The following is a 60,948-nucleotide window of genomic DNA, read 5'->3' on the forward strand; positions in this document are numbered from 1 at the left end:
TGAAGTTTGGTAATAAGCATATCGACAGAGAATATTAAAGAAGACTAATGATTTGGTAGGCATTGGGCAGCATTTTAAGTATGTTTTCAAATGTAATTAGCCTGGTTTGCCAATTTCGTCCAACTTTGAGCTGTTGGCCTTGGAAATAGTGCTAATTTTAGGTCAAAACTTTAAATATCTTAAAAAATATTAAAGATAGGAACTTGCAAAACATTGTTTTTCTGAAGGCGCTTACCAAAATATACATAGGGTTACGGTATGTAATGTGGGTCTAGTCCTTTCATTCGGCCTATCACGCAAATAAATAATTAATTAAGGAATATTACACAAAAAATAAGGAAAATATTGATCACTGATGATTGATAAATGTGTACCACACACAAATCAATTTATATCACAACATTTCAATACATTTTCAGCTCTCGTAAGTAATAAAACTGGTTGAGAATATCACTCTGTTCGGAGTTTTTAGCCGCCATGACTTCTAAGGTTAAGATGGGAAGGTTGCACTGACGATCATCAAATGGCCTGATTATGGCATTTATTGAATGGAATTACCTGATAATACACACTAGACGTAAAACTCACAGTTACTGTTTGAATATTTTATGTTTATTTTAATTGTTTAACAACGTTTTCACAAGTAAATCATGGACCCAACTTTAGGGACACATTTCTTTTCTATGTTCCTAACTTTGGCCCATGAAATTCATTTGACAGCATATAGCAATAAGAGTAACGTCAACAATGTGGTTTGCATTTGGATGATAAGGAACGAACAGGAAGGGAGATTTTTTCTGCCAAATCTGTATAATGAACATCACAATGTTTTGATTTAGATATTCTGCGGTCGAAAGACGATAAGCGAAATTTTTAATTTTTAATTTTTAACTTGAGTGATTTAATGTAGTTTTCGTAAAATTTTCTCTAAGAAATGTTTTGAGGAATGAAGAGTATTAAGTTAACAGTGATAGTGATAAAAAAAATACATAAGAAAACGTTACCAAGAGCGTTTTTTTTGAGAATCAAACAGGATAGGACGAAGTTGCATCCATAAATAGACCCAATTTGGGGACAATAGACCGATATTACATACATTTCCCTGGTGAGTTTTTGTCTTAAAAAAAGTAAGTTTTTCAACTTTTTGCGGTTCCTGATAGCAAACGACATGATAAGCATATCTAAGCATACCATTTAGCAGTAGAATATCGTTTGCAGGTAAATTAATTGATGAGTTATGATTAAAAACGTAATCTATGGCTGCATATTAGACCGAGGTTAGGGACGTATACCCTATGTCGGTAAAAAATAGAGATAGTGGGTCGACGTCTTCAGCAAAAATGTTTAATTTAATATTGTCTACAACTTTGCTCAAAACACCAATTTGCTATCTCGACAAACAAACAAAGTATTTTTTATCTCCCTGTTAGATAGATTAATCATGAAATGGCTAAGTCCATTAGAAGGGGCTTTTTAAGTGCACAAACTTCTCCCAAGATACTATATAGCTTAAATGGACCGTTTTTGCATAAATTAAAAAACGCACGTTTCGACACTTTTAGACCACTCTGTGCACCGCCATTGCCGCTGAAAATTACTAACGGCTAGATCTGACAGCATAATAATCCAAAGGGATAAATTAATATTGTTAATATACCTACACGTAAACGATAATCCTGATGACAGGTACTCATACATATCAAACGTAAAGTTCGATTTACTAGGTACTATGGTGAAGCAGAATCATGCAGGCATTTGATGGAGACGCCTGATCACTATTACGTGTTTCTAGTCTATCTGCTTGAAAAATTTACAATTTTTTTTAGAAGACTCAAATAGAAACTACTTTAATAAGAAATCATTTTCATTATAAAGTCCAACTTGATAAAAGTTCAACATGGATTGTAAAAGGGACCTATTGCCATGTTTACCAGAATTCCATCACCTCCTATGTTGTCGATTTCGTAAGCACAAAAAAAAGAAGAACTCTAATCAAATCAAACACTTTACCGTCCGTGAAAAAAAAATCCTCACACCGATAAGGAGAGAAACCGCAACCGCGAGTTCAACTCAGTGCTTTCCGCAACGTGCCATGCAGTATCACCAATCGTTTGATAACAATAAACCATAGAAGATAGATAGAGTAGGACTGGATGAATACAGTATGCTTGCTGGCAGCATTGTGTTGTGTTTACTGCGGTTATGATGGCGAGAGAGAATTTCTCACGACATTACGAAAGCGAAACGCATTGAATTGAAAACATCAACAGAAGCTTCAAACGTGTTGAAAAAAAAAAATCACAACACACTAGACCACGCACAATCGTTACCCGAACGCATTGCATTGAATACATCTACGTCCCGCTCTTCGATGGGGTGTGCTGTATGTGTATCGGTACAGATATGCGCTATAGAGGAGCAGTTCCACGACAAAAGACAAATCGACCAGATGTGACCCCCTCCGATGTGCATGAAACTTTGAGTAATTGTTTGTTATGTACACATTTTAGCTAAAATTTGGCCATTTTGAATCTTCACACTTAGTTTTTTCTACCGAGCTTGGCTGTGCAAATCTCGGCAAAACAAGTTTCACTGAGATCTCAGCAAACAATTCATTTGTTTGCTGAGATTCAGCTAAACATTAAACGGAACTCTGCAATCAAATGTCACTTTTGCTGAGATCTCAGTGAAACTTTTTTTGCCAACAGCCGAGCTCGGTAGACAAAAGTTGGAAGGGTTGTATACTAGATACGACCGCAGGGTTGGCGTTGGATAACGTCTGTCATGTGTTGTACTTAATTGTGTACATTATATTTTAGGAATATTCCTTAATAACTCTTTTGCGAAAGTTTGGTGGCCCTGAAAAGGGCCGTTTTGTTGGGCTGATGTTGTTGGGTTTGCTCTACTCTGTCGCCCTGGAGGAGCTTTGGAATGATGTTGGTAGTTCGAAGACAGACAGCATCTCCCCTTCCAGCGTTCCCACACCCCAGTATAGTCCCCAAATTTAAGTGTAACTGTGATATTCTGGAAAGAAATTGTCTTCAAAACTAACTCTTTGTCCTGAAAAGGGCCGTTTTGGTTGTGGTTTTGGAATGATGTTTTTACCGAGCATGGATACCGGATGGCGATGGCGATTTTGATGAGCGGTTTGCATGCCGGGCGCTTTGCTTCAACCACGAGTGCGGTGAACTCCGGGTAAATATTATTACCAATCAGTAGAACAGCGCTAGGTGGTATGCTGAACCGGGAAATCCACTCGAGATGTCGAGAGGGTAGATGGTTGTTTTGGAGGTTGTGATGAGGACGATTTTGGAACGAAACGGGTTGTGCTCGATGATGCATCGTTCTTCTTCACACAGTCTGTGAAGACGAGTTCGATTCTGAAATAAGTTTTGTAGAAATGCAATAAAAATGGAATCTATGGCTCTGCGAAGATTCAACTTTCGATATTCAAGTGTCGGAAAGGCATTAGAAAATTAATCGTTAAACTCTTTCTTGATAATGTTGTGGCCCTAACGCCCTAACAGATATTTTCCATTTTTGCAACGCGCTCGGCGTAGTTGCCCTTGCGGAGCAGACGGTGAATACGACCGACTGAGAACTGCAGCAGCTGGGCATTCCATGACGGCGGCGCCCAGTATACCGGAGCACTGGCACCAACGCACTCGGCGTAGTTGCTCTTTCACCCCCAGGCTCTGCTGCCGCTGCTCTGCTGCCGTTGCTCTGCTTCCGCTGCTCTGGTACTGCTGCTCTGCTGCTGGGTTGACGATCGGATAGACAATGATGGAACGGGCGACCTTGTTGGACGCTTATATAGTAGAACAGAAAATATCAGAGGTGTCAGATACTCGCATCTGATGTCTCGGTTGGAGAAAGTATAAGAATTTAAAAAAAATCAATCGATTTTCACCATCTTTAGACAATGGTTTACTTTTAACCATTTTTCAATAGTTTACAGAATGAAATCAATAGTTTTAAAACATTCAGCAAATTGCTAGAAATATTTCCAATCGATTGATGCCATTATCTCGTAAATCTATTGAGAGGCGGTTGAGTTATTATCGTTCAAAATCTTTTAATTTTTCGTAACGCATCCAAAATGACTGTTTTCAATTTTGTACAAAATTGAAAACAGTCATATGTTGCCGTATGCTTGCCGAAAGACGTTATCCAACGTCAAAAAAACTAAGTGTGCTATGAGAGAGAGAAGGATTAATAATTTCCATTTAATTCCACTACCTTATTTGCTTATCCTTGACAGATACGCGTATTTCGTCTACAATGTGCAGACTTCTTCAGTGTCTTGTACTAATACTCGACTAAAGAAAAACATCGCATTTACTAATTACTAATCCTTCTCTATCTCATTATATAGGTATTCCACTAAGACGCCCACATTCATCAGGATAAGTGTGTTGCTTTTCTTTCTAGTTTTAGTTTTTCGTGTTTTTCTATGAGCTGAAATTCGGTTAAACTTAAAAATAACTCAAAAACGTCGTTTCCAATCAAAAAGACAAATTTGTAGGAAAAAATAATACCTTTTTAGGAAAAAATAAACATGGTAAAAGTTTACCATGTATATTGTGTTTCGGTGTGTTTCCATCCCATTCAATCTTTTTATTCGACAACACCCACCCCCGGATGAAGTTTTAGTGCTGAACAAAGCAGTCATTTTTGCCGGAGTGCAGTTTCGAACCCCTTCGGATACGGTTGTGTTTTAAGTTTGCCTCTGTTTTGTGCGTGCGTTCGCTTTCATAGTTTTCGGCTGCATTTGCCGGATTAGCGCTGGCACTTTGCCTCCCGGACGTGTGTGATTGGTGGTTTTTTCGCTTTCCGGGAAGTTTTAGAATCAAGAAAGAAAACGTGATTCATCATGTTTGCAAGTATCATAAGAGATGTCGCTATCTGCGTTGTTTGATTTTTTTTTCTCCCGGACCAGAAACTTGTGGCATCGCGAGTGATCATTTATAATTTCAGTTTGTTTAGACACTGTAAGGTGCGTGAAAGAGCTCGGCACGGTTGGTGTTGATGTTGACTCGCTCGCAACTATTTTTGCAAAAAAATAAGTGTTTTCGACCGAAATTGTAATCGAAAGTGTACCAAAAGTGCTTATGAGCGTGTTTCGCAGTTGAGTGTGGTAAAATTTGTGCATTCCTGGTTGATTTTTAGTGGAAATTCCGTATCGAAAAATTCCTCACCGAGATCCTTTTTTTATTTGCTGTTCGATGACGGGTTGGTTTTCGCGAGAGTGACGTTTATTGGATCCGTTTCTTTGCACGGGTGTGTTTTTTGTAACCAGCGGTGTGTAAGTGTGCCTGCGATTTTCATTGCCTCCCGGGAGGCCGGTTCTCCGTGTTCGGATGTCACGCTTTCGGCGTGTAGTTCTATCGAGAGTCTCTGCACCGTGTGTGAGTTTGAACATGGTCCGGTTGGCAAATTAGCCGGGAAAAGTGCTAATAATGTGTCCGGCGCGAGTTTTGGTGGTGATTCGGTGTGGCCGACGTTATTGAGATGTGAGGCTATTGCGTTTAGACGGGAAGAGTCCGGCAAAGTGTTTTCTGTAATAATGGCAGCCCAGGTTGGGTAAATCGGGTCAGTGGAGAGAGGGCACGAATACATACGGTGACAGACCTCTTCAATGATGAAACATCTTTTGAGTTCGTTTATGACGGAACATCTTTGGATTTATATCGTAATGATTAGTTTTTCCCAGATTTTAGTTCGTTTAAATAATATACAAGTTTATTTCACCTTAGAGATGAACTAGCCTACGGCTAAAAATCTCTTTAATCATGATTTAAGACTTTTCAACCTTCTGTTGACCCGTGCGGTATGAAAATGCGTTTTCAGTTCTTCGATTATGGAACACTTTTAGGTTATCATTATAATGATTTTCTTTTCTTTTCAGCTCTTTGATGATAGAACATCTTTAGATTTATATTGTAATGACTCAATCTTTTCTGGTTGAATATATTGGTTTGATTTGTTTAAATAGTGTTCAGCTCTTTGATAATGGATATTTGGATTTCTATTACAATGATGGATCTTTTTCTACCATTAGAATTATCACGTAAGGAGGAAGAAGATACCTGCGATGGGTCGAAGAAAGTCTACGAGGAGGCCTGTTGCTGTTGGTGCAGCTCCACTTGATTATTTGGGTGAGATCATTATTTTTATTTATTTATACAGTAGTCTCTCCATATTGTTAGGATATCAATTCAGCTTATCGTTTACCAAAACGAACCCTGCTGCAACCCCTACCCTCTTACCCAACATCCCAGTGATTCATCGTGGAAGTGCAGAGGATTTCTCGGCTTCCATCAAAGCGAGTGTCACGTCAACACATTCCTCTTGACCTGCGTTCGGGCGCGGCCGGCGCTGGTATTGCCTAGTTTGAGATCACCCGTTTTTACACATTGAGGATGATTGCTAGGTCCAAGGATCGTCTATTGGTTATCTGTGTTATTACAGCTGATCTGGCAATAGCAGAGTAGCAACCGTGGGCGGTCATTCATGCTCATGTTCAACAAAGCAGTCATTTTCGTCGTTTTGTAAGAATCGTCAAAATGCGGAAAAAATCGAGAAAAATTAAAGGGAACACGAGAGGAAACCCCTTTTCGAACTTTCTCAAAGGATCAGGTATGTTACAAGTTAAGGAAATTCAATATAAATACTTGCACTAATCATTAAGTTGAGTTCCATGTGATTTGAGGTATCGAACGATGCATTTCGGCGCATGTTGGAATCTGTCCACTTCCCGGGGGTACCTGGTACATCTGAAAGAGGCCATTGTGATCATTGGGTCTGAATATGTCCACCATTGATCTTAAAGTAAAATTCTAATGTGATTTGAGGTGTCGCATGATGAGTTTTTGATTTATCAATCTTTTGCGAATTCCCCAGTGGAATCTGGAATTCACATTTTTGTTCATTTCTTCGGAACCATAATTCCGATTGGGAAAAAAAATCAATAGCGAAACTTGTTCCACTCAAATGGGTCCAGGTAAAATTAAAACCTAGGTATTTTAAGTAAACTTATCTCAGCGTGTATAAGGTGAACTTGTATGATATTCGACGCTCCATTCATGTGCATCATAGTAACAGAAATTTTCACTACTTTTCAAACTGTGTACTTGAAATATTTTACCGTGTATATTTTTCCTAAAAAATAAATTATTTTCCTACAACTTGAAGTTTTTGAGTTATGATTTCAAGCGTAACTATTCAAATCGACGTATCTGCTTTTGTAAATAATCACTTCAATCGATGGTTTGTCTTCACTGCTATCTCACTGACGCAAACAAACACCATCATCAGATAGGGGAATCTTTCCCCTACTAGCTGGTGTTGATAGTTTCTGTGAGTGAGCTTACCACAAATCGTCGATTGTTTAAAAAATCAGATACATCTATTTGAATAGTTACGTTTGATTTGTTGAAAGTTTACGAATACGCCATTTTGAAGTTTATAGCGATTTATTAGCTCAAATGTGAATGATTGACCATTGACCAAACAATAACGAAGAAAAAATTCAATATTTTTTATTTACCATTTGACCTGGAAGTGCTCTTATAGTAGACTACAACCGAGTGCGAATGGGAAAGGCATCCACTCACTCTTAAACGAATTTCAACCTTTTTTTTTATCCAATATAAAACCAAAACCATGCGACGACCAGGCGAAGGTTCTTCGATATATGCACAACAGAGTCAGCAGAGTGTCAGAATGAGGAAAGCAAAATATTGACGAGTGTTTTCCCAGCTTAAATTTGTTGAAATAAAATGGATATGCTCAATTGGGTTCGCTGGGTTCCTTCTAACCAATATGGATGGGAAGGAACCCAGCAACGAAGACGACCGACACCGACGAAAGAAAGCGGGCTGGATTCGATTTGTGTCGAGTCGAGGTAAAGCAACAAAGAAAGAAGCATCGGTTGGTAGAGGCAGCGAGGTAGCAAGGAGAATGAAGAGATTCAAACTCAAATATGTGAATGGTGGTGGTTGAAAAGAGGAAGTACACGAGCGCGCGCGCGGGGTTCACACAGTCGACGTAGTTGGCGCTGGCTGGTTTAACTCAGTGACGTCGGTGGGTGAGGATGATGATGGTGATGACGGTGCGGAAGCCAAGAGCAGCCAGGTATCGCGCTCGTTTCGTTTCTATTATAGCACTTTTGGTGCCCACCTGTCAATAAAATGTAAACCTGGGCGTTTTGGGAGCGAAAAGGTAAACTGCTGCCGTTGTAGAGTTGAGTTTGTGGGTATTTTCTTTTAGGGAGTTGTTTCTTCTTTGCACGGTATTGTCCTACTGGTAATGCGAAAAGGGGGCAGATCAGACGAGGATTGAAAAGCATATTAAAGTTATTGATTCTGATTAGGGACCGGTGTTCCTCTTTGACGGATCAATTTTGAAGCAATTGATGGTGGTGTGTTGAAATTTGATTATCGAAGCTTTATTAATACACTAAAAATGTGATTCGATCACTTTGATTAATAAAACAAGTCCTCGATAGTATAGTGGTCAGTATCCCCGCCTGTCACGCGGGAGACCGGGGTTCAATTCCCCGTCGGGGAGTGTCATATTTTTTGCGCTACAACAGAGAGATATGTCAATGTCGTTAGTAGGGGAATTGTGGTAAAGACTGACACAACAGGAAAGACACTGCTTTCAATCAAATTTTAATTTTTAATAAATCAAGCACTTTGTAATTGTCCGTGAATACAACCCATTTTTCATTGGCCGGCAGAGCTTTTATAGAAAAAAATTGTTTGCAGCTATTTTTATACACAGATGCAAAACATTTTGGCCCTGGATCTCCTAGAAGTGATAGCTTTGCTGTACATCCAACGACCCATTTCAAGAATGCCTGTTCATACACGTATATTCGGAGGACGCCTTCATATACAATAAGCCGCGCATGAACAGATATATCAACAGAAAACCACTATCTGAAAATTTCAGCTCATTCGGATGAATCACGAGCTGGCGCTTTTGATTTAAAATTTATATGGGGATATTGGTTGAAATGTATGGAGGAACAATATTCCTTCACTCTTTCGTGCATAGAACTGGTTCAGAAAACTCGATTAAGCTCAGAATTTCAGCACACGTACCTTAAACTATAAGTAACAACTTTGCCAAAGACAGCATCACGATTCAAGTTAGTATTATGAAGATATTAATTAATTATGTGCATTCTGCTCGTATATTGCAACATTCGGATAGTGGTTTTCTCACCTAAATGCACCAATCTAGGGGTTGACCCGTGGAAAAATAGAACTTTTATTTTCGAGGGCCAGTCTAGTCTTACCCTACATCAGTGGTGCTACACCGTTCGAAACATTCAAGTCTAGATAGAGCTGGAATTAGGGCGTAACAGCTTTTGTAAACAATGACTTCTATCGATGATTTCTAGGAATTCAAGGCACGCCCACGCAGACTAACATAACCATCGCATAGGGAAAGTCTTTCCCTACCCGATGAGGATGTTGGTTTGCGTCAAAATAAGTCATTGATTACAAAAGCTGTTAGGCCCTAATTCCAGCTCTATCTAGAAGTATATTTCTGCGATATAGCAGACACATTATTAACGCTAAATTTAGTACAAATTTATTATAAATTTAATTCCTCCTACTAATGCTAGCTCCAGTCGAAAACTAGTTGCTCCTACGGCCAACGAGTCAGCCGAGAAGTTTAAACAGTTTTATATAACACCATTCGAGTCTTCAACGACCGCTGAGCATATATCAAATTACATCTGTAGCAAAACCGGCTGGACTAAAACTTCGTTCCGATGTCAACCGCTAACTCCCGCTGCTAGAAAGGGACGTCCTTTGAGCTTTGTATCCTTCAAAGTACTAGTTTTGGGTAGCCCAATTTTCCCTAACATCGTTACCAAAAATGGATTCTGGCCCAGTTTTGTCAGCGTTGCCCCATTCGAACCTCGCTTTCGGAAGTAGCAATCACAAGGCTGTTACAACAGGCGCAGATTTCGCGAATTACGCGGATTTCGCGATTTTCGCGGATTTGAACTTTCAGTCGCGAAAATCGCGAAAACATTAAATGATGTCGCAAAAATCGCGAAGGGACTTCGGACTATTTCGTTGATCATTTGGCTCTCAATTTTTTACCGGTTCAAACCAAACACCCTGCAAATAATCGAGAAATGATCTCAATTCCATAAGTCACACCGGATTTACACGGAAACTCCCTGAGGTCTGTCCAATGTGAGCTATTTTCCTTTTTTTTTCAATATGAACATAGCATTTTCGGTTGTCAAATCATAAACGAATCGTATATATGCGAGTAATTGCCATGTATACCGGATATTCTAGGTTCTCCAAATCGTCCTGGAGTTCAGTTGATTTGTTCTACTATATCAACTAAGACTGCAATAATGACTGTACTATCAAAATATGTCCAAACAGATTCAAAGTGTCTATGATGATTGTACCCGACCGTAGCAATAGGTATACAAGATGGTATAGGTGCTGAAATCATTCTGGAGATCAGATTATTTTTCTAATAGATCACCCAAGACTAATTCAATATCTGTCTGTAGTAAAGAAATATGCCCAAACAAATTTGCAGTGTCTATGTGGATTATACCAACCTATTTCGATATTTCGATACTACAGATATTATCCTAGTCTTTTTTGATCTAGTAAAACAAATCATCTGAACTGCAGGACGATTTGGAGAACCTAGATCATCTGGTATACGTGGAAATAATTAAACATTATATATATAGACACTATGAATCTGTTTGGACATATTTCGATACTTTATCCCAGTCATGGTTGATCTAGTAAGATAAACTATTTGAACTCCAGAACGATTTGGAGAACTTAGAACATCTGGTATATATGATATAATAGTTCATGCATGATCCATATAGACACTGTGCATCTGTCTGGAAATATTTCGATACTAAAGACATTGTCCCAATCTCGGTTGATCTAGTAGATGAATTATCTGAACTCCAGAACGATGTGAAGACCTTGAGCATCTGGATTACTCGGTAATAGATCATGCATGATCCACATAGACACATTGAATCTGATTGGACATTTTTCGATACTACAGACATTATTGCAGTCTTGGTTGATCTAGTAGAACAAATCAACTGATGTCCTGGACGATTCGGAAAACCTATTATTTCCGGTATACATAGTAATAAGTCGTGCATGTTACACAAAGTCACATATATACGATTCGGTTATGATTTGGCAACGAAAAGTGCTCGGTTCATAAAGGGTTATACGGTCAAAATTTGGTCAATATCAACTTGACGTATTTCTTTCAATTTTGCATTTAAAAAACCTGAACACCCCTCATTTTAAAGGTGTGTGTGTGTAGAATGTTGCTCCTATTTTGGAATTCACTCTTCAGTTGTCAAAATGCCGTCCAAGCAAGAAGAGCAGCGTATCAAAATTTTGCTCGCGCATCGCGAAAATCCGAGCTACTCGCACGCAAAGTTGGCAAAATCGCTAAAAGTTGCCAAATCAACCGTTACAAATGTAATTAAAGTGTTTGGGGAACGTTTGTCGACAGCCAGGAAGTCTGGATCGGGGGGAAATCGAAAACCGGAAGCCGCTGAGACGACAAAGAGAGTTGCCGGTAGTTTCAAGCGAAACCCTAACCTCTCTCTCCGAGATGCCGCAAATAAGCTGGGTGTATCGTCTACAACCGTGCATCGAGCCAAAAAACGAGCCGGACTATCGACTTACAAGAAGGTAGTGACTCCAAATCGCGATGATAAACAAAATACGACGGCCAAAGCGCGATCCCGGAGGCTGTACACGACGATGCTGACGAAGTTTGACTGCGTGGTAATGGACGACGAAACCTACGTCAAAGCCGACTACAAGCAGCTTCCGGGACAGGAGTTTTATACGGCAAAAGGAAGGGGAAAGGTAGCAGATGTTTTCAAGCACATGAAACTGTCAAAGTTCGCAAAGAAATATCTGGTTTGGCAAGCCATCTGTACCTGTGGCTTGAAAAGCAGCATTTTCATAGCTTCCGGGACTGTCAACCAAGAAATTTACGTGAAAGAGTGTTTGAATAAACGTCTGCTGTCTTTCCTGAAGAAACACGGTTGTTCCGTACTGTTTTGGCCGGATTTGGCATCTTGCCATTACGGTAAAAAGGCCATGGAGTGGTACGCCGCCAACAACGTGCAGCTGGTTCCCGAGGACAAGAACCCTCCCAACACGCCAGAGCTCCGCCCAATTGAGAAATACTGGGCTATTGTCAAGCGGAACCTAAAGAAGACCAAAAAAACTGCTAAGGGCGAGCAGCAGTTCAAGGCAAACTGGCTTTCTGCGGCGAAGAAGGTGGACAAGGTGGCTGTACAAAATCTGATGGCAGGGGTCAAGCGTAAGGCCCGGCAATTCGGATTTGGAAAAGCGGAAGCCTAACTGAATATTTTTCCTGAATTTTATACTAATTGAACTTGAAAAAGAAATTTAATTTGATTTTTTAAATAAACGATTTCACCGATTTACACGCGTTTTCCCTTGACCAAATTTTGACCGTATCACCCTTTATTAGAAAAAAAAAAATATATCATGAAATTGTCTCACCGTTGACCGTGACGTGACCAACAAGTGTGACTTATGAAACTCTGGTAATTTCTCGATTATGTGCAGGGTGTTTGGTTTGAATCGGTAAAAAAAAGAGAAAACTAGAACCAAATTAACTACATTTAGGACAGCAAAATACGTCAGAGACGCAAAGGTTAATTTTCAAAAAAAAAAATTGCATTTCAAATGACAATGCATTATTTTTTTTAATAATGTTTCATCAAATCTAGGCCGGTATTATTCAATAGAATCTCATAATGTAAGAGAGTTTTATTATGTTCACACTCAGAATTTATACTATACATAAATAACTGAAGAAGATACAACGTTATTTTTTTTTTAATTTCAAAGGTTACAAACGATACTCCTTTAGCTCAGTCGGTATAGGCGCAGCTACAAAGCAAGTCCATGCTGGAGGCGACTGAGTTTGATTAATTTTTCGGGTTGGAAAATTTCTCTACTTCCTTGGGCATAAGATGGTACAGACATATAAAGCTCCAAATTAAAATGTGAAAGTACTTAAAAGAACACTACGTTCAGAGCAGAATAAGCTTTAAAATGCCATGTAGTAGTATACAAATGCTATTTTTAGGCAATGAAAACAGTTTTTTTTTTTGTCGCGGATTAGTATTTGAAGTCGCAGATTTATTTTGAGAAATCGCGGATTTCGCAGATCAAATTAAGAAAATCTTGTAACAGCCCTGCAATCAGCTACTGAGCTTGTTTTCTCAGGTAATTGCGCAAATTGTATATGTCCTGCCGAAGCAGGAAATGATCACTACACCGCCGTAAAAAGTCCTTTCGCAGTTTCAGCCGCTTCTCACCAGGATGACTCTGATTGCAATGCTCAAATCACTGAGCTTGGTTTCTCAGGTAATTGCACGAACAGTATATGTCCTGCCGAAGCGGGAAATGATCACTACACATCCGTACATAGTCCCTCGACAATTTCAGTCATTACCCACCATGATGACTCTAATGACAACCGTAACGCATCCAGGATTCAGGGAGCTGAAATATTGCTGTATTACCAAAACGTTGGAGGCATGAATACAACTGTAGCTGAGTACAAATTGATCTGCTCGGATCCCAAGTAATAATTTTGGTTTTATGAGGATTCTGTAGACCGTGATTTAGACTTGTAGAACGCATTAAAGACTCGATAAAACTTGAAATGTTACTTGGGGATGCTTTTTACGATATGTACGCCTTCACCGAAAGTTGGTTGAACAGCAACACACTTTCTAAGCAAATATGTTGTACTTTTATCTCTTGGATACTTCATCCACCTAATAGCTCAGGTGTCGAACAGGTGTGGGTGGTTGTTACCCTACCGTTGAAAGTGGTCTTCATACGCGTGTTGTATTTACCTCCGGATCAACTTAGCGATTCTAAGTTGATCGATCAACACATTGATTCACTTTTTTGGGTTGTATCCAAGATGAATGCGATTGACGAAATCCTTGTTGTTGGTGATTTCAATCTTGCTTCAGTCAGCTGGTCATCGAATGAAGCAGAGTTCTTTCATCCTCGCTCTAATGGCTCATATATTACACCTCTAGTAGCATCTCTCCTAGATTGCTACAATACTGCTGATCTTCTGCAACGGAACGGGATCTCCAATGAAAATCATAGACTGCTTGAACTATGTTTCCTTAGCCGTGAACTCGCCTCTAATTGCTCGGTTCAAGAGGCACCAGAACCACTAGTTAAACGTTGTTGACACCATTCACCTCTGCAGTTATCACTTATATCAGGCTTGCACTTTTCGGGTTTCCACGGTAGCGTATCGTATGACTACCGTAGGACTGACTTCGAGGGAATGGCAACCTTTTTCGAAAACATCAGCTGGGACGATGAACTCCGAGATCGTGACGCGAATAATGTGTCTTCTATTTTCTCGAATATTGTCGTGTATGCGATCGACCAGTTTGTACCCATGACAACTCCACCCATATCTAGTAACCCTCCTTGGACCAACCACCGACTCAAGCGACTGAAGTCATCCATACGAGCTGCCTTGAAGAAATTTTGTAAACTTCGAACGGATGCATCGAAGAGGAAGTACAACCTCGTTAACAAACAGTACAAGCGGCTCAACAAACAGCTTTATCAAAGCGAAATGGCCATCTTCAAACTAAACTCAAAGCAAATCCCACGAGCGTCTGGAATCATGTGAACGATCAACGGAAGGAATCGGGCTTACCTTCTACCTTGTACAATACAGATCGAGAAGAGTCCGATGTGGAGAGAATCGCTGACCTGTTCAAGTCACAATTCAGCAGTGTCTTCGTCAAAGAAAATTTACCTTACGAGCACATCGTAGCCGCTGTAAGTGATGATCCTGTGCTTTCTGCTATTGGGCCGCATCCGCCTATCTCGACAAATGATGTTCGTAGAGCAGGCCTTCGTTTGAAAAATTCTTTCAGCACTGGCCCTGACGGAATCCCTTCCGCAGTTATTAAGAACTGTATTGGACTGCTGGTCGCACCTTTTGCATCAATCTTCAACCTCTCTTTGGATTCTGGGAACTGCTGGAAGGATTTTCCCTGTTTTCAAATAAGACAATAAGCAGTCGGTGTCCAACTACCGTGGTATCGCTGCTTTATGTGCAGTCTCAAAACTTTTTGAACTCTAGTCATCGCATCTGAACAACACGGATTTATGCCGAAGAGGTCGACCGCTACAAATCTCGTTCAATACACATCATCAATCATACGCGAGATAGAAATAGGTCATCAAGTGGATGCTATCTACACCGATCTTTCTGTTGCTTTTGATAAAATCAATCACGAGATTGCAGTGGCCAAACTAGAGCGACTTTGTTTCTCACGGTTCCCTTCTTGATTGGCTTCGCTCATACCTCACCGGTCGACATATGTCAGTGAAGATTGGAGATCATTTTTCTCAACCGTTCGCTGTTTCTTCTGGTGTACCTCAAGGCAGTCATCTGGGACCGTTCATATTTTTATTGTATCTGAATGACGTTCACTTTTCGATCCGTTGCCTGAAGCTGTCTTATGCTGACGATTTCAAACTATACTTTGTCATCAAAGATCGAAGTGATGCATTGTTTCTTCAGCAGCAGCTGGACGTTTTTACTGTTTGGTGTGACAAGAACAGGATGGTTTTGCCAAAGACTTTAGGGACATTTTCTGTTTAAAAACACTCTATTGTTCACTAGTCCGCTTCACATTAGAGTACTGTTCCGTAGTATGGGCTCCTTTTAAAGCAACGGGATGAATCGTATTGAGGCCATTCAGCGAAGATTTGTACGTTTCTCTCTTCGTTGGCTATCCTGGAGTGATCCTACACACTTAAAAATAACTAATTCTACACGTGACGGAATCCATCTTTGACATAAAAGATGAGACGTAAACAAACATGCCATGTAATATTAAGTGCTGCGAGACTGAAAAGTTCGTTGCTCGACGAAAATTATGTTTGATTAGGATATATTTCGCGTCTGTTATGACTCAAATTCATGTCAAAATTGACGCTCGTATATGTCACTCTCAGAGCATCTAAATTTACATGAATTTTTCTAAGTGTGTAGTTATGAAAGTCGCTGTAATTTGATGTTTCTACAATTACTTAGTGTTCGCCGAGGCGTCTCTAAGGCTACCTTCATCGCTGATCTCCTACGATCGGACATTAACAGCGGTTCACTTCTGCAGCAGTTGGTTGTCAATATCAGACGCGTAAATTTACGTTCTTATTATTTTTCCAACATCCCGGCTTCTCGCACAAACTATGGCGCTAATGAGCTGTTAACTAGCATGTGCAAGATTTTCAACAAATGTTAAAACTGCTTTGATTTTAATATCTTCCGTGTTAGGCTTAAGAATCTGTTTTATAATGTACTGTTAACTTCCTGCCGTTTTCTGTTTTCTGTATTTAAATTAAGTTTATTAAGTTATCATTAATGTATTTTTACATGTTTAGGACTTAGTTCAAGCAACTGTATCTGTAGGATTCCATGTTATCCTACAGCAAAGGGCCCAACAGACCTCCTTGCGGAACACCTGCTGGGATGGAGAACGTGTTTGAAAGGCAGCCATTCAACGATACCCTGAACGACCTTTGCTGGAGGTAGTTACGGGTGATTTTAACAAGAAGCAAAGGAAAGTTGAAGTTACAAAGCTTGTATACAAGCCCATTGTGCCAGACATTGTCAAACGCTTTCTCAACATCTAACAAGGCCATGGCTGTGGACTTGGATACAGCCTTGTTACTTCGGATGTTATTTATCACCCGTACTAGCTGATGATTTGTGGAGTGCCCCTTCCTGAACCCGAACTGTTCCGATAGGAGAATGTTGTGCTTCTCGACAAACTTGAGCAAACGATTGAGAATGAGTTTCTCGAACAATTTGCTCAGCGCTGAAAGGAGGCTGATCAGTCTGTAGCTTGAAGCTAGTGTTGAGTCCTTCCCGGGTTTGCGGATAGGTATGATTTTCGCTGTCTTCCAGATACTTGGAACGTAGTGCAGTTCCAAGCATCTGATGAAGACACACTAGGTTGAATATTCCGTCGAACACTGCCTTCATGTTTTTGGTGCATTTCCACTGTTCCACTGTGATTCTATCCTCTGGAGGGATAGCACAAGGGGAGGAATCAAGGTTGTGTACTCATTGCTCAACCTGAACTTCGAGCGGACTTTGGATGTTGAAGCCAAGTGCGATTTGGCAATATGCTCACCAATCGCATTTGCTTTCTCCTGCGGGGTCATTATGAGCCGAACGTCATCATATTCATCTTTGAGAGGTGGAATGGTTTTAGGTGCATATTTAAGAACTTAGCAACTTTCCAGAATGGTCTGGAGCGGTCGTCCATATTCTGGATGAGCCACCAGAAACTTTCGTTCCGGAGTTTGACTATTATGGAAGCAATCTCCTTGTTCAGATCGGCCATTTCACGTTTCCTCGCTAGATCTCCGGTTCTTTGGAACTGGCGTCTACGAACATATCTCAGGCGAATGGATGTGGGAATCAATGGCAATAAACTTACCCCTCATAGGAACTCGTCGGACGCACGCCTCGTCCGTCACGGTTATGGCTTGGTGGAGTCCCTCCAACGCTCGGTCGCTGTCCTCCACGGTGTCAAGCGGCGGGTTGTCGATGATGTGCCTGTCTACCACGCGTCCAAACTGGGCCCAGTTTACGCGGTGGTAGTCCTTGTGCAGGCTTGGAGCAGGAGCCACGTTGCAGCCCAGTTCAGCCACCACCGGTTGGTGGTCGAAGGTAAGTTCGTTCAAGGCTACCGGCGGTTCCAATATTCGGGCGATACACCCGGAATGCCGATACGAAGGCTTTCTTAATGGCACTTGGCCTCTGGGCCCAGAACGCGTTCCACACTGGCACGAAACTTCGTAACACACGGGTAACCCGACGAACAAGAAGGGGGAATTTCGGACCGCGTACAGAATGTGTTGTTCTGTCTGACACGTTTATTGTGGTCGAGATGTTGATCGTAACTGATCCGTCTCCTACGTACGATCCACTTTTCCCTATATCCCTAATTATATACTATACATTCTTTGTGATCGGTTATCGTTGGTTTCGAACTATATCGTATTATCGCTCATAGCACTTATCTCTTGTGTACTTCCAGTATATAAGGATTCGATTTATTTCAATGTAGGGTTCACTGCTCAAAGTGGCCGTAGTTTAAGTAGTAATAGTATTAGTGAATTCATTTGCATGGTAGATATAATTGTATCTTATGTTTATCTAATTAATAATTTAAATAGTGATTGTGTAGGTATCAACAAATCCATAAAGTAATTTAGGTTATCAAAACAATACAACGGCATTAGCCGTAACATTCCGGCCACCTTAAAATAAGCTAGTTATTTTAACCATAATTTTCATTCAGCTGTTCACCAGTTCGAATTCCATCGGAGTAACAAACTGGTATGGTGGCAGCCGGAAAACAAAACAAAATTATTAAAATTCAATTGGTTACCTCATTCTCCATGTCATTCGCAATGGTAGGTGGAATCGGAAGAAGCGCAATTTTGACCACCGGACTGATGACGTTGTCTGCCGCGGCTGTCTTCAAAGTAACGACCCTCACGATACCGTCTTGAGCGGGATGAACCTTAGTAATGCGGCCCAATGTCCACTGAGCGGGGGGAAGATCGTCGTCCTTAACGATCTCCAGTCGTCCGACTTGGATGTCGACAGATGGTTTGATGCCCTTTGAAGAGCGAGCTTGGAGTTGCTGCCGGTATTCCGGTGTTTGGTGATGGACCGGGAATTCAGGCACATTTCGACCTGGACGAGAAGTGTCAGCATTTCTTCTTGAGTGATGGTAGTATTACACACTTCCTTCAGGAGATGACCCTTTACTGATTTCACCGCTGCCTCCCACAAACCGCCGAAGTGAGGCGCGCGTGGTGGGATAAATTTCCAGTTGATTTCTGCATTGGGACATCAGTCGAAGATGAGTTTTCGGCTGCTGTCGTCGGTCTTCAGCAACTTGTAAAGGTGGTGTAGTTCGTTTGCGGCGCCTTTGAAGTTTGTAGCATTATCCGAGTGGAGTTCGCAGACCTTACCACGCCGCGCAACGAAGCGCTTTAGAGCAGCCAAGAATGCTGCTGTGGAGAGATCGCTAACGAGCTCCAGGTGTACGGCTCGTGTCGAGAAGCACACAAATACTGCGATGTATGCTTTGGTGGGTCCTGCCATACGGTGTGGACCTCACAGGAGAATCGGGCCGCAGTAGTCTACCCCTGAGACTGAAAACGGCCGTGGGGCACGGTGTTACCCTGGAACTCGGAAAATCTGCTGTTGTTTGGTGAATCAATACCGGCTTGCGGTGGAAACATGTATGGCATTGGTGATACACTTGTCGAAGTAGATCTCTGCCACGAAGCAGCCAGAACCTTTGCTTGATGGTGCTCTGCTCATCATTAACTGCGGTCCTGCGGGCATCAGTGTTCGATGGTAATGGTCGGCCAATAGGTTAGCCAATCGGTGCTTGCTGGAGATAATAATCGGGTGCTTCATTTCTTCTGGTGCGCCGGAGTATTGGAGTCGGCCACCGACCCTGATGAGACCATCCTTCGAGATTTCTGGGTTGACGAATCTCATTGGTGATGATTTATCGACCGGTTGGCCACTGCATAGGGCTTTTAGCTCTGCCGGGAATGTTTTGCGCTGGGAAAGCCGACACTTGCGGCACTTTTTTTGATTTGTACCCCATTATAGCCGGTATTTGTCAGAAACAGGTCTAGCGTCAATGGGTTGCCCGCCGATGCGATGAATGTTGGCTTGTCCGAGAACCAAACGGAGTACAGCCCATGCTGTGAGTGGCCAAACAGCAGATGACCGTTCTTGTTCCGCTGGTAGTTCCACCAGGTCTCATGGCGAGCGTTTAGATCTCCTCCAACTACGAAGCGGGAACCGGTACGGGTGATGGTGGACAGGTCCTTCTTGAATTTAGCCGGTAGTGCACTGCTGGCGGCACACTGTCGAGGGCAGTAGACGGCGATGAACTGGACGTATCCAATCGACGACTTCACCTCCACACCAAGAGCCTCGATGATAGAGGTGCGGATATGGGACAGACTGTGGTGTTTTATCCCTTTTCTGGCGACGACCACCCCTGGAGCTGGTGCGATCAAGCCGAATAATGTTGTGGTCAGGCAACCAGAAGCTGTCGCCAGACTTTAGATGGGTCTCGGTTGGAAGGCCCACGTCGATGCAGTGCTTGCGGAGGAAGTCGGCAAGCTCAATCTCTTTTGCTCTTACAGAGCAAGCATTCCAGGTGACGATAGTTAGCGGTTTAGACGCCATACTGGATGATGAACTTACCGAGGACTTGGATCTGCTCGGGCTTATTGCGGCACTTACAAAGAGCACCGGTCATGTTGACGATGATTTCCATCAGTTCATCTGTTGAGAACAGATCGGGGTTGTTGTTTAGCGCTGGTGGTTGTCTTCAGAATCCAGGAGGGGGGTGGAGATCTTTGTCCAGCAGAATCACCGGAAGCTTCTTGAGGGGGGCGGTTTGCACCCGAGAATTTGCTTGCCTTTGCTGAGGAGCACGAAGAGGCGGGAAATCCTCCGTCCTGAATGCTGGGGCTATGTCCTTCTTGCGTCCTGGTTGATTGTTGCTTGTCGCCTGCATTCGGATGCGTTTGAAGTCCTCGCGTTTGTAGCACTGTATGTCGGTGCAGTCAAACTTTCTACGTTTCCTCTTACTTAAACATTTATATTAGCATTCTATGCCCCTCATTTTTTGTATTTTGCTGATGTAGGTGAACGAATAGAAAAAAAGCAGACAAAAAATGATATTGAGGATTGAGTGGTACCAGCTCGTCCCTCTGTTCTCTCGATAATCATAGCAAGTGAGCACGTGATTGGTTGATTACGGCTTAAGGTGATACTCTAAGGAAGCCTTAGCGTGAAACTTCAAAGGCACAAATGTCAGCTTCCACAAAACATACGAATTTGAAATTGCTACTCTCTGTTTGTAGTAGCACAGCAAACAAGGATTACCTACATGAGTACCTGAGAACCTGATGGGCGACGACTCGTTGAATTCAAATCTGCGCCGAACAAAGTAACCGTCTCCATTGGTCTCGGTCCTGAGCCAATCGCTTCCAGTCGCCTTGGACGTTCAAGGACCTAATGTCCTCCTCAACTGAACAAAGCCAACGCGTGCGTGGCCTACCCCGAAACCGACGTCCTCTTCCGGGTTTCCTGCTGAATATTGACTTCGCTTGACGCTCTTCCGGCATTCGTGCCACATGCCCAGCCCACTGTAGCCTGCCGTGTTTTATAAGCTTCACAATATCCATGCCGTTATATACTTGGTACAACTCGCGATTCAAGCGACGCCGCCAGATGCCATTTTCCAGTTTACCGCCGAGTATTTTTCGCAGCACTTTACGCTCGAAGACACCGAAAGCTCTCCGATCGGCCTCTTTCAATGCCCACGATTCGTGGCCATAAAGGGCTACCGGCAGAATCAACGTCTTGTACAGCGCGAATTTCGTTTTCGTACGCAAGCTGCGGGACTTCAGCTGCCTACGCAACCCGTAGAAAGCCCTGTTCGCGGCTGCAATACGCCTTTTCACCTCGCGGGTAACATCATTATCGCACGTCACTAAAGTACCAAGATAAACTAATTCGTCCACAACTTCAAATTTTTCGCCATCTAGCACCACTTCACTACCAACACCACTATTGCTACCACGCTTTCTACCGGCGACCATGTACTTCGTTTTGGTAGAATTTATCGTGAGACCAATCCTCGCTGTCTCCCTCTTAAAAGGCGCGAACGCCTCTTCCACTGCTCTACGGTCGATTCCGATGATGTCGATGTCGTCCGCAAAACCAAGGAGCATGTGCGACTTTGTGATGATGGTACCGTTCCTCTGCACGCCAGCTCTCCTAATCGCTCCTTCGAGGGCGATGTTGAATAGCAAGTTCGAAAGAGCATCTCCCTGCTTCAACCCATCTAAGGTCACGAACGAGGCCGAAATCTCGTCTGCCACCCGTACACATGATTTCGAACCATCCAGCGTTGCACGAATCAGCCTAATTAGTTTCGTCGGAAAACCGTTTTCTTGCATTATCTGCCATAGCTCGTTTCTCTTTACTGAATCGTACGCTGCCTTGAAATCTATGAACAGATTATGGGTCTGCAGTTTGTATTCCCGGAACTTCTCAAGGGTTTGACGCAGGGTAAACATTTGATCCGTCGTTGATCGACCCTCACGAAAACCAGCCTGGTATTCGCCGACGAAAGATTCCTCAAGCGGTCTCAATCTGTTGAACAGAACACGTGATCATATTTTGTACGCCGAATTCAGAAGCGTGATTCCTCTGTAATTGGCGCACTTCCCCGCAGCCTTACTGTTTTTCAGCTCTCGTATCGCCTTTTTCACCTCTTCTAGCGTTGGTGGTTCCACAGCTTGACTTGCAAACAAGGAGTAGCAATTTCAAATTTGTATGGTTTGTGGAAACTGACATTTGTGCCTTTAAAGTTTCCTTAGAGTATCACCTTAACACTTTGATCAATTTTTAATAATTAACCATTAATAACCAACTAGTATCTTTATACAGGGGTTACTCAAAATAACTAGGATAGGCAAATTTTTGGTCAACTTTGGAGTGTTGTAACTTCGTCAAATATGATCCGATTTTAAATCTTCCAAGAGCATTTGACTGGAAAACTAATATTGTTTTACGATATAGCCACGAAAATAATCCTGGTCACCGGATACCGGAGATATTCCGGGTTTCCGAAGGGCTTGTCTAACTTGCTAAATTTTAGGTGAAATTTTATATATGATGCTGGTTAAATATATATATATTTTTAGTAAATACAACAAAAGGAGAACTATTTCTAAAGCGAATCATATGCAAAGAACTAAAATCGGCCTATAATCAACCGAGATATGGCCATTTCCCTGGAACCGGTTCTGGTGGAGGGTTCTGAATGCGGGCAGATCATTTAATCACTCAAAACATGCCGTGCGACAGCTCTTTCTTCATAGTTTCTCGTCAATAGACTTTCGATAAACTTTAAATGCATCATTGACCACATTGGCCACTCTCGAAACATCCAGTATGCCCCCGGGGGAACCTGGAGCAGGGGACAATTGCATTTTTACACCAAAACATGCCGTGCGACAGCTCATTCTTCATGGTTTTTCAAGAATAGGCTTTCCCTAAACTTCAAATGAATCATTGACCACATTGGCGGCTATTGGAATCACGGGATACCCCCGAGGGATCCTGTAGCAGGGGTCAATTGCGTTTTTACACCAATACATGCCGTGCGACAGCTTTTTCTGCAAGCTTTTTCATGAATAGGCTTTTGATAGACTTTAAATGGATTAGTGACCACATTGGCTGCTCTCGGGACCTCCGGTATGCCCCCGGGGGAACCTGGAGCAAAGGACTATTGCATTTTTACACCAAAACATGCCGTGCGACAGCTCATTCTTCATTGTTTTTCATGAATAGCCATTCATTTAACTTTAAATGGATCAGTGACCACATTGGCCGCTCTCGGGACCTCCGGTATGCTCCCGGGGGAACCTGGAGCAGAGAACAATTGCATTTTTACACCAAAACATGTCGTGCGACAGCTCATTCTTCATGGTTTTTCATGAATATTCTTTCTATAGACTTAAAGTGAATCATTTACAACATTGGCCGCTCTCGGAACCACTGGCATGCCCCAAGAGAACCTGTAGCAGGGGACAATTTCGTTTTAACTCAAAAACGTGCCGTGCGACAGCTCTTTCTTCATGGATTTTCATGAATATTCTTTCTATGGACTTAAAGTGAATCATTGACCACATTAGCCACTCTCGGAACCACTGGATACCCCCGGGGAAACCTGTAGCAGGGGACAATTGCGTTTTTACTCAAAAACATGCCGTGCGACAGCTCTTTCTTCATAGATTTTCATGAATATGCTTTCTATAGAATTTAAGTGGATCATTGGATCACATTGACTGGAATGCCCTGCGGGGAACCTGTAGTGCGGAAGCTAATCGCGCTCTATTGCACAAGTTTTGCACTTTTGAGGACGGTTCAGTTTTATTTACGAATAAACTAGAGCTCTTATGTAAAGATTTATTGCTGGCCTTGAAAAAGGCCCTTTGTTTTCACTTCTGATGGGTGACTGATAAATTGAACAATTCCTACTGACTGCAATGCTCAAATTCTTCTGATATCGACGGATCACAGTTACTCCGATGAGCTGGATGTTCGACGGAATTTGAGGTACGTGTTTGGCAAAGATAACCCACCGACCATGGCAGCGAATCTCATGATGGTAAGTGTAACTTTTCAAATTCCCTGGAACGATTTGCGTTTGCGTCTGGTTGTTTTTCATTGGTGTGAGGTGTATGTATTGCTGCTAGGAATGCTACGATGTCCACGCTGCAGCGAACAAGTCGGAGGTTGAACCGTCCAACGTGCAACGTTGAATGATTGTGCGGCTTGTGTCGTTAGGGATCTACTTTCTGATGGCTGTGTTAGGGGTGATTTCATTGTTAACTATTTAAATATTTAACATTTATAATGTGTGTATAAATCTTATAACACTGGTGAATCGATAGATACATAAATCATCAAAATCCATTGATTATTGGCCAAGTAATTAGCGTTTGAAGGTTGACCAATTTTCGTTGCATTTCCCTTAATTGGCACCCTTCTCGAAAGACGTAGTCCTACGTCAAAAAAATAACTATTTCGAACAATTTTACCTAGTATCTCAGTATTTGTAATCGTAAAATTGAACATATTTGTAGTACTGTGGCGAACGGTTCAGCTCAATTACAATTACAATTTGTTCAACATGTCAAACTTGTAATTTTTTTTATGAAAATCGGCATGCGCTAGTATTATATTGAACAAAACTGTATGTGCATTTAGATTAACATTCAGAGTCTCTCCTTTCTTACATATTCAACGACGAAAATAATTGCCAAGTTCCACCCCTAGATGGGAAATCGGATTGCATAAATAAGGATTCCAACATTTTTTTCAGTGCTAGGTACTATATTTTGTAGTCTGTGAAAGGGAAAACAAATATCGTGCAGCATCGATATACATGACATGTTGAGATATTAAGCAAGTGAGATAAAATTTTCACTATTTGATTTTAATGTTTTCCTCTCTTGGGACTGATAGTAAAGCGGGTAAATGCATGGGAAAATATTGTTTTTTTTTTATTTAGCTTGTTTAATAATAATATCCGGGGAAAAACAGAACGACAATCTCCCTGGCAACTGATGTGACACTCTTGTGACCTGAATATGCATTACTTCCTACCAGTGGAACAGCGCCATCTCTGTGGAAAATGATCTGACAATATGATTCTTTCAATGATTACAATCGATTCTACTTATTCACAACTTTGGGCTGTGAAAATTGGTTAGTTGGTTGGTTGGTTGTCTTCCCGAGCAAAGTCCGATATCAAAATAATTTCAAAATGATATCAAACTATGTTTTTGAAATCAAAGTGATAACATATTTTGATATATACTATTTTTTAATTTCAGTTGAATTCATATTTTGATTTTATTTTGATATTTATGAAAAAAAAATATTTTAAAACAAAATTTGACATTTAATGAAAAGAGCATCCACATTTATCACTGAAATCTATTTTTTTTTCAGCTGTTTTCTTCATGAACATCAGAAAGACAATTACGGTTTTTACAGTTATATTTTACAACATTTATTGATATGAATCTACCTGCAAATTTAATTTACAAATCGATATAATATAAATATCGATAGAACTGATTGAAATATAGGTTTATTTTTATTTTGAATAAATGAAAACTTATTGATAACATTTTTCAATTTTGAATCTTGATATCAACCAATAGATTTCAAAACATTCAGATTTCTAAATTTGATGTCATAATATCAAAATAATAACTAATTTTGTTTTTTTTTTGTTTTCCTACCATAGTTATAATAACATATTGGTTACTTCTTTTGTTTATTATTAACGAAATTACTGATATCAAAATGCATACATATATTGTTATCAAGAAAACATGATTTGTTATCTTTTTAATATCCTTCATATACCATTTAGATATCATTTTTGTTATGATTACTGTTAACTCGACCACACGGTAGGTAAAATATGTTATCACGAACGCTTATATCAAAATATCAAAATTAGTTTTCATTTTGTTTTTATTCTCTGCTCGGGTTTATTTAGGAGATTTTCAGCCAGACGCTGGTTCATCTCCGCTGTGAAAATTGTATACGTTTTGGCTTGAAAGGTTATTAAGAATTTCCATACCGCTTAAAAAAAGTCTAAGGCCGCTGGCAGAGTGAAAGCTGGAGACCGAGCTGACCAGCAAAAGGAGTAACAATAAATAATAAAATCTTTTGACCGCTCGGTCACCAGCTTTCACTCTGCGCCTAAGGAACTGAAAACATATGAACTACTCTCGAAAATATGTATATTCGTTCCACAATCTCACGAAATAGGCGCATGATCATCATCGGTCAGGTCACATGCGCCTACTTCGTGCGATTGTAGGGGGATGGAGACTGGACACACACACAAACAATTGCTCAGAAGAATATCTAATTCGTTTATTCGACAAAATATATCCGAATACTCGCAGTCGGTAGGATTCGAACCTACGCTCCCAGAGGGAATCTGATTTCTAGTCAGACGCCTTAACCGCTCGGCCACGACTGCTTCTTGATTACGTTGTTTTCCACACGCACATTGTTTATTTACCTAAAATCACCTTTTCCTAGATTCCTGCTCGTATCACCTCCCCCGATGATCGTTATCATCCCGCTAAAGGGGCGCAACGTGGCAAGCAGTTTAGTCACTTTCAATCGAGAGTAGTACATGACTGCTGCGGCAAATGTCGAATTATCTACATCGGCCCGTCTACTCGGTCAAAGATGTGGTGTAACACCTAGCTATATGAATATAAGTAAGTCGACGAGAAACTAGTGGCAAGATCAACTTACTGCCCAACGATCACGGCCGTTGAAGGTAAACGAGTCTGCTCTCGCCGCGTGCGAGCTTTCAGCACGAAAATACAGCTGGCCGGACATAGAGGCGAGCGCGCCGCGCCGGTCTTCTAGTGTGTTTCTATGTGGCTATGATGATATAGGTGTATTACATTCTGGGAAACACATTATCTCACAGTCGCACGTCGTCGGATAGGAGGATAGAAGAGAACCGTATCGATGACGTTAAATTAAAAACTCGTCGCTACATCAGAGCAAAAGGTTCATGCGATCATATGGTGGCATATTTTCAAACCATGATCCAATGGTCGACCTAACAGCTTCCAGATGTTTCCTGTGCTGTAACGACTACGGAGCGTAAAATCATTACCCCTAGCAGAGAATGGATTGACAAACATTAGACAGTCCCTTCCCGGCATCGGGGGAAAACAAATTGCAACCTGATCCCGCTGTAAGGTACCTAAGCCCGATAGTTCAGTGCAGTGTCCGGATGAAGGAAAGCACTCTCCACACGGTCAAATACACAGCACCGGTGAGAGACGCGTTTGTCTAGCACTGCGGTACAACAGGTACCTAGCTACGGTGGAAACGGTTATAAATCACTTGGGTAACTAATTACCCAAGGGGAGACGAGGAGTTTGAATGGCGAGTGTGGTGCTGCACATCGAGTGAATATTCGAGTGTGGCGAAGAAGGAAAGCAACTTTCGGAATTATCGCAGCTCCCCCTTCGGGCCCGGTTGATAGGTACGACTGACCAACGATGAGTCGGAGATGAGCATATCGAAAAAAGGCCACTGTTTTGTGCGCGCTATATGGCCAATGGAAACGGCCCATGGCGGCAGCAGCAGCAGCAACGAGCGGTTCGGCTATGTGTGTAACATATTGAATCCCATTGCCACTCGTGATCGGGGAGGCAGATTGACTCACACCCCTTCTGTACTGTTGGTGGAGTTGCATGTTGTGATTGGATTTGGCTTTATGGCCAATGTGGAAGTAATATGCATCAGCTGAACTGTGTAGTTGACTGGCGTTACATGTGTGGTGGAAGAAATCTAAAATTTTACCAACTTTGACTTGCTCGATATCGATGACTCAAAGATAACGCATTAATGAACAGGCGCAATTGCGAAGCGCAAATATTACAAAAATTCTCGAAAACTTTTTCGAAGGGACGTATCAGCTTTTGTAAACAATGTATTTGATCGTCGATTTGGCGTAACTGGTAGCTCGCCCACGCATGCTAACACTACCATTTTCCCCTATGTTCTAGTGGTGTTAGTAAGCGTGTGCGAGCTACCAGTTACGCCAAATCGAGAATTATGTATTTGATCATATTGTTTTAAGGTGCTGCACAAAAGAAGTGTAAATTTATATTCAAGCGTCGTATATCATATAAGACTACATTATAAATCAAGTGAAGTTATGAGACATTTAATGATATATTACAATCAAAGGGCCGCAACCGGTGGGTCACGGACACGGAAGCCCTCAGATGGGTCGCAGTCAGTGCTGAGATTTGTCATTTTCCGTGATGAACTTTCGTGCGATATTGACAAAATTGTTTATCACGTAATCACTAATAAAATTGATCCTCAAAAAAACCTTTGTCAAAATCTCATTCATTTGTAATCAATGGCAAATATTCACCTGGCAACAAAACGTTAAATTTCGTGCATTCTATGTCACATTATTGTTATCCAAGCAGTTCAGGACGTAGATGTTTGTTCACTTTAACGACTCCATGTATTTTTTTTTTGCTCCTATCAATCAATTTCGTTACAAATTTAGCTATTAAAAAATCTGCTCATGTTCGTCACTGACAATTGACATTGTTTGCCTTGACGATGACTGTTAGCTCAAATGAGTGACCAAAGCAGAATTTTGAATACCACCATGTACTGTCGAGATTTTGCAGCACTGGTCGCAGTATTGAACTTTTCTTATTTATTAATTTTTCTTCAGTTATTTCATTTTAATGTAAGACATAATTTGGGCAAAATATTTTTAATTTGAACTTCTAGTAACCCTATGAGCATCACAAAAGCTTGTTTCTGGACCATGTTTGTTGTCTTGTTTTCATTCTGCGTTCCATTTCATTTTACTCCATTCCATGTTTTAACTGACGATTGAACAATTTTTAGTTTCCACGCCGTGCAGATTACGGGGTTCGAATTAAAAAGTGTTTCGATTAAAAACGATCGCACCGATTGTCCACAGTTCTCAGAAAAAATCTGAATATTACTGATATTGTAAATTCTAGATACCTACTAGATTTCATAGATAAGCGGAGGCGAAGTAGAATGTAGCCAAACGAACTGTCAGTTAGTGTAGCAAGCTGGGTGAATACGGGATCAGTATCATCTGTGTTTTCGTTCGATGATGGTGTAACATCCTGACGCCTGGATAGTCCGGTGGGGGGAGGTGCTGTGGGATGCAACGGTTACCGCATACGTTTGACGATTCCCATATGCTACGTGGATTCCATTCATGCACTTCGCCGCACAAATTGGAAGCAGCAGGCGAAAATCGCATACAGGGGAAATAGCTCTAATGTTGACATATGGATCTAAGACTGGGCCCATCGCTAAAAATTTGCTATTTATCATCATTGTATCTAGATGAACGGTGGGATGGTACTAATGGATATTATTGGTCGCTATTGAAAATTTAGTTGATTGCTGAATTTATGTATGGGCCCATATTAGGGGCATTTAGGCCGACATTACACCCATTTCCCCTATGGAAACCACATATACGTATGGATAGCTCGATATAATATATCACTGGTACAGAATGTACGGCCTTATGAACTTCAAAAAAGGTTTAGAAACCTACAAATGATATTTGCCTGAAACTCAAAAACAGAATGCCAATGAAACGGCTTTAAATCGCCAAAACGATAAAATGAACAAATGTTAAATCGACAAATCAGTCCAAAAACGACCTCCTTGGATGATGTACTTTGCTTTTAAAACACTAAAATGGCGTTAAATAAAGATTGTACTCGAAAAATTTCAACACTTTCTTTTGTGTATATCTTTTTACTGCATGGGGTAAAAATTGAGTAAAACTAGTTTAAAGTGTAATGTTTACATGTGTAAAATCTCGCCACAATCTGTCAAGCGGTTATCGAGGTGGCTTCCAAGCAAGAAATGCTTCGACAAAAAATTATGGGAGCGGTCGTAGAAAATCCATGCCAGTCCAACGAGTGAATCGCGAAACAGTTTGGAATCGACAATTCGACCGTGTCCCGTGGGGTAAAATCGTTCAAGGAGACCCAGACGACCCAGTGGTGAGTTGGCAGCGGAAGAAAAGCGAAGGCGACCGACCTCGTGAACGCAAGGTGAGAGCCGGACTTCATGTCTTTAGGATAAGGAAGGCGCCAAACCGAACCGATAAACAGAATACGGTGGCCCATTCCCGCGCCAGCAAGCTGTACCGCAAGTGGTTGGTGCAGCCGAAGTACATTAAAGCGGACGCCAAGCAATTCACCGGCCTGGAGTTTTTCGTCGGCAAGTCCCGCCTGGATGTTCCGGAGAAGTTCCGGAAGAAGAAGGTTGACAAATTTGCCAACAAGTTCTTAGTGTGGCAGGCGATCTGTGGGTGCGGCAAATTCAGCAAGCCGTACATAAAGACCGGCACCACCAACGGCCAAATATATAAAAAAGAATGCCTCCAGAAGCGCCTGCTGTCCTTCCTCCGGTCCCACAAAGGTGACACTCTGTTTTGGCCAGATCTGGCATCGTGATATTGTGCGAAACCGGTGATGCAGTGGTACGAAGCAAACGATGTTGTTTTTCTGCCGAAGGAGGGAAATCTACCAAACTCAAAAATATAAAAGAATGTCCAAAAATATTTAAGAGAGCAAGTCAGTCCCATCAGAGGTTTAAATTAGTATAAAGGGTGTCCACGATGAAATTGCCACACTATGAAATTGCTCTAACTTTTTAACCGTTGGGTAGAATTTAATGAAAATTTGGGTGGATTTAGTTCATAGTGCATTATTTACATCCTGCAAGTTTTAAAGTCCTGTGATCAAAACTCGCAGAAATGGAGTCGAAAGAACAGCTCGTGCGTGATAAAATCTTACGCATTCATCACGAGAACAAGGATCTCTCGCATCGTTCCATCGCTTAAACGTTGGGAATCGTGAATTCCACGGTGTCGCGAGTGATTAAGCGGTTCGAGGAACGGTTGACCACCGATCGGAAGCCCAGAAGTGAAGGAAAAAGTTTTCCGTACAACGCCAAAAATCACAACCGCGTAGTTGGGGCCTTCAACCGAAATCCGAACGCCTCCGTTAGGGATGTGGCTAAGAAGCTGCACCTAAGCCGAAGTTTTGTCCAGAAGGCCAAAACTAAGGCTGGGCTTCGAACGTTCAAGGTACAAAAGGCCCCTAATCGCGACGAGAAGCAGAACAAGTCCGCCAAAACCCGTGCCAGGAAGTTGTACCTCAACATGCTGACGAAAGTTGAATGCTGCATCATGGACGACGAAACATATGTGAAGGCCGACTTCAAACAGATCCCTGGCAACCTGTTTTCACGGCCAAGGATAAGTTCAGCGTTCCGGAGCATGTCCGCAATCAGAAGATGTCCAAATTTGCGAAGAAATTCCTGGTTTGGCAAGCCATCTGCACGTGTTGGAAGCGGAGTGCACCTTTCGTGACCCAGGACACGATGAACGGACAGGTGTACATAAAAGAGTGCCTCCAGAAGCGGCTGCTTCCTCTCCTGAAGGCCCACAACGTCCCAACAATCTTCTGACCGGATTTGGCCTCATGCCACTACTCCAAGGACGTGCTGAAGTGGTATGCGGACAATAAGGTCAATTTCGTGCCGAAAATGTTCAACCCTCCCAACACTCCGGAGCTCCGCCCCATCGAGAAGTACTGGGCGATTATGAAGCAGCACCTTCTTAAACGACCTAAGGTAGTGAAGACAGTTGAGGAACTGAAGAAAGTATGGGTTTACATGCAAAAAACGGTTGATTCACAGGTTGTGCAGAATCTTATGGCCGGGGTTAAGGCCAAGGTGCGGGCATTTGCGTATGGACTGTAAATAAAATACGAGTAAAATAGTAAAATGAAGTTTAATAGTTATTTCTCAATCCCTAAAAATTTGATGGCAATCGGATGAAAACTCGAATTTTGCGAATCAATTTTGTGTGTGTGTATAAATAATTTATAATAATAATAATAAAAAATAATAATACTCAACCTCCAGAGCTAAAGAATCAAATTGTACCATTTTTGCATTAGTATAATCATAGAGGTAACTCTAAGACCAGAATGTCTCGACGAAACGAGCTCAACTTTTTGGCTCAGCTCTGGTACTATCTTCGATCCCAAGCTAATCGATGCACCCCTCGAAACATAGGAAAATCCACGAACCCCTCATTTTATCTGTCAAACTTTCATAGCGAATCAAAACAAACATAGTGTAGTACTAGAATTTCGATTAGAATGGGGTACGTTAATCGATTTGTTTGGGACCAATAGGCTAGTCAAGTAGTGAGCCAATTTAAAATCGTTAGTTTCGAATTGATTGTTGGTATAATTGTGTGCAAGTACAGTCATACCAACCGCTGGAAACTTACGATTTTAAATTGGCTCACTACTTGACTAGCCTATTGGTCCCAAGTACATCTATAAGCGTACCTCATTCTAGTCGAAATTCTAGTACTTTTTTTGATTTTCTATGAAAGTTTGACATATAAAATGAGGGGTTCGTGGATTTTCCTATGTTTCGAGGGGTGTATCGATTTGCTTGGGACCGAAGATAGTACCAGAGCTGAGCCAAAAAGTTGAGCACGTTTCTTCGGGACCTTCTGGTCTTAGAGTTACCTCTATGGTCATTAGACTGATGCAAAATTTGAAATTTTTGCTCCACAGTGTTCAAACGGTTTCAAATCGGGTCCTGATTAGCCTCCAAAAGTTTAAACTCATTTGATAAGAAACTTACTTGGCACAAACCATTTGAAGTTTATATAGAAATTACTATGGGAAAACAAAACTTCTTGTTCATTGTCTTCTAGCTTTTTTACATATTGTACTGTTAAAAATTCTATTTCTATTCTTTTGGGAATTTTTATCAGCTACAACTTTGCAGAAAATCGTTTTTCTGTCAAATGTCAAATTAAATAGTTATTAATTGTTTAAGAGATTGATAATCTTATGGCAAGATTAAGCAACTGCATTCTGGGCAACACTGTATTCTGCAGTGTGACATAGTAGCCATGATTTTTGTCCTCTATTCTACGCGCCATAAACACCAATGTTGCCTGTTGAACAGTTGATTGAGCATAATCATAAGACATCAGTGACTTGAATCATTAATAATTTTTGTTCCTTATATTTGATCGAAAAGTGGTCTTCAACAAAGTTTTAGCTGAGAAAATTTGCAACAAGCTCAGCTATTATTTTTTAAAGTAAAGTAAACTGGTGAATTTTGAGATCGATATGAACCAGAATTATGGTTTCTCCATAGTAATTCCCATATAAACTTCAAATGGTTTGTGCCAAGTCAGTTTCTCACTAAATGAGTTCAAATTTTGGGATGCTAATCAAGGCCCAATTTGGAACCGTTTGAGCACTGTGGAGCAAAAATTTCAAATTTTGCGTCAGTCTAATGGTCATGCTCTATGCCCATGGAAGTCAAGAAATTTTCCAATCCGAAAAATTACTAGACCGGATCAGGAATCAAACCCAGCCACCTCCAGAGCATGGTCTTGCTTTGTAGCTGCGCCTTTATCGACTGAACTAAGGGAAGCCCCAGTGAGGTGAATTGAGGTAACCCAAGTAACAATCTAAATGCTTGGAAGATTTATTCTTATTTTATCATTGTTTTATCATAGCATCCCTTCCAGCCTGTGGTTGTATTACGGTTTTGTGTGTTTGTCATAAAATCAGGCCGTCAAGTCGTCTATAAAACTGTTTTATGACTACTAAATTAAAACTCAGACTTCATAGTTTTAACGGTAGCTGTAAGGTGGTTCTGCATCGCTACTTATAACTGAAGAATAAAACCAAAACAAAACATACAATTATGTTTTATGGTACACTTTTTATGACCGATATAAAACTTGAAGCAGTCTTAGAGCTTCATTAAAGCTTCATTACAACTATCATCTTTATCAGAGGCCTAAGATTCACAGATAAGAAATATACTGCTACAACAAAAAATACTCTGAAATTTTTTGTCATTATAAAAAACAAATCTATTCAGATATATGAAATGAAAACCCCTTCAGTGCTTCTGAACACGATGAAGATGAGACGATCGACAATATGAAACTCCTGGAGGAACTACAGTTATACGATCCCTACATAAGGCACAGTGCGGTGAAGGAGCTCTTAAAAATATTGAACAAGCGGCTTTCCGATACACTTCCGAAAGATCCACGAACCCTTCTTAAAGCAACGCCGACAGTTTCACTAAATCCGTTTGGAGATGGCCAGTATTGACATCACGGCTTTAAACCTTGTATTGAAAAAGCTTTTAGTGGATCCAATAAGCATTTCTTACATCTTGATTACAAGCGAAAATAGGAGGATCGCTTGGAATGTTGACTTTTTGACAGGTGGTCATGGTTTTTGTTTTGTTTTGATTCGCTGTACCGAATAAAACCAGCAAGCTAGTTATATAGCTTAAATATAACTTAACGCTCTCAATTTGGACTACGAAATGCTAAGATACAACCATTAGGTTTATGTTATGCTATAGAATTCCAATCTAGGAGAATATGTTATATTGAGGTATTTTTAAAGAGTAGCAAGTTATAACGAAAAAAAATGTCGCCGTATGAACAAATTTCACACAGTATGAATAATTACGCTTTAATTGATAGGCAATAAAACACTTTCATACATCTATGTATAATTAAATAATATGTGACTGGTTATTGCTCAACAGTAGTAACAGTTTTGTACTAAATAGATAATCTTTGAATGACTCTTTAATGCATGGTGCTAATGCAGACAAATTAAAAATATCCCTATATTTTAGTATTCATATGGCGCACTAAATTTATGCTCCTATTTGGTATAATAATCACCATAAATATTGCACGGCATGCTGTGAAGCATATACAGATTGGTTTAAAATTATAATAAAGTCGTCTTATTTTCAATGTACAATAATATCAGCCATTATTACCAACTGACAAGGATCATGATTTCACATCAAACATCGAAAGAATAAAACCACAATAAAATATTTCTCAATATTAACTATCATCCAAAAACCCCAACTTAAAACCTTCAAAGTTGTCAAAATGTTTTGCGTATCATGTTTTATCAACTTCTTCAGGAGCGATTTATGCGGTTGTAATATAGTTTTATGGTAGTCATTAGAAGGCTGTTAAAACTTTCTGACCTGGAGGAGGTTTTATGTTTTCATTTTTAACAATCACGTCTAGAGTGTGATAAAACTGACATAAATCCTATGCTCCTAAAGTAGTTCGCATATCAAGTTTTAATGACTGCATTAAAACTGGGCCAATTGGCCATGACATGGCTGTATTGCGGTTCTCAGGAGATTGTTAAAGCAATGTGGTCGTCAGTGAAGGTTTTATAATGTGGTTATATCAACTACTATAAAACTTAAATAAAACAAAAAATTGTTGCTTGGGAAGTTGGGAAGAAGTGAGGTGAGGTGAGGTGAGAATAGGTAAGGCAAATTGAGGTGAGTTGAGGTTAGTTGAGGTGAGGTAAAGTTCGATGAGGTGTGGTGAGGTGAGATGAGGTGAGATGAATTGAGAGGAGGTGAGGGTGATGTGAGGTGAGATGAATTGAGATAAATTGAGGTGAGGTGATTATAAATAAGGTATGGTGAGAGGAGGTAATATAAGGTGAGGTGCGCCCCGTAACGTGGGTAGATCAACTTTTCGTGGTACGTTGGGGGATGTAAGATCTACCACCGATTCCTAGTCCTGACTACTTCAAACAAGGGGAACAGGATTTTTCAGTAAGGAGAAACAAGGTGGAGTAGGGTTAGGTTAGATGAGTTGAGATTAGATGAGATAAGTTGAGATGAAATGAGATGAGATAAGGTGAGATGAGATGAGATGAAATGAGGTGAGATGAGGAGAGGTAAGTCACGTGAGGTGAGGGGTAAGCATGGGAAAAATCGTGTTATTTTGCATTCACTACTCACTCACACGCATATAACGCAACATCAGAAACGAGCAGTAGCTTGTGCAAGCCGTACTGATTTCGTTCGTACCCAGCTTTCCATGCTCGGTAATGGCGGCCTGGTTGTATGAATAAATGTATCCTTCACTGTGCTTTTTGACACCTCAAGTGTCAAAAAGCACAGTGAAGGATACATTTATTCATACAATCCGGCCGCCATTACCGAGCATGGAAAGCTGGATACTTTTTGCTTCTATTTTCTTAGTTGAACGCAGAACTGACCAAAACCGACAGCTAAGCGTAAAATTACTGAGGGTAGTAGTATGGATGATTCTCACCCTATTGTTTTTTGCATGCTGAGCCTTCAACGATTGCATTCTGCTGAGTGAGCTGATTGAGATTTTTTCGGAAAGAATAATGTGTTATTGTCTAGCTTTAAACATAAATTGACACATTTAAATTGGTAACATCCCGCATAAACAATAACCATAAGAGGCGCCTAACCACCAATTCGGGATATCATCCCAATTTTATGTGGTATGGTCGCACCATCTAAGATATCGTCAGTATATGGTACACGTTTATTAGGGATGGTAACATGGAGAAAAGTATTAGTAAATTAAAAGTAAAGTCAATTCAATTGATTTAAATCACTTAGTCAAAAACTATCTCACTCGCCTATTAAAATCGTTAGCGTTTGGTTTTTGCGCTTTCAATCGGGTTCTTCCTCGGTATAGAAAATTGTTCGGCAGCCATTCAGTTTATCCTTCATTCCTTCTAAAGGGTGATACGGTCAAAATTTGGTCAATATCAACTTGACGTATTTCTTTCAATTTTGCATTTAAAAAACCTGAACACCCCTCATTTTGAAGGTGTGTGTGTGTGTAGAATGTTGCTCCTATTTTGATTTTGGAATTCACTCTTCAGTTGTCAAAATGCCGTCCAAGCAAGAAGAGCAGCGTATCAAAATTTTGCTCGCGCATCGCGAAAATCCGAGCTACTCGCACGCAAAGTTGGCAAAATCGCTAAAAGTTGCCAAATCAACCGTTACAAATGTAATTAAAGTGTTTGGGGAACGTTTGTCGACAGCCAGGAAGTCTGGATCGGGGGGAAATCGAAAACCGGAAGCCGCTGAGACGACAAAGAGAGTTGCCGGTAGTTTCAAGCGAAACCCTAACCTCTCTCTCCGAGATGCCGCAAATAAGCTGGGTGTATCGTCTACAACCGTGCATCGAGCCAAAAAACGAGCCGGACTATCGACTTACAAGAAGGTAGTGACTCCAAATCGCGATGATAAACAAAATACGACGGCCAAAGCGCGATCCCGGAGGCTGTACACGACGATGCTGACGAAGTTTGACTGTGTGGTAATGGACGACGAAACCTACGTCAAAGCCGACTACAAGCAGCTTCCGGGACAGGAGTTTTATACGGCAAAAGGAAGGGGAAAGGTAGCAGATGTTTTCAAGCACATGAAACTGTCAAAGTTCGCAAAGAAATATCTGGTTTGGCAAGCCATCTGTACCTGTGGCTTGAAAAGCAGCATTTTCATAGCTTCCGGGACTGTCAACCAAGAAATTTACGTGAAAGAGTGTTTGAATAAACGTCTGCTGCCTTTCCTGAAGAAACACGGTTGTTCCGTACTGTTTTGGCCGGATTTGGCATCTTGCCATTACGGTAAAAAGGCCATGGAGTGGTACGCCGCCAACAACGTGCAGGTGGTTCCCAAGGACAAGAACCCTCCCAACACGCCAGAGCTCCGCCCAATTGAGAAATACTGGGCTATTGTCAAGCGGCACCTAAAGAAGACCAAAAAAACTGCTAAGGGCGAGCAGCAGTTCAAGGCAAACTGGCTTTCTGCGGTGAAGAAGGTGGACAAGGTGGCTGTACAAAATCTGATGGCAGGGGTCAAGCGTAAGGCCTGGCAATTCGGATTTGGAAAAGCGGAAGTCTAACTGAATATTTTTCCTGAATTTTATACTAATTGAACTTGAAAAAGAAATTTAATTTGATTTTTTAAATAAACGATTTCACCGATTTACACGCGTTTTCCCTTGACCAAATTTTGACCGTATCACCCTTTACTGCTGTCAGTCTTTTTTGTCAGTGTTATTTTGAACAATTTTACCTAGCGTCTCACTTTCCAAGAGGTGCTTCCAAAAATTTGGTATTTTGTAATCGTAAAATTGAAAATATTTGTAGTTTTGTGGCGAACGTTTCAGCTCAATTGATCTTAAGAGAACAAAGTTACAACTTGTAAAAGTTGACCATTTTCTATGGAAATCGGCATGCGCTGCTATTATATTGAACACAACTGTACCACGAAAAGGTGATCTACCCTAGTTACGGGGCAAGTACGTAACTAACCATAAGTGTTTTTTTTTGTTATTGAAGTTTCTAACAGCTTTTCATTCTATTTCAAAAATTTTGATTTAGTTTTTCAGTGTTGATTTTTATTTTTCTTGCCGAAAACAGTCAATCGGTGCCGAAGCCGACATTTATCCTACACAAAATAGATCAGACATTAGCTCTCTTCCAGTGCCACATTTCAACACTTTTTCAGGCGAACCTCAGCGCAGGTAGGTCCAAAAACACAGCGCCAAGTACACCAAAAATTCCAAACAGAAAGAACACTTCCCTTTCCTCGTGTTTATTGGCTCATACCTAAATGGGCTGATGAGTGTATCCTTCTTGGCGAAGTGGCTTTAACGCCCCCGATTGTCGTGCACAGTAGATTGTTTGCAGATGGTGCGGAGACTTTCAGCGGCATAAACTTGTTTCAGGCCTGTTTGAACTTGATTTTCTGGTAAACGCAAAAAAAAGATTAATGAACCAAACTCTAAATTATTTGATTGTTGAACCCACAGGTGAAACAGAACATTTTCCTACGCCTATTATGATGATTCCAACTGTCAATGATACACTCCTCCTTTTTCCTAGATTGATAGGGACGACAATTTAAAAGAATGACCGATGTTTTCTGCAAATTCAACGACAGTTTCCAAAATTCGATTATCTTCGTTGATTAGCCCCGTGTCCGGCTTGGAAAGCAAACCCGTTTATGCACGCAGCGATGAGTGCCAAATCAGGTGGTTGTATAACAGCGTTACTGCTGCAGATAGGTAGCTCGTGCAATGATACTGTGGGGCTCTCTCGAGCACTCACATCGCAAAGAACACCAAGTCAAACAGACTCCCTCATGTTGTCGAAGATAGCGATAAAGTGCGGCTGGATTGCGAGTAGAACTGTGCCTTTCACCCGCGCACTGAACCGTTCGCTTGGCCAGGAGCAACTTTTCGATCGCAGTAGGTACGCACTTTTGTCCTTCGTTCTGTCATCTCGCTACTCCCTGCCTACCTCGATTGCCTCGCAGCCTACCCGGTTCAAGAAGTTGGTGTCTGTTTACGTGGCTTTTGTCGTCGCATGTGTTCACGCGGAAGCCTGATTTGGGTTTTGTGGCTCGCGCGCACACACTTCGCCAAGCTGCAGAGCGGTGCAGTAAATAAGAGATGCCTGATGGGGAACGTGCGCGAAGGAGACAATTAATCATTGTTGCTGTTTTTGTTGTTCGCGAACTGCATTCAAAACGGAACCACTTCTGGGAAGACCATCCAAATTCAAACCATTCGCTCAATACAAATGCACTGCCGAGCATTCAAGTGGTAGTGAATTGTGCTGATCGCGCGAAGTTAGAGCGCTGCAAGCCTGTTTTGCTGGTTGCCTTCAAGGTGCCAAGTGCGGTGACCTGATCCGCGATGCAGGCAGCTGGCTGAACGCTCCGACAGCCAGTACTACCGGCTTTGGTTCTCCTTTGCTGCCTATGTTCCCTCTTGCCGTCCGTCGGGACAACAACCTGACCATAAAAAAAATAAGACATTCTCGCGATTGCAGCAATAAGTGATTCCTTGTTCGCGGAATGGTGACGTCACGAAGGTGGTGCGTGCGCACGGCCTAGACCTTCACTTCAACTCGCGTCAGAGGTCTACTAATTCAGCAAATTAAACTGATTCTGATGTGGGAAGAGAGGGAGGGGAAGTAGGGTATGAAGAGTATGAAATATGTTCAATATGGCTTTTAAAAAATATTGAGTTGGAGATGCGGGGCATCGATCCCCGTACCTCTCACATGCTAAGCGAGCGCTCTACCATCTGAGCTACATCCCCTTGTGATTAACAAGTGAATTTTACAATTTAAAAATAAGGCTGGAACAAATGAAAATTATCACATATTTTTTACACGGCATTCGAACCTGTCAATAAGAAATAAAATTTACGATTAATAAAACATGAAATTATAAGCCAAAAAACCGTATCGAATCGAATATTTTAATAATAATGTTAAACACATTATTACTTACAATGAGGTCAACTGGCATACTACTCAACTGCACTTTATTACTTCGAAGAAAAGCAAGGCTGCAAGCAGGGATGGATCGCCCTTTAAGGTACCGTTCATTGCTTTTACATATAGATAACTAACAGTCCAATTGAAATTTAAGTTAATCCATCTTGAAGTAGAAAGATTAATGCTATTATTCTCCCAATCATACTCCCTAACCGTGGTCTATCACACCATGCTTGTTTCACTGTCTTCGTTGTACAAATAAGAATCGGGAAGCGATCATAACGAAACCCTGAAGATCCCAGAATTGTTCTCAGAACTATTCTACAGTTAATTTCTTAAAAAAAACCTACGTAAATTTCTCTGCACTTCCTTGAAGGTCTCTGACTTTCCTGCAATTTTATAGACTTTGCTCAAATGCACTATACTTTTCTGAAGCCCTGAGTACTACTCAACATTCCCACAATAAATAGGAGTTAATAGAACTATCTAGATGCTTATTGAACTATGCTCACAGAACTTCTCTGGATTTCCCTAAAGTTCCCTAAATATTCTTAAAGATCAGGGATCTTCTCTGAAATTCTCATTTTTTCTGAAATTTTACGAAGTTCCGAAAGTTTTTTTTTATTTTCCCAGATGAACTCGAAACCTTTTTAAAATTCTTATAATTTCCCTGCAGCTAATGGAACTGCAATGAGGTTTTCTGATCTTCCCTGAAGTACTCGAAACTACTCTAAAATTCTTGCAATTTTCTTGAAGCTCAGTAGAGAAGAAGAATTTTTCTCCCATCCTTTGCCGACTGCCAAGCAGCTGCAAGCGATTGTCTGACCATAACAATTTACTGGACGAATTAATTTATATCCCACTCATGTTTGCATAATTTTAACATCTTTGCTTATGAGTGGTTAGTAAAGGTTGACTAAAAGTAAATTTGTACGCACACAAAGACCTGTAATTCGTGATTCAATAAGTTTTAGAAGTCCATTAATAATTGCTTTACAGTACTTTTTATTAAAACTTCAAAGTAATAGCATTAGATGGTTACATTTCTCCAGTTCGAACGAAATCTTGAACCTTCCTCTTGATGGAGCCCATCAGCACCCGCACAGTGGAAACGGACACGGAATCAGCACATTTCTTCCATTTTGCAGGCATTTTCTGGATGTCCTTGACTGCCTCGCCGCTTCGTCGAAATCACCGCTATGAAATTGCCTAGTATTTTTCGATTGGTCGAAATTCCGGGCAATTCGGAGGATTCATTAGCTTGGGGACAAAATCGATCTTGTTGGCAGCATACCGCTCCAGAACCACCTTGGAGTAGTGGCACCTGGTCAAATCAGGCCAAAAGATGACTTTGTCCCAACGCTTGCGGATGAACGGCAATACACGCTTTTTCAGGCATTCTTCGATGTAAACTTGGGATGTTATCGTCGAAGATGTGACGAATGATTCCGTTTTCAGGCCACGTCCAGTCGCAATGTAAAATTTTTGACCGGGAAGCTGCTTAAAATCGAGTTTGACGTATGTTTCGTCATCGATCAAAGTGCAGCCCTTGTGTTTCGTCAAAACACGGTCGTACAAGAGCTTTGTATGCTTTTTGGCCACGGAGTGCTGCTTCATGTGCTGGTTCGGATGTTTACTGGCTTTGAACGACTTGTATCCTTCCCTGGCAAGGATTTTCCGCACCGTTTGAAAGTTGGCGTTGTACCTTCTGGCCTTATCTCGGATCGAAAGACCGGGGTTGGCTTTAACGCACCTCAACACCTTGCTGCGCAGCTGACGATCCCTGGTTCCAGTTTTTTCGTAGGTCCTCTGATTCCTTTCCACACTCAGGGTTTCCTTGTAGGTTTTGAGCAGTCAACAAACTGTTGTTTTCGGCATCTTCAGCACTTTAACTAGCTTAGAACTGAACCACTCCGGATTTTCCAGGTGTTTGTGCACAATATTTTTTCTTCCTTGGAGTTACATTTGACGTTATTTCTGAACGCGTTCGACTACTTTGATCTAACTTGCACCAGTTATTCTCTATAAAAGAGTAAACACTAGCGGCGCGCGAGGGGCGTACCAATTTACTTTTAGTCAATTTTTATTCATTCTTATCTTTTGATGCCATGCAATAAAAGCCAAATATATGCGGTAATTAGCCAGACACAAAAAGACACAAATCGGTATCGTCTTCTGTGTCTTGTTGTGTGCGAAAATGTAGCTTTGCTCGGCAGACAACAGTTTAAAAATGTCGCGACATTTTTGTCGCGCTAGATTTCAATTTTTTTTTGGTTTTTTTTATAGGTGCCGAAAATAAAGTGAAATTTTAAAATGTACTGCAGTGCACTAAAACCAGCACTTGAACTCTTAGACCAGAAGGTCCCGAAGAAATGTGTTCAACATTTTGGCTGAGCTCTGGTACTCTCTTCAGTCCCAAGCTAATCGATGCACCCCTCGAAACATAACTGTGGACACCCTTTACATCAAGATTTCCTTCCCTATCCCTAGATACGGTAAAGAAGTAAGTGGCTGTGAATAGGGACAGTCATGCTTTTGGTATCATTGCTTAAATAGAAATTAATGTTTACTCCCCAGCAGTATTTGTGAAAGTAGTCTGACTGAGAATTTTCAAAAGAGACGCGAGTGTCACTAGTATCCAATCTACGAAGTAAAACGAAAGTCGGTTGAAGGAACGAGTAATTAAAAGAAATAATATTCGAGTTTTAGGAAAGATGTGTTCATCGGAAATCTATAACAAATCATTCTCAAGAGTAGTTGTTATCGTCGTCGGTTGAACAGAAGGTTGGTCGAAATTCTTTTGTTAGATAGTTGGTAGAAATTCTTTTGTTAGATGAGGAGCTCGGTGGCCTTATGGTGACCGATTTTGCTTACTGAGCAGAAAATCATGGGTTCAATCCCAAGCTCGTTCACACTCATTGGGTTCAATCCCAAACTTCTACACTGATCTTTATTTTCGCTCGTTGTGTGTAGGTTGGTTGTAGCGATTAGATGCGTTTGTTGAGATTGGAATTTCGGAAAGGGTGATGCAGTTTAAAAAAACATTGTTAACTGCTTTCGGGGACGTCACTTCATTTGAATAGCTTTTTGTTGAGTCAGTCGTAGCTTGTGGTGATGTAAGGGGCACAGTGGCTGTAATGCAACCGTTTTTGCTTATTGAGCAGAAGATCACCCAAGCCCCGTTACATTATTGAGCTGATCTAATGTAGAAAATCGTGAATTATAGAACTCGGCGGAACGATTCGGAAAAGTGATACATATGTTTAAACAAATGTGACGTACGCTTGATCCGGTTCGGAAGACATAGTCAAATGCTTCTTGTAACCGATAATGAACGATCGTCGGTCGTAGCTTGTTGTGATGCAAGTTCCACGGTGGCCTTATAGCGACCGTTTTTGCTTACTTACCAGAAGATCGTGGGTTAGAACCCAAGCTCATTTACATTACTTAGTTGATAGGGTCGCGTCATTTGCTTACGAGGCATTAAAAGATCGCATCACTTTCCAATGTGAATCCAGATCTAATTCACCCTTCCCACTAGCAAAAACGTCCTTCCCGTGACAACCGTGAACATGCAGAGGTGAACTCGGTCTCTAGTAACAACAGGTGACGGATTTCACGCCAACTCATCCAGTGGTTGGCAGCACCCTCTCAGAACCTTATGGAACTTTGTGGGTGTGGAGACTTAGCAATTTTAAGCAACTTTGCGTACTTATTTTTTTCAAAATTTATCTCGCCTAACATTTGATAAGGGTCAAAGTTTTTTGTCGATTTTTTTTTCAAATCGATATAGCTTAAAAATGACAAGCCCTACAAAAAAGTGATGTATGGTGAACTTTTAGCAAATAATCTGAAATTTTATAAAAAAATTTAAATTAAATAAAAATCGGTTTCTACACTCTAAAAAAATATATTTAAAAATTAAAAGTCATTTTCCCAAAAATGGTACCCCTCAGATTTGCTTGATATTTTTTCTCATGAAAGGCAATATAATTACCTAACTTTTCTTCATACAAAGTGGGCGCTTTTAAGGAAAAAAAGTTGTTCGAACAACAACTTTTTCATGTTAATTTTTTTTTAGCGTGTTTCACTCAAAGTCGAATAGTAATACGCGCACAACCTTATTAAAATTCGATTAAACTTTATGGGTATACTTTTCGATAATCTGGGCGAAATCTAGCCTAACATTTGAAAAGGGTACAGAGAAGTTACCTGCAAATCGTCCAATAAGAGTTCAGAACAAAACGTTCTAATGAGGAACAGCCATCTCAGCATGGTTTGCACTTTCCTGTGATGGATTGTATTATAATATATGCATACACTCTATCCAACTTCTATAAAACCACCCTCAAATTGTTCCAAATCAACAGGTAAACTAAGTAAAAATCACTTAGTATGTTTTATTCATGAAAAGATTTCAATTCATGTATTTGTGATTAATTTAATTAGAAAAATAATCATTCATTTATTTTTATGTATTAGGTGTGTCCATTAGTAAGCAATATGCATATATGTTTATACCTCATCTCTCAAGTGAATACATATAATAGCGCAGGTAACTTAACGATTATTTAAGGCATGCCTAAAATAATCGTTAAGTTACCTGCTATATAGCAGTTATATAACAACGCAGGTAGTCACATGAGAGATATAAGGTATAAACTTAAAGCACCGCAGTCTGTTTCTACGAAGTAATGATTATGTTTCTGAATATCGAAATGGATATAAAGAGCATGTTCAGAAACGTTTATTGATGATGTCTCTTAAAGAGGCTTTTATGATGTTTGAAGAGAAATACAAAAGTGTTAAAATCGGATTTACTTCGTTCACTCAGCTCCGACCAAAGCATTGCATACTGTTGGATAGTACAGGTACACATAATGTATGTGTCTGTACTATACATGAAAATGTTAAATTGATTATTAATAGTGTAAAATTTGATTCATATAAAGAAATTGCAGACAAAATACTTTGCAGTAGTCCTATTAGAACCATAGATTGTTTTTATCGTACATGTGAAGAATGCATTTCCACAGATAGTATCGTGAGGGAACTTACATCAGTATTAGAAGCAGATGATATGGAAGAAGTTTTATTTCAACAGTGGTTGACTACCGACCGTTGTAATTTGGAAACTATTATTAAACCTGCAGATGAGTTTGTTCAATATTTGACGGAAAAAGTTGAAAAGCTCATAACCCATGATTTTATTCATAAAGAGCAATCATCTTACCAAAGTAATAAAAAAAATTCTCTTCAAAACGGTGAAATTTTAGTGATTTGCGACTTTTCTGAAAATTATTCATTTATTATTCAAAACTCAGCACAGGGGTATCATTGGAACAATAATCAAGCTACGATACATCCTTTCGAAATTTACTACATAAAAGAAAACAAGTTGGAAAATTTAAGCTTTATTATTATTTCAGAAGTATTGACCCATGATACAATAGCAGTTCAATTATTTATATCAAAATTGTTAGATTTCATTAAACAATCTATTAGTTTCACAAAAATTACTTTCATGTCAGATGGAGCAGCGGCTCATTACAAAAATAAAAAGAATTTTGCCAGTTTGTGCAACTTCAAGTCCAAGTATGGATTGGAAGCAGAATGGCACTTCTTCGCAACGTCTCATGGGAAAGGCCCATGTGACGCAATTGGAGGAACTCTCAAACGAATGGCAAAGAGAGCAAGTCTTGCTCGAGATTATGGAAACACAATCACAACTCCACAAGAACTGTATGACTGGGCAGTTAAACAAACAGATACAAGCATAACAAAATTGAACTTCTGCTTCATATCAAATGATCAATACACAAAGATGTCCGATGAACTCAAGGAGCTGTTCAGTCATGTAAAAACTATACCTGGTACACAAAAATTTCATTGTTTTGTACCTGTTACGGAGACGGTGTCGTTCGGACTTCTTTAAGACAAACTCGTCAAGTTATCTTTCGGAGTAAGCTTTTAGCTGCAATTTATTTTAATTAGTTTTATGCACGTTTTTACAAATTTTTAGTGTTACTTACAATTATTAGTCTTCTTCGTTTTTTTTAATCCGTCTGTGTGTAACAGTTGCTTTGCTTGATTGTTGTAACCTAGTCTATATGAATTCAATCAGTGTTTGTGTTTATTTTAGGCAAAAAATATTACTCACAAGATGGTTATATAACCAGTAGGTTTTATAAGATACAACTTTTAATATTGTAGCACTAAATATAAACTCAAAATTTTAACGTATTCTTCTGTGTTCTTTGTACTAAGTTTTAACAATTGGAATTGATAATGATAGTGAAATTTGCATTACTGACAATTCCGGTTGACGTTTCCGAGCTTGACGTTGTCAGTCAACCGTTAGGTCGACTGGGTCGGCAGCGTTTGCCGATGACGGGGGGTCTTGGATCGTCGCGCACATACCCCACCCCGTATTGCATGAAGTTCCTTCAGCCATACCATCCTGTTCCAGCACGTCCAAGACAGCCAACTTAGTTAACGGACGCTGATGTATGCCCGTAGCAGACCTCACATCCGCGCTGCGTATTCTTCCGTCTTTTCCTGTATACACCTTTACGACGATTCCCCTTTCCCAGCTATTCCTCCTTGTTTCGTTCACGATCATAACCAAGTCTCCAATCTGTATCGGTTTCACTTCCCCGAACCACTTCGACTGTCGCGATATGACTGGTAAGTATTCCCTGATCCATCGACTCCAGAAACGGTCCAACATGACCTGCACGTGCTTCCAATTCGAACGCATAACCGATGCATCATGCAGCGAAGCAGTGACTGGCTGGCATACTCCGTTAGAACTTAGAAGCAGGAAGTGGTTCGGAGTGAGCGCTTCACTCTCTGCTGAATCCAAAGGAAGATACGTAAGCGGACGAGTGTTCACCATTGACTCCACTTCTGCTAAGGCAGTTAAGAGCGTTTCTTCATCAGGATTCCTCGAAATTTCCATGGCGGCCAAAGCTGTCTTCACCGACCGCACTAATCGTTCCCAGATGCCCCCCATGTGCGGAGCATAGGGAGGATTCAGCTTCCACTGCGTTGCTGCTTTTGTGAACGTGGCGGCCAAATCATGGTTGATCTGATTCACTTCTTGCTGCAGTTCTTTCCGGGCTCCCTGGAAATTTGTCCCCTGATCTGAGTATATCTCCAGAGGCGCTCCACGGCGGGCAATGAATCTGCGCACAGCTAACTTGCAGGATTCCGTAGTCAACGTGAATGCAACCTCCAAATGAACTGCCCTCGTCGTGAGACAGGTAAATAATGCCACCCAACGTTTCACACAACCCCGTCCGAATCTGATAGATATTGGTCCAAAATAGTCTAGACCAGTAAAGGTGAAAGGCCTGACGTATGGAGTTAGACGTGCCTCCGGAAGTGGACTCATTCGAGGAGGCTGCGGAATCGACTTACGAACCTTGCATCCCCAACACTTCTTTGCCACCTTTCCCACAGCAGCTCTCAACTCGGACACATGGAACCGTTGCCTGAACTCGTTCACGATCGTCTCGTTGTTCGCATGACCAAACTTACGATGATAGCTGTCTATGATAAGTGTAGTCACGTAGTGGTTTTTGGGCAGAATCGCAGGAAACTTTGCTTCATCTGACAGCCAGGGAGCGGCACCGATCCTACCGTCCTTCCGGATTACGCCATCGACTCCGAAGAAAGGACACAGCTTATAAATTCTGCTGCTCTTCTCAATTACCTTCCGCTGGTTGATGGGTAATTGTTGGTTAGACTCCAGTGTAGCGTATTCACCTGCAAATCCTTCACGTTGTATCAGGCGCAGCATCGTCAGTTCTGCTTCCTGGAGTTCTTCTCTGCTTATAATTTCAGGATCTGGAAGCGGCGGTTTATTCTTTTTCTTCAGGCAGTTATCTCAAAATCGTCGCACATACGCTACAGTCCTCAACATTCGTTCCCATTTCGAGAATCGCTCAAACTGAACCGTTTCATCTGCTGCTGCAATGTGAAGGACGTTGACGGTCCGTATCTCCTCAGAGGTGGTCCATTCCGCCTCCTGTTCCGGCCAATCTTCCTCATCCTTGTAAAGGAATTCTGGACCTCGCAACCACCTACTTTTTTCTGAAGCAATCGGGCCGTTTCCCCATTTTGTAGCTTCATCTGATACATTCCACCTCGTTGGCACCTTTCTCCATTCAGATACATCGGATTCTTCCAGAATCTCACCGATTCTGAAGGCCACAAATTGATGAAATCTCCGTTGATCTGATCGAAGCCACGCTAGGACGGTGTTCGAATCGCTCCAGAATACTTTCCTTCTAATCGGAAGAGTGTGGCTGGCAATGATGGTCTTCATCAACCTTGTACCGATTACAGCAGCTTGCAATTCTAGTCTTGGTACAGATAGTTGCTTGAGTGGTGCCACCTTGGTTTTGGATGCTACTAGAGTACAGCGGACAGTTCCACGATCGACAATCCGAAAATAAGCAGCTGCGGCATAGGCAGCCATACTCGCGTCTACAAAAATATGCAATTCCCGAGTTTCGAGTGCTTGTAGATTATACCCGGGAAAATAGCAGCGTTCAATTCGTACTTGTCCCAGGTCTTGGAGAGCTAGAACCCAACGGTGCCACAGTGGAAATATTATCTCTGGTATTTTTGCATCCCATCCTATGCCCGATCTCCAAACATCTTGCACCAAGACTTTGCCATGGATTACGAAATTCGCCACCAGTCCCAAAGGATCGAATATGCTCATCACAAGACTTAGAAGTTCCCTTTTGGTGGGATAGACACATCCATTTAGCAATCTCTCGAGTTCACTGCGAAAGCGTATCGCAAAGGAAAATACGTCCTCTTTGAGTAGCCAAATCATACCCAAAACTCGTTCCGAGCCGCTACCTTTTCCCATCACGAAGTTCTTCGTCGAATCTGATGATTCTTCACCGATCCGCTTCAACACTTCTGAAGAGTTGGACAGCCAATGTCGAAGTTCAAATCCCCCACGTTCATGAACTGTTTTCACCTCCTCTGCCAACTGTACTGCTTCTTCGACCGTGTCGACGCTGTCCAAATAGTCGTCGACATAATGGTTCTCCACCACCGCAGTTGCGGCTTTTGGAAACTCGGCAGAGTGCTCACTAGCATTTAGATTTTTCACGAACTGTGCAGAGCTTGGCGAACAGGTTGACCCAAATATAGCGACATCCATTACGAACACTTGCACCGGTTCCGACATATGGTTTCGCCAGAGAAACCGTAGTGCTTGGCGATCTTCTGGCCTGATGAACACTTGGTGGAACATCTCCTTTATGTCGGCGTTGATTGCCACCTCCTTCTGCCGAAATCGACACAATACGGTTGGAAGCGACTGTAGCAGATCCGGACCTTTGAGGAGAACCGAATTCAGGGAAATACCTTTCACCGATGCTGCGGCGTCCCACACGATGCGAACCTTCTCTGGCTTTTTGGGGTTTGTCACTACTCCCAGCGGCAGATACCAAACTTGACTTGAATCGGTCTCCTTCAGTTCTTGTTCAGTGGCTCTATGAGCGTATCCCTTATCTAAGTAATTAGCCACCTGCTCCCGCACTTTCTCGTACAACATTGGATCTTTTGATAACCGCTTTTCAAGACACTGCAACCTTCTTTCCGCCATAGGCCTGCTGTCAGGAAATTCCACCTTGTCCTGTTTCCATAAAAGACCTGTTTGGAACTTCCCTGAATTTGTACGCACTGTAGTGGCTTCCATCAATTCACGAGCTCGTTTTTCGTTGATTGATTCGACCATTTCGGTTGCGCCAACGCCCGCACCTTCGATAGTGAAGAAACTTTTCACCATCTCGTCAAGTTCATAATTCGTCGGGCGATTGCAGACGTGCATAACTCGGTGGGGCAGCTTGGCATTCGCATCTCCTGATCTCCCATACAGCGTCCAGCCTAGACGTGTTTTCGCCGCAACTGGTTCATACCCTTTGCCTTCTCGGAGTTTGAGAGGCGTCTTCAACTTGGTGTTATCTAGACCGATCAGTAACCCTGGTACCGCACAATCGTAACTTGTAACAGGAAGCCCCTTCAAATGAGGAAACTTGGCCTGTAGTTCATTGAAGTCGACAGTTTGATGCGGTAAGTCCAAACTGGATACTGTGTGTACTCCGCTCAATGCGAAGTGCTTGTTGGAATTGCTTCCGGAAATCTCTACATGCACTCGTTGGGAATCCTCCTCGGTACGCTTTACACCGTTGGTCCATTGCATGCACAGCGGAATGGCTGGTCCCGTAACTCCAAGCTCCTTAGCTATCGAACTCTCCAGCAACGTTGAATCTGATCCCCCATCCAGAAAGGCGAACGTGTTCACGGTTTTCCCATTGGCATGAAGCGAAACTGGAATGATGCGGAACAGTATTCTCTGGTGTTGGTGTTGATGGACCGTCACTACGCCCGTACTAGTTGTTGCAGGTAAACTTCTGGAGTTCCCTCCGTCTTGCGGATTCCCCGGATGTAGGAACTTATGATGATGTTCTTCGCAACCGTTAGTTCCGCATACTGGAGCCTTGCACGGCCACTTACCGTGTGGATACAGGCACCGTTTACACAAATGTGCTTCCTGAACTGCCTTCCAACGGTCATCCAGTTTCTTCGCTTTGAAGGTAGGACATTCCTTAGGTTTATGTCCAGGGGTTTGACATACTGCACATGGACGTATCGTAGGAATCCTTGATGATTGAGATTCATCCAGTTTGTTACCGCTGTTGTTGGTTTTATCGGAACGTTCTGGGTTGGTATCGGAGCGAACAGAATTCACAAACGCCTTTCCTTTCTGCCGCTCTGGTTTCGTGCATTCCGAAAATCCACTGCTGACACTGCTAGCGGCGTTGATGATCATGTTCATGTAGTCAGCAAAAGCGCGTAGATCCTCTACCAATACTGATTGCTTGTGCATTGCCCATCCCAATTTGATGTTGGCCGGTAGCTTCTCCACGAGCTCTTGGAGAAGTACAGGATTTGCCAAATGCATCTCTTGTCCAGCTGACACCAAATGAGCACAAAGGTTGCGAACTACCAATCCGAAATTTACAAGAGTCTCTAGCTTCTCCGGTTTCGGTGTAGGGGTGCTGCGAACTTCATTAAGCAGCATTCCAATGATAGCATCTGGTCGGCCGTACAACATACGAAGGGTTGAAACAATCTCGCCTACGTTCGATGGATGTAACAAAAAACTGCTAACCGCCTTTCTTGCATCGCCTTTCAGACAGCGCTGCAGTCTCAGAAGATTTTCGGCATCCGTGTACCCACACATTTGCGTCGATGTTTCGAAATTACTCCAGAATAGTGGCCATTCCACTGGGTTTCCCTCAAACGATGGAAGATCCTTTGGAACCACATGACGTGCAGCTAATTGGTGCGCGTTTGGTCCTCTGAATGTCTCTTGAGGAGGTGGATGATCCGGCGCATTCGTGATAGGGATGTTGGTTACTCTTGGATTGTTCACCGCCATACGAGTACTGGTTTGTACTGGTTGCGGATAAGACATGGCAGGTTGATTAAATTCGTGACCTAGGTATCCCGAATTTTGATTCTGTCCCCAATTCCCATCCGAATATGACACAGGCAAAGGATTTGAATAACGTACGAAACAGATGCCGTCGTTGTTGGTGATATCACGAACATATTGTTGACATTCGTTGTGGACGGCAGATTCACATTCTGCGTAGCACTCGCCAACGGAGTTGGTATTGGTCTGCCTTGGTTCCACTGCATCAATGTTGTTGATATTGACGGAACAGGCAGCGGTTGCTGAACGGATGAAAGTGGCTGTACAAACACTTGCTGTGACGTTGTGCACGCCAAAGAGTTCAATGGAGAAATCAGAGGACTGGTCGTCATTATCAGTGGGTTTTCACTGACAATAACCATGGATGCCGATGATTGTTGCACTTTGCTGCTTCCAGCCACTGCAGTAGTCGTCGCTGAGGTTGTTTGGATTGAACTCGTTGGTGCCTCCGTTCGCAACGTGAGCCCAGTGGGGATACCCCCAGTATTGGCACTCAGGGTTACTGGTGGGTTCTGACAAATCCAATCTTGAACCTTGCTATTACCTTGATTGTAGATTCGGTGGCTGCGAGTACTTGCTGCATCACCATCGTCCTCCAGCTGAGTGTGGAGAAGATTATATTTCTTCTTGATGAACTCCTTCTCCAAAGCGAACATCGCCTCGATCGCTTTATCCCTCCGATCTCTCTCTAAACGTAACGCCATCTCTTGAATTTGCTTGTCTTGTTTTTCCCTTTCTTCCTGCATCCGTATCTGCAGTCGTTTCTCATCTGCCAAGCGCTGCATTTCTAGCTGCAACCGGGCTTCTCGAGCGCTGGCGGATGTTGATGCTACCGAACCGGGGTTGGGATTTGTACATGCCATGCACATAAAACTTCGATCTTCTTTCTCGATGCTGTCGTTGACACCGACACATCTAAAATGGTACCAGCGTTCACATCCGTCGCACTGTACCATTTTCCGATCTGCATCGTTCGGTTGATTGCAGATAATGCACTGCTGATCCGATGAATCACCAAAATCAACAGGCGCAGGGTCTGATAACGACATGGTTATGTGCTATTTATGCCAATGTTTATTTCTTGCTGAAGTCTAGCTCGAGCAATTAGAAATAATAATTCTAAAAGTTTGTTACGGAGACGGTGTCGTTCGGACTTCTTTAAGACAAACTCGTCAAGTTATCTTTCGGAGTAAGCTTTTAGCTGCAATTTATTTTAATTAGTTTTATGCACGTTTTTACAAATTTTTAGTGTTACTTACAATTATTAGTCTTCTTCGTTTTTTTTAATCCGTCTGTGTGTAACAGTTGCTTTGCTTGATTGTTGTAACCTAGTCTATATGAATTCAATCAGTGTTTGTGTTTATTTTAGGCAAAAAATATTACTCACAAGATGGTTATATAACCAGTAGGTTTTATAAGATACAACTTTTAATATTGTAGCACTAAATATAAACTCAAAATTTTAACGTATTCTTCTGTGTTCTTTGTACTAAGTTTTAACAATTGGAATTGATAATGATAGTGAAATTTGCATTACTGACAATTCCGGTTGACGTTTCCGAGCTTGACGTTGTCAGTCAACCGTTAGGTCGACTGGGTCGGCAGCGTTTGCCGATGACGGGGGGTCTTGGATCGTCGCGCACAGTACCTATTTCTCAAAACATAATTTCTACTAAGCGATTTTCACATTCAAAGGAAACTCCGAAAAATTTCACTCTGTTTCCGATAGACTAATAATCAATGAAAAACTCAAATTATGTATGGAGAATTATAGGAAAATAAATTATGCACTAAACAAAAACACTAGAGTTTTCATTTATTAAAACACCATTCGAAATGCAGGAAAATCCTCTGTATTAGGCCCTTTCAAATGTTAGGCTAGATTTTTGTTTTAAGCACGCCCAGATTATCAAAAGGTCAAAATCTTTATGCTCATTAAGTTTCAACGGATTTTAATAAGGTTGTGCGCGTATTACTATTCGACTTTGAGTGAAACACGCTAAAAAAAAATTAACATGAAAAAGTTGTTGTTCGAACAACTTTTTTTCCTTAAAAGCGCCCACTTTGCGATGTATGAAGAAAAGTTAGGTAATTATATTGCCTTTCATGAGAAAAAATATCAAGCAAATCTGAGGGGTACCATTTTTGGGAAAATGACTTTTAATTTTTAAATATATTTTTTTAGAGTGTAGAAACCAATTTTTTAATTTATTTAAATTTTTTTATAAAATTTCAGATTATTTGCTAAAAGTTCGCCATACATCACTATTTTGTATGGCTTGTCATTTTTAAGCTATATCGATTTGAAAAAAAAATCGACAAAAAACTTTGACCCTTATCAAATGTTAGGCAAGATAAATTTTGAAAAAAATAAGTACTCAAAGTTGCTTAAAATTGCTAAGTCTCCACACCCACAAAGTTTCATAAGGTTCTGAGAGGGTGCTGCCAACTCCGAAGACGAGTTGGCGTGAAATCCGTCAGGTGTCGAAATAACAATCCTTTCCCTGCTCGATGACCGTAAGGACGTGGCCGGTGCGGTTATTGACCTCAACAATAAGGATTCTCCGGATGTTACACACTGATAATGCATTGCTAATCCCAAGCCCCATTCATATGGTTCTATGTGCAAATTTCGCTAAATCTGGTCAATCACGGAGTAGCCGACTACTGTATGGTCGTCATTGCTCATGCTCATGCCCCTCGAAAATGAACCAGCACTGTCAGAAATGACGTTTGACTTCGACTTAGGTTGGCTACAGTCCAACTAACGGGAGCCCAACTAAAACGTAGCCCACTTAAACAAAGCCCAACGAGCAAAATTTGACTGTATCTTCGTCTATCTGGAGATGTTTTGAATATTTCCTGTTGTCTAGGAAAATGTTTGAAAGAATATCCTGAAACCTATGCAACGTTCCCTGAACATCTACAAAACGCCCTTAAGCTTTACAAATTTTTTTAAACTTCTACGAAGTTCTCTGAATCTATTCCAAATTCCATATTCTTATTCTACGAAAATATCTGAACATCTTCTAGAAAGACCCCATCATCTACAAATATTCTTGAACATCTGGAAAGTTCTAAACTGCAACGAAGTTCCCTAAATTAAACCAAAAATCCCTCAAGATCTTAGAAGATTGCAGAACTATTATTGGATCTTCTACAAAATTTCATGCACTTATAAGAAGTTTTTTGCAGCTTTTCAAAATGCTTTGAAACTTCCAGACCTTCTAAAAGGTTATCTGCACTTCTACGTTTCTCGTTAATTTTCCGTGAAGTTTCTTGTACGTAATTCCCTGAACTATTCCAATGTGTCCTGAAATTATATGAAGATATTCGAAGACTTTGATGTTTTCCCTGAGGTTATCGAAAAATTCCTGAACTCTTGGCCTATAGAGCTCTCTCGACATTGATTCTTCAAACCTAGCATATTACAGGTGTTCATACATGATGTCAGATTACACTTTATGCCTGTGGCTAGTGGATCTATACAGACAACGCCCGTTGCTATACCTGGATGAAGCCAGAAGAGCACTTCAAAATTAGTATTCCTCATCTATTTGTCGGATTTTCCATAGTGAAGGCTTTACCTGGAAAAGGCTTGAGCGGCGAGCTATCCAAATAAGACAGGATGACATTTATAGATTTTGCTTCGCATTGAACAATTTAAACTGGGGCTATCCACATTTATTGTTTTTAGACGAAGTTTCTTTTGATAACCGGGGTATGCTGCGTACCCATGGATATGATATAAAGGGTAAAAAGTTGATATGTAAAGGAGAATTCATTCGTAAGGCTAGAGTTTCTTGTATTTGCATGATAGGTCAGGATGGCATGCTAGCATGCTCATACACAGAAGGCACGATCACCAGAATGATATTGCAAACAGTTCGCACTTAGAAGCAAACATATTGAAACATATCCCGGTTATCACTCCATATGGATTCTTGATGATGCCCGTATCCACTGCAATGACAAAATGGCGGGATATTTTTGTTCATTGGGAGTATTTCTGATCTTTCTTCCAGCATATACAACACCTTTCTACAACCCGATTGAGATTGTGTTTGGACTTGCTAAGAAAAGAATGCAACAACACTACAAAGAGAATAATACTCAAGATCTGAAAATATTGGTAGCTGATGTTATGAAATCGTTTTCCAAATTCAGTAGGACTAAACTATTCAGAAAATGCGGATACAATCATGGAGGAAAGTTTGATTCAACTATAGCAGCTCCAGAAGAACTGATTGACATAACCTTGAAAGGAGATTGATAAAATTTGTTTTATTCAACTGTTTATTTGTAAAAGTTGTTACATTAAATGCTTGTTTAGCAGAAGAAAGAAACGATGAAATAAATGGCCGAACATAAACTGGTTAAACATGATCAACATTGTCAGCGTCGGTGATTTCCATGCTCAATGTCCGGCCCTCCTGATCTTCTAGAACATTTTCAGAAGACTCCATAGCACTGATGAGGGTTTCGCTCAGCTTGTCTCTTATCTCCAAAGCCTCCAGACGGTGTTTCACAATCTTCATCGTTTCGGAAACATTTTCAAAACTCGTGTGGGCTACGTTCAATTCTCTTATTATTGCACTGATACGAGTTCCTTCCGGAACAAATTAGATAAATGCTGGGGAGGATTGTTCATCATTGCTTGCCTTAGGTGAGCGGGAGCGTTCAAAATACTGTTGGCCTAGAACGGCCAAGCCATTCCATGTCCGTTCAAATGTTCATTTGAGCCTCTGTGCCTCTGAGATCATCAGATAGTTTAAACACGGCTGCTCCGGATCTGTCCTTTTCAGCTGGATCAATCAACTTGACCGAATTCCAAACTGCGCGACTACTTATGGAGATCGAATACATATGCAAAAACAAAGAAATTTCTTTGTCTCTCCAGCTTTGTAAAAGACTATTCTTTTCATCGCTCAATTTTTCCAGAGTATAGTTTCACGGCCAGATTGGAATAGCACAAATTTCTGGAATTCATTGTCGATGGTTGACTCGTCGGAGCTCCATGATGGACTAGATGTCCCATCAGCGTTTGAAACGAAAATTACCTCACGAGCTAAATACTCCTTCGACAAATTCCAAACTTTGAGAAAGAACTCGCTGTTGCTTCCTGCGGACAGCTCCCAGCAAGCAACATAGGTTCCTGATGACTGTCCTTTAAATTGTCACTTGTACACTAACCGTGAACAGGAAAATAAGTCATCACGGCTGTTTGCTGAATTGCTCGCATCCGTGACGTTCAACGGATCTACGGGTAGCTGATCCTCTACATTTTCCATCTCGTCCTCCAGTTCCTCCAAATCCTAATCAACAAACGACCCTCCAGCCGCTTCACTAGTGGGTTCGTTATCGCCTCCGTTTGAATCCTCGTTGTTCATTGTCGTTGCTACAATTTTATTTCAATTATCATTATAAATTGATTGCATTTCTACTTTAAAACACTCACCAAACAAAAGTTCCTCGAAAACAACCTCCAGAATAAGCAGTGAGACTTCAAAACCAAAAATAAACATCTTCCAGTTCAGGCGTGAAATCCAACTACAGTAAACATCAACTACCGATGAAACCAAGTAGGCACTCATCTTATTTCCTTTCAAAGGTAAGGGAGCAGATGAGTGTACTGGTCGAAAGATCATATATGATTACCTTTGTATGGGTCCCCTCACATTGCTCAGACCCAGGCAATGAGAAGGCGGACTCTCTCGCAAAGGTGGGCGATGAATTTTGAATTTTACCATTTAGTGCGTCAGAGTACCCTTTCGAGTTGGCAAACCGATTGGGACAATGGAAATCTTGGACGGTGGTTACATTCAATTATTCCTAATGTTTCTTCGAGAGCGTGGTTTAAAGGCTTGGGCTTAAGTCGTGACTTCATTCGCGTGATGAGTAGACTTATGTCCAACCACTATTCGCTAGATGCGCATCTCAATAGAATAAACCTCGTGGACAGCAACATATGTCGGTGTGGAAACGGTTACGACGACATCGATCACGCAGTTTGGCAATGTACGGATAATGACGCCGCCAGAGAGCGACTTTTGAATACCCTCGAGGCCCAAGGAAGACAACCCTATATCCCTATCAGAGACGTGTTGGGTACCCGCGATCTCTGCTATATGCAGTCGATTTATGTGTTTCTGCAAATGTCTAATATAAGAATTTAATTCGTTTGTCTTTTGTATCTCTTTATTAGTTTTTGTTTGTCTTGTCCCCCGTCTCGATGAGCCTCATCGTCGCCCACTGGTCAACATAGCCGGTCGAACTCCAGACGAATCAAGAACCACACTACCGTTCATACTGGCGACAACGCTCTGATGAGGCTACGATACCCTACTCCCAAGCTCCTCCCCTTTTCCTATCCTTCGACAATGTACCCCTCTAACCTCGAGTAAGCCGCGAGTATCCGGCCCAACTCCTACTAGACATAGAGTTAAGTGAATTTTGTTACAAACAAAGAACAATGAATTATCGGCTCCGTAAAGCTATCGCGATTGAGCCTTACAAATAAACGAACTAGATAAAAAAAAAAACATCAACTAGTTGGAACCATTTTTGTGATAACTTTTTCGCAACTATTTCGAACTGTTGCTTATATCACTTTTTTGATGAAAAACGTCGCAGTAAATTAATGCACACGCTTAGAAAATGATATCGACATATATTAACAAACTATTTATTAAAGGTTCGAAGTATTCGGAGGAAACTGTAAAGATGAGGAGACCGGTGTGAGAATATTTTGGTGTGACAAAATTATTTGACTGTGAGTCTATTGAGAGGTAAAATGCGCAATACATATGTTTAAACATATGTGACGTACGCTTGATCCGGTTCGGAAGACATAGTTAACTGCTTTCTGGGATGTCATTTCATGTTAATAGTTTCTTGTAACCGATAATGAACGATCGTCGGTCGACGCTTGTAGTGATGCAAGGGGCACGGTGGCCTTATAGCGACCGTTTTTGCTTACTGACCAGATTATTGTGGGTCAAAACCCATTACTTAGTTGATAGGATCGCGTCATTTGCTTACCAGGCTTTAAAAGATTGCATCACGCAACGTGAATCCAGATCTAATTCACCCTTCCCACAAACAAAAACGTCCTTCTCGTGACAACCGTGAAAATGCAGAGGTGTACACGGTCTCTAGCTAGAACGGGTGTCGAAAAAACAATCCTTTCCCTGCTCGCTGACCGTAAGGTCGTTGGCGGTGCGGTTATTGACCTCAAAAATAAGGTTTCTCCGGATTTTACACACTGAGAATGGATTGCTAATCCCAAGCCCCATTCATATGTTTCTATGTGCAAAATTCGCTAAATCTGGTCAATCACGGAGTAGCGACTACTGAAATATATCGTCGTCATTGCTCATGCTCATGCTCAGCATTTACCATTGGCGTAGCTAGAAAATTTTATTGGAGGGGCCCTAGGGAGGGCATGTGGCATTTTGTTTTGTTTTGTTGAACTACACAGTTCAAAAAAGTAGTGCAAATTTCTGTTCAGTATGATGCACATAAATGGAGTGTCACATATCATATAAGTTTACATTATATATCATGTAAAGTTCTGAGACAGTTCATGCAATATAGCAAATATTGTATACAAAAGCCCATTTGGTTCATCAATGTTGTCCCGGCCCTGAGCTTAGATGTGGATCGGGGTCTTCCAGCTTGCTATGTCAGGCAAGTATAAACACGTTTTTGAACTTTCGCTGCCTGGTGTTGGTTCAAATTTCAGCACTCTGGATGTCGCCGACCGTGGAAACGTATCGTTAACAGCTGTTACTTGGAACCCGGAACGCGCCGTAGAAAGCATTGTGGAAGCCCCCAATCCCTCCGACCCAGTCCTGCCGGAGAAGGGGTTTTCCAACCCACTCACTATGGCGAGTATTCGCATGGTAATGTTAATGTTCGTTCGCTGCCTGATGTTTCCGTGATTTCCAGGAATAACGTCCAACCTCGTGCTACCAGATGGCATAAACAAGACGTCATCATTTATTACCAGAACATCGGTGGAATGAATTCTGGTGTTAACGACTACCGCTTAGCTGTATCGGACCGTTGCTATGATGTCATCGTTCTAACCGAGACTTGGCTCGATTCTCGAACGCTCTCCAGCCATGCGTTTGGACGCGAGTATGAAGTCTTTCGCTGCGACCGAAATCCTAAAAACAGTCGGAAATCTAATGGAGGTGGTGTTCTTGTGGCAGTCCGTTCCGGTTCGAAGACGAGAGCTTTAGAAAATGACGCGTGGGACTGTGTGGAACAAGTATGGGTTGTTGTTGAACTGAGTGATCGCACACTGTACTTATGTGCGGTGTACATTGCGCTCTGTATTTCATACAGGATCAGTTAGCCTTCTCGATAGCTATAGTGCAGCAACGCTATCTCAAATCAATGACGAGAACAATCGAAGCTTAGACCTCTGTTTCGTTAGCGCTCAGGACACTGCTTCAGTTATCTCCACGGCACCTTCTCCACTAGTAAAGCAAGTTCCTCATCATCCTCCTTTGGTTGTCACTGTCCAAGACAGTCACGTTCGGGATTTTGAAGACATTTCCACAAACGTGTCATACGATTTTCGGAAAGCTGATCATAGTAGTATCATCGACGTGCTGTCTAGCATAGAATGCGGAAGCGTCCTGGACCCTGATAACGTTGAAACCACTGCGCAAACTTTTTCACATGTACTGGCGTATGTCATTGACAGACACGTTCCAAAGAGTGTTCACCGGAAAGGGTCACACCTTCCTTGGCAGACGAGCCAATTGCGAAAGTTGAAATCGACCAAGCGAGCGGCACTAAGGAAATTCACCAAGTATCGTACGCTGTCGCTGAAACATCATTACGTTAGGCTCAATC

At 41.4% G+C, this 60,948-nt stretch overlaps 3 non-coding genes across 3 annotated transcripts; 1 reads left to right on the plus strand and 2 right to left on the minus strand.

Moving 5' to 3' along the window:
* Window positions 1-8,499: 8,499 nt before the first annotated feature.
* TRNAD-GUC (transfer RNA aspartic acid (anticodon GUC)) lies at window positions 8,500-8,571 on the plus strand. Its single transcript has one exon. It is a non-coding gene; the product is annotated as a tRNA-Asp (tRNA).
* Window positions 8,572-26,703: 18,132 nt separating this feature from the next.
* On the minus strand, window positions 26,704-26,785 carry TRNAS-AGA (transfer RNA serine (anticodon AGA)). Its single transcript has one exon. It is a non-coding gene; the product is annotated as a tRNA-Ser (tRNA).
* Window positions 26,786-40,296: 13,511 nt separating this feature from the next.
* TRNAA-AGC (transfer RNA alanine (anticodon AGC)) lies at window positions 40,297-40,369 on the minus strand. The gene has a single exon. It is a non-coding gene; the product is annotated as a tRNA-Ala (tRNA).
* Window positions 40,370-60,948: the final 20,579 nt, after the last annotated feature.

The sequence above is a fragment of the Ochlerotatus camptorhynchus genome, unplaced genomic scaffold (assembly GCF_037179485.1).
Source record: "Ochlerotatus camptorhynchus isolate MF236.1 unplaced genomic scaffold, CSIRO-AGI_Acam_v1.1 ptg000232l, whole genome shotgun sequence".
In the NCBI taxonomy this organism is placed as follows: domain Eukaryota; kingdom Metazoa; phylum Arthropoda; class Insecta; order Diptera; family Culicidae; genus Ochlerotatus; species Ochlerotatus camptorhynchus.